General features: G+C 41.1%; 2 protein-coding genes across 4 annotated transcripts; both read right to left on the reverse strand.

Annotated features, from left to right (window-relative positions):
• Positions 1 to 38,307: 38,307 nt before the first annotated feature.
• LOC144721824 (D(1) dopamine receptor-like) lies at positions 38,308 to 40,664 on the reverse strand. Its single transcript, XM_078599745.1, has one exon. It carries the CDS (start codon positions 40,522 to 40,524, stop codon positions 39,067 to 39,069), a length of 1,458 nt encoding a protein of 485 aa, XP_078455871.1. The 5' UTR covers positions 40,525 to 40,664; the 3' UTR covers positions 38,308 to 39,066.
• A 3,950-nt stretch (positions 40,665 to 44,614) lies between these two features.
• Positions 44,615 to 60,383, reverse strand: LOC144721579 (proton channel OTOP2-like). 3 transcript variants are annotated; one of them, XM_078599305.1, is made up of 8 exons: positions 60,216 to 60,383; positions 58,990 to 59,075; positions 55,411 to 55,856; positions 54,793 to 54,929; positions 53,807 to 53,865; positions 53,433 to 53,551; positions 47,221 to 48,350; positions 44,615 to 46,407 (listed from the first exon to the last, which is right to left on the reverse strand). In XM_078599305.1, the coding sequence occupies exons 3-8, from the start codon at positions 55,817 to 55,819 to the stop codon at positions 46,237 to 46,239; spliced, it is 2,025 nt and encodes a 674-aa protein (XP_078455431.1). In that variant the 5' UTR covers positions 55,820 to 55,856; positions 58,990 to 59,075; positions 60,216 to 60,383; the 3' UTR covers positions 44,615 to 46,236. The 3 variants fall into 3 exon arrangements, with proteins under 3 accessions (XP_078455431.1, XP_078455432.1, XP_078455433.1); XM_078599306.1 differs by lacking the exon at positions 58,990 to 59,075; XM_078599307.1 differs by lacking the exon at positions 44,615 to 46,407 and having other exon boundaries at positions 46,419 to 48,350.
• Between the last annotated feature and the right edge of the window lie 565 nt (positions 60,384 to 60,948).

Raw genomic sequence — 60,948 nt, forward strand, 5'->3', positions numbered from 1 at the left:
GTCCATCTGTTTTTTGTGACTAAAACAATGCCACAAGGCGCATTTCAAGTAATTTAATTTTGTCCACGTGAATTTCTGGGAACAATTTTTAACATCACATTGGCATAAAATGGGCTGGTGACCGTTCAACAAAACATTTACGATATATATTGTAACACAGATTATTGTAGTATAGTGATGTAAAATTATCTGAATTATTTTAACATGATGGTGGCAGGCTAGCGCCAGGGTTCGATTCCTGACTCAAACGCCTTTCTATGTGCTATTTATATGTTCTCCCCCTTTTCTGAATGTTTTCCTCCCTTACTGCAAAACACTTGGCAGAACCCTCCTGAATAAGCGACTTGAGACTCAGTGAGGCTTTCCTCGGTCATAATAATAATAATCGTAATATAAATATATATATATGAATTCTATGTAAATGTTTACGTGAATAAAAGTCACATTTCGTCCGTGTAAGTGAGCTGACCACACTGTAGTGAAGAATATACTTGTGACAGGTTGATAGGTTCCTATCAATAGTGGAGTGGCACAGATTAATGCTGTCCACTACGCCAATGAAATAATTGGCCCACGGGGTGTGGGGGTTATCTCTCGGGGTGTATCTTGTTCAGTGGCATGTGATGCCATCAGCAATCACTCGCTGAGATGGAACTGCGGAGGAGGTGGAGAAAACATGATGATTTATTACCATTCACCTTAAAAAAATAAATCTCCCGTACCCCTCGTCACTACCCACTACATTGTGTGTGTTTACTGTCTAATGTGAACTGTCAGTGATGTAAATCAAAACAGACCGATACATGTTTAAACATGTTTAGACCCACTTTTGCACATGTATGACTCTATTACGTGCTTGAAACAAATAACAGCAATTATCGACCATATTTCATGGATATGACCGTATAATCATATATGTGCACGATATTGTCTGATCTTGGAAGCTGAAAAATGTACATGGTTAATACTTGGATGGGAAGCTGTCTGGGAACACCACAGGTTGTACACTTTTGGCTGCGAGGCGCCTCGGAAATGCTCTTAATTTTATAAATCAATCTGTGTTAACCTTTGCGCGTAACCCCCACCCAACATACATGGTGGGTTTATAATAACAAGCACATGCATTTGTCCAGTGTCATATTTCAAAGACAATGTGACGAAAGCGAGACCGTCTTCAAGTCCCAAAGACTACGTGAAACAATAATGTTTTTTTTTTATCATTAATTTGTTTTTAACTCTCTGGGCTTTCGTTTTCATGGCACCTGTGGACTGTGGGACTCTGCTTGCAGAGAGTCCAGTTTGGTTGGGATCTTTGAGTCCCGCCCGACAATATCTTTTTCTTTCAGAAGGCATTTTCTATTTTAACTCAGCCACTTATTACCCACACCCTCCATCATCATTGATGTAACAGCGCCTTAAGATGTTTAAGGCGTTATATCCTGTAAGCTGCAATTAGTATTATTGTTAATAACATAACACTATAATGAGAAGATTAATTAACACACATTTATTTATTCTTCTTTTCTCTTTCGTCAGATGCAAACAGGCGGTTGACGATGATGCTGGATGAAATGTTTCCCCTCTTTGCGTTCTCTGACCAGGGCAGGATGTTCTTTTACTCCCACATCTCTCTGTTTGAGCTCCTCTTTTATGTTGTCGATCAATCTTTTTTTTGCCATTGGTCTATACTTCGTGCTGCTTTAACATAGATGCAGTGCCACAACCAAAAATAACAGGGAAAGAAGTAGGACATCCTGCCAACATTCTTTTACCGAGAGTAGAGAAGCAGAGAAGCCACATACACCCTGCCATGGGACTCACGTGCTGCTTTCGTATCGCTTCTTTCAGACAGGACATCTGTCATTTCAAGTTTGTGTCTTATGTTGCCTTAGGTTTATTCTTCCAGTGATAAGATAGTAAAGTACATATTATAAACCCACCTCCAACTACACACCTACACAGGTTTGGAGCAAAGCATTTGTCTTGTTTGGAGCAATGAAAGTCACACGTTTGAAGCAAAAACATTGCACCCTGCGAGTTCTGGTTAGGTTAGTTGCAAGGCCACCCCAAAGAACTGTCAACAAGGGGCAATGTGCCCTATGCCTAACGGGACTGGTTTTTTTTCCACTAATGAATTCGGGGGTCCCACCGAACATTCTGCCTCTGGGTGTCCCTGGTTAGTTGCTGTACTCTCTGAAATTTTGCAAGAAAATGTTCACCGTTCACTGCTCAGACCAACCAACTGCAATGCACAAACACGGAAGAATCTGACATGCACCTTCATGTTTCGTGGCAGGATTTTAAGCGATGTGCAGAGGAGACATAGCCGAACTGCCCTGAACCACATTAACAATTACCAGCATTGGCAACATTTTAATGGACTGATGCTTGAAGGAAAGTGCTGCATGTCCGACGTAAAATCAAATCACTCAGGTTACACACACAATGAACAAAGTGGTAAATTATTCATATTATTGCACACCTGATCTCTTTAGAATGGTCGTGCATGTTCCACACGTGCAGAGGCATGCACCTTCTACGCATATCCTTACACACGGCCGTTAATATTACACATACAGCGCAATGGCCAGTCGACAGTACATTATTGTTATTATTTGAACCTCGTGGGAGCTTTACTTATATTATTCTGTGAAATATATTTTGTAATCCTTTTTTAAACAACCTTCTTGTATGGAGTGAAATATGTCGGTGCCGTTAAAACTGTGGTAATTACGCCATTAATTCAACAATGTAAACATAAATGTTCTTTAACAATCAATAATACATCCACATTTTATGTGTTTTAATTGATCGAAACTGTTAAATGTATGTGTATTCAATCTGTGCGAAGCGAAGACAAAGATTATCTGTATAGCATGCATAGATTATTGGTGTACGTTGCTGTTCGCGAGCACGTACAGTGAGGGAAAAAAGTATTTGATCCCCTGCTGATTTTGTACATTTGCCCACTGACAAAGAATAACAACAACAAAATCCAGAAAAACGCATGTAAAAAATGTTATAATTGATTTGCATTTTAATGAGGGAAATAAGTATTTGACCCCCTCTCAATCAGAAAGATTTCTGGCTCCCAGGTGTCTTTTATACAGGTAAAGAGCTGAGATTAGGAGCACACTCTTAAAGGGAGTGCTCCTAATCTCAGCTTGTTACCTGTGTAAAAGACACCTGTTCACAGAAGCAATCAATCAATCAGATTACAAACTCTCCACCATGGCCAAGACCAAAGAGCTCTCCAAGGATGTCAGGGACAAGATTGTAGACATACACAAGGCTGGAATGGGCTACAAGACCATCGCCAAGCAGCTTGGAGAAAAGTTGATAACAGTTGGTGTGATTATTAACAAATGAAAGAAACACAAAAGAACTGTCAATCTCCCTCGGCCTGGGGCTCCATGCAAGATCTCACCTCGTAGAGTTGCAATGATCATGAGAACGGTGAGGAATCAGCCCAGAACTACACGGGTAGGATCTTGTCAATGATCTCAAAGCAGCTGGGACCATAGTCACCAAGAAAACAGTTGGTAACACACTACGCCGTGGAGGACTGAAATCCTGCAGCGCCCGCAAGGTCCCCCTGCTCAAGAAAGCACATATACATGCCCGTCTGAAGTTTGCCAATGAACATCTGAATGATTCAGAGGACAACTGGGTGAAAGTGTTGTGGTCAGATGAGACCAAAATGGAGCTCTTTGACATCAACTCAACTCGCCGTGTTTGGAGGAGGAGGAATGCTGCCTATGACCTCAAGAACACCATCCCCACCGTCAAACATGGAGGTGGAAACATTATGCTTTGGGGGTGTTTTTCTGCTAAGTGGACAGGACAACTTCACCGCATCAAATGGACGATGGACGGGGCCATGTACCGTCAAATCTTGGGTGAGAACCTCCCTCCCTCAGCCAGGGCATTGAAAATGAGTCGTGGATGGGTATTCCAGCATGACAATGACCCAAAACACACGGCCAAGGCAACAAAGGAGTGGCTCAAGAAGAAGCACATTAAGGTCCTGGAGTGGCCTTGCCAGTCTCCAGACCTTCATCCCATAGAATATCTGTGGAGGGAGTTGAAAGTTCGAGTTGCCAAACGTCAGCCTCGAAACCTTAATGACTTGGAGAATATCTGCAAAGAGGAGTGGGACAAAATCCCTCCTGAGATGTGTGCAAAGCTGGTGACCAACTACAAGAAACGTCTGACCTCTGTGATTGCCAACAAGGGTTTTACCACCAAGAACTAAGTCATGTTTTGCAGAGGGGTCAAATACTTATTTCCCTCATTAAAATGCAAATCAATTTATAACATTTTTGACATGCGTTTTTCTGGTTTTGTTGTTGTTATTCTTTCTCTCACTGTTCAAATAAACCTACCATTAAAATTATAGACTGATAATTTCTTTGTCAGTGGGCAAACGTACAAAATCAGCAGGGGATCAAATACTTTTTTCCCTCACTGTATGAAGGCTGGTATGGTGCACGAGGGTTGTGATTTGGCCAGAACCACACCATGTCTCCTACATTATAAGCTCATTACACAATAATTAAGAAGAAATTTGGAAGAGTGAAGGATGAATAAAAATCAGAGCAAATGGCGCAGAGAATAATATAAAAAAGCCTCTTCAAACAAATAGAGAAACAAATATGGAAATTGATGTTCCATGAAAACTAAAACTAAAATGTTTAATTTTGTTTTCATTATGAACATGTCCTTGTAAAGATAATTAAGAGATTCTAATTGTCAAATGAACATGAACAAATTGTTACGTTTCACCAGAGGGAAGTGAGAATTCCCGTAAAAAAAACTTTAATTACTCCGAAGAAATCTATTTAAATATTTGCATAACCAAACGCTTTCATATGTTATCATATGCATGAAATGTAATGCAAACCAACAAAGTAGAATTAAAATAAATGTGTTTGCTCTGTAGACAATTACCATCTAAGAGCGTCTGCTATGCCGTAGTGATCAGTAACATTTTCAATGACGAAAACAATTCATTTCTCATGGGTATGGATCACTACTGGTAGAAGGCCCTCCGCTAGAGGGGGCTCAACAGAACCCTTTTAAAGGCTACTTGGCATCCTCTTCCACGTTGTCCAGACATCTTAGAAGCAGTCAGAGAATCCACATTTTACCCCACTATATGGAATCTGCTCATCCACTAACTGCGGCGCATCCCTTAATATTGCTTGGTGGACGGAAGTGGGGAGATTTAAGAGACCTGCCTCTTCTTCCAACGGTCATGCCGGGAGATCGAATCAAGCTGTCGCCCTCCCACTTCATTCAAACGTGTACCATTGATTCAACTGCCTATGCTGGACGATCGAACCAAGGACCTCTGGATTGCAAGTCTCGTGTGCTTAGCCATCGCACCACAGCAGCATCACCAAGTTGGCATTATATATGAATAAAAACAATATATATTAGGTTACAAGGAATATAGATCAGTCATGGAAACACTCATACTGTTCTTTAAAAACATGCAATGCATTGCATGCAGCTATTAAATGCAAAAAAATCGCCCAGGTGACAAATGAAAAGCTTACGATATTTTAGACCATGTTGTATCATAAGATTTAAAATCTATACTGTATCGTCATACAAATATGTATTGTGTTCGTGTAAAGATGGGGCATTATTTTGCACAGAATGGGATTGAATTTACAACATGCAATTCAGGCTGCTTTTCGTTGGCACTGTAATTGGAAAAACATTTCCTTGGGGGGGGGGGTATGGCCCGCCCTATTGAAGTCAGCTATAGTTTATGTCTGTCTCGATGGTCGACAACCCAGTCACTGATGTGGAATTGGAACTCTAACGATGGCCGTGCCTGTACATGTATTTAAAGCAGTAAAGCTTCTCCGTGAACTGTTTAAATTGTTGGCAGAGAATCCCACGGTGAGGTCACTGGCTGGGCACCACCTGCTCCGTGAGTTAATTTAACAAAGTGAGAGCTTAGGAAGTGTTGGCAAAGCGAGATGCGTACGGAGGCCAAGCACGTCCCGAGTTTGTACGACATTGCAGCTGCAATGTAATGATGGTAATTATTGTGGTTAACTATTAATCTTCTTTATCAAGTATCAGTGATAATTAATCTACTGCCGGATGAAGGGCTCCCCAAGCCATAACCATCTCTCACTATTATTATAAATCAATCTATTGTAATTTCAATAGATTGATCAACAACATCAGCTGGATGATGGCTTCGCAAAGCCGTCACCATCTCTCATGGTTCTGACAACAATTTATATCAGATCTGCACATGAGATGATTTTGTCACTCCATCTGGGCAGTGGATATCAGGCATGTAATTTTTTTCTGCCACCGTGTCTTTAGTCTCAATCTCAACTACTGGCCATCAGCTCTTCTAGCAATGTCTTCTGCCCAAGCTCACTTCATTTTTCAGAAGTCAATATGATCTGATGTCTCTGAATTCGCATATGTTATCGAGTCCACACATTCTGATCTGTCAATCAAATTTCAATGATGTACCTTCTTTGCACACGTTTTAGTTTAGTCATCTTTGCAATGCAACGATTTAGATGACTGTGGTGAGATATTGATCAACAGAAATTTCTTGTTTAGAATTTTTTTAAATATGCCACTGTCTCCATGTTTGTAAATTGTACACAACATTTAACTCCAAATGTCACACGTAGTATGAGTTCTGCCTTGATATATAGGGGACCGTAGAGCTTGGGCAAATTTTGGCACCTACTGCCTTCCTGTTTGTTTGTGGTTCCTTGCACCCCTGAATTATTCTCTCTCTCTCCGAGAGTGAGTGCACACTGTGTACGTTACAAGTTGAAAAAATTGTGGTATCTTTCAAACATTAAAAGCCATATGTTAGCGTATATCACAATAGTTGTGGCTGCTAACAGTTTACTGTAATGTTCTATTGTAGCATATTTAAGGAAGGTAATACAACCATAGGGAATGCTGTCCTTGTGCAATGTTTATGACACTGGACTTGCAATCCAGAGGTTTCTGGTTCGTTTGCCCAGCGCAATAGTTTAATCAATTGTGCACGCTTCTTAACCCCCCCCACCCCACCACCTCTGTCTACCCAGCAGTATAAATGAGTACACACCACACTTAGTCGATCAGCAGGTCGTGATCGGTGGGGTAAAGTGTAGGTACTTCCACCTCTTCCCAAACATCTTGCCAGCATCGAAGAGGCCAAACAAAATCCTCTAGAGGGGACTCTCTAGAGTGCCCTCTTGGAGGCCCTTCCTCCGACAGTGTATTGCAGCACCCTACACATTATATTTGTTATCCAAACATTAGCTGCTGTAAACAGTTCTAAAAGTGGTCGATAACCTTGTTGTTGTTGTGAAAAGGGGGAGGGGTATTGTTGTAGGAGGGCAGCAGTAAGAGCTTATCAACAACACATTTGTGCAATTTGTGGAGCAATATAGTGAGGATTGGGGGGTAGCTCTGGCAGTGAAGAATCGTGGGGGAGGGGTGCGGGGTAGACGTGGAGAATGAAACAAAAAGTAATCTGGGTCAGTTTTACGATACGACGGTGAAAAGCTCCTTTCCTATACGATGTAATGGTGGGGGGTGGCTGTGGTGCACCCAGGAGACTATGGGAGGATAAATTGATGCCCGCATTGGTATGACTTGTTCAGTAAACAAAGACAAAGATCCCCCGTGTAGCCTTAATAGACTGTTGGAGCAAGTGCTGTTAGCGAGCACATATGAAGGCCGGCACGGCACACGAGGGGATGGGTGGCCAACACCACGCCCGCCTGCCTTTGTCTCCCAAGTGGCGATGTTTGTAAACCGTACCAGGTACTCATTTGAGGCTGAGTCGACCTAGGGGAGGCCCAGTACCAATTCAGATAATCGCCGCTGGTGTTGGGCATGAGCGGGACCGAGTCGCCAGGTTCATAGCGCAGCGCGCTAACCATTTTTCCATCACTCCCCATACACATATGCGCAGATGTATGCACACATTCAAAATAAGTATTCAAAGATTTAGCATTTAAAGATTGTTGGCCAAAGTACTGTGAGCAAACACCTATTAAGACCTGGATGTGCATGACGGGGTGGTGTGGCGAGGACATATGGGGGGGTGGTGTGTCTAGCACGATGTCTGGCTGTCTTTACCTGCCAGTGCAAATGTTTATCCACTGCACCAGTCAGGAATGAAACAGCACAAAACTTCAAATCTAGATCAAATCGAGATTAAACAGCACAGTTTGCATGTTTCAAAGGAGTGGCAGAAATGTCGAGCGAATAGCGGAAAACACTTTTGAATGTGCAGACACAGAACGGCGTTCGGCTTACATACGCTGTTATCCATAATGTTTCACAGCGATGCATTATGAGTTTGTGTCTAGTATTCTTTTAAATTGCAGGGGCCGCACAAGTTTGTTACATTTGGTTATCTATCAACATTTAACTCGCCTGACTACTGATCAGTCCCGGTAGGTCGAATCTGGTCCATTGTTTGCTTGCTTAAACAAATGCTGCTTAAATAATATTATTCTGGAAAGCCAATTGGTTATAACATGACTCTAACATGTTATTTATTGATATGTGAAGACACGGAATGTAGTTCTGCTTATACAAGCTCTACCAATGGTCTACTCTTTGTGTAGTAGAGTTTGTGAATGTTAGGATGCACTATCGTCATTTCATAATGAATGCTTAACGTAATTTCAATAATAAAACTTCTCACGTAGGACACGTGAAGGACTTGACGATCTTGGTCAAAAGAGCTACATCATTTTTGTCTGCAAATTATAATTAGTTGAGTGTATCTCTCATATGCAGATGCCAGGTGAAATGTGAAGTGATCAGAAATCAAATCTGCACAAAGTATTATGACCAACGTGTAATCTAAAGTCACGATTGGCTACAAATATGGTGGTGCTTTTAAACAAAAATGTACATCAGGAAGAGGAGAGAATGAGCATGCTAATGTCATCACATGAGTCGTGGCATCTTGAATGTCAAGCAGGCAGGACAATGGGCTGCCTTCTAATGGCCGCATTCTAACGGATGCAAGGCTTTGTGATGTTGCTTCTCAGTATGACGGCCAGGATTTCGTTTCCAGTTGATAAGGCTTGGTAAGCAAAGCCACTGCTGACATCTATTATTTCCCAATTCCAAGGAAGGTACGACGTTAGGTGGTACACGGGAAAGTCCACAATAGAATGCATTGGTTGAATTGTTCCAGCGGATACAAATAAATTAGTGCAATAAGAATAAGAAGTTCTACTTCGAATTGCCCGATGATGCTGGATGCAATTACCAGCGAAACGTCGTACTAAAAAATTGTAGATGTTGTGGTTTCACGCTTCAACACACCGGTGGGCTAAAGCAGTGAACTATTTGTCTTTTGTCAACGTGACACTTTTTTACTGATTGGCCGTGTCGGGTGGTGGAGCGTTACGACACATTTATAAATAACGCGATCTAAACCCAAAAACGTCGATTATGAAGTTATACTGAATGTCCTCGGTTCGAATCTAGGCAACTCCTTGTGATAAAACCCGGGTCCTCAGCCCTGTCACTGCACAAAACAACCCATCACATTAAAACTTGTTTCTGTACTTAATTTGGCTAAATCCCAACCCTGAGAACAAAACAAAAATATTGGTTTGACTGTCATGTGATGAGCATCACTCTCCTATGCAGAGTGGGTGGGAAAGTGCTGACCCCTACTGTGTGTGGATCAGAGGTCATTTGGGGAGATCTCAGAGATAAATATTTGATATCCGCTTCTGTGAGCCGTTCTCCAACATGTCGGGTCGCATTGCGCCGCGAGATCCACAAGGATATTTCGTCTCATGACACGATGCTTACAGCACAATTGGGTAAACACAAATGGGGGGAAATTACAAAAGTAAAAAAAAAGGATAAGGAGTAAGAGGCTGATGCATTTGAATTTGTACCTGGTTACATGTCTTGATGGATCGACCTTGAAACTATATTTCTAGACGCTGTAGCTCAATCTCACCCAAAGTACAAGCAATGTTGGGGAGAAAACATTTAATCCTCTCCAACATCCAACAACAATAATAATAATCATGTTACGGTGTACGGCACCATACTGACATTTTGACAAATTCAAACGTTTTACCAGCCACCCTAATCTTTTGTTGGAGCGAAGTAATTTACGAACACTCTCTTGTGATTTATGGACACCCTTACAGACTCATCTGTAAAGGTCATCTAGAGTTCACATGCCACAAAGAAATAACAAGCAGCGACCGTAAGGTATTGTTTACACGAATACATTGCTCATGGTTAAATAGGTTTTTTGCTGATCGATGATTGAGTCAAGTTAATCAAGAGTTTAAACACATATCTGTGTCCCTTTGTTTATTGAGTAAAATAACTAAATATATGGGCCAGGTGGCTCAGCAGTAGAATCAGCTGCTCTAAATCGGAAGATTGTGAGTTGATATCCTACAGGCTAATCTCTCACAATACAAAGGCCACTGCCCCAGCCTTTGTGGTTGGACCATCTCTAGCTCCACCCACCTACCTTGATGCATCCATCCCAGCTCTCTCTCACCTGAAGACGATTGCTTGTGTTGCGATCGAAACGTCGTGATATTTTTATTATTTTTCTATCTACGTGGCTTTACCGAAAGACCTATAGAATATGAATAGTTAATATCCTGGTTGGCGGTGTAGCACAGCTTATCTTCAGGGTGGGTGGGTTAGATACAATTAGTAACACTTTGTTGGAAATTCAGGAATGTGTAATTATGATCACTAGCTCAAGGGTATAAACAGGAGATGAACACCAGAGTATTGGCTCATTTGAGCAAAAAAATCTTTTTCACGGGCATCTTGAAGATACAACATTTTATGGAAACTTTTTACATTGCCAAGCCAAAAGTATCCCTGGGGAGATTCTAACAGCGGTGTGGAATAGTCAAGAGTTAGGAAGCCTCCATGCTCAAAGAAAAACGGGGCAGCACTCATCACTGCTGATGGCCCTGAACAAGTGGTGGACATTGATGTGAGATCATCTGGAGATTGTATAATGCATGTAAATACAGGCTCACTAACCACCTGACATCAGCAATGTAAAGTGTGTGGTAGAAGTTGCCACAATGGACAAAGCAAAGGCAAAGGTGCAACACTGTAATTAAGTGATCACGCCATTGCTGGTCGAAGGGGACTCTTCTATGCTCGGCAGACTTCTTGACAGACGTTGGAGTAGCCACACTATACCCGAGAACCAGACGACTTGTCTTGTCAATCAACTAATTGTGCTGTACCCATTTATACTCCTGGGTGGACATATGCACGAGGATTCATTATTTTACCTGCTGCACCGGGAGTGCAGTGTATTAACCATTACAATACAGCAGCTTCGCTTCTGTATATTGGACAGACCTTGTAAAAGTCTTGCCTGTGTGTTATCGGCAGATGCCCCAAAGCACGGACACATTTTACGTTGTGCAAAGGAATTTTGCCAAGCAGAATTGAGACAAACATGTCGAGATTTCTGGAGGGCATCTAATAATCCTTCCATCGTACTCATTTAAATGACGAACCTTCATGGCAATCATTTAGCCATGCAAATAATCACACCACCTGAGGATTTATACATATATTATTAAAATCTGATTTACAAATAGAACAAACATCTATTTTCGTAAGAGCATTTTCAACAATGTGTAATGTAATATGCATCAACATTTTCAAGGAATACGATTTATAAATCACGTGAGCTGCACAGTAATCCCTATATTAAAAAAATGTCGATGTTACAAAGATAGAATAATAAACATTGATGGGTTTGCACTAGGAAATTATATATTCTAGTTTTCATTGGCTACACAGCAACATGTAGATAGAAACCTATGTTCTAAACGTACGATAATACGTTGAGGTTCAAATGGTTTAGCATATCCAGAGTTATTTAGGCCTACACTGCACTCAAAGATGACATTTAAATTGTTTAACAATGAAACTATCTTGATTTGTAAGAACGTTATTAACCAGGTAAAGTCTTAACTGACTGTGATGTTTCCATCCTACCTGCATATGTCAGCTATTATTTACGACTCTCTGTGGTGGTCCACTTTACTCCAGTGACCCGGGTGCTGCTGTGGGGTCCTCTTTCTACCCCGCCTACTCCCCCTTCTCTCTCCCCCCGACTGCCGAGGCCTATATAACCTCGTGCCACGGCAGATCTCTCGCCTACTTCAGCAGTTATTTCTTGCTGTGGTTATCCCACCTGATGACGATTGCTTGTGTGGCGATCGAAACGTCGTGATCTATTATTTTTCTACCTACGTGACTTTACCGAAAGAACCAAAGAGTATCATTAAACTATTACATAAGCATTGCTGCCTCCAAGGGCTTTATGACATAGAAGTAAAAAAGTGATTGTACATTGTAGTTTTTATCATATATTCAATGATTTCTGCAAATACCTGTACTCCATTGTGAATTGTGGATTTGTTTCCGCTGGTTATTTCCCATCGGGTAGTTTATTTCTTTGGGCCACTGCGTTGATCTAAACTAGGTTGCACGTTGCTAGCTCAATGAATACAAAAAAAACTTATGCATAATGAAAGAAAGAAAAACACATGAATACTGCACCAGCATAAAGCATGTACACATAGCTCTGCTTGGGATATTGCTTGCCAAACAACATTCATGTTATGGCCCGTGCTTATATCCTTTTCAATTCGACAACTAAGTGGCAAATGCAACCTGCAAGTCAGCCAGCCAGCCAGTCACCCTTGCAGTCGAGGCAGAAGACGAATTGGATATTTAAGGCTGTTGGCATATTGTGTGAGCCCACCAACACACAAGCAGACATTACCTTATACTAAAGAGAATGATTGGTGTATGGTGTGAGGATACATCCATCGAGGCGATGGAGTTATGTTATCCAGACGTCAAAGGTGGATTATTACATTACACTAGAGTGACAGATGATGAAGGCCTTAATCCAGCAGTGAATTGAACATGGCTGATGGAGAAGATGGTGTGTTATACAGGTGTAATGAGCGACTTCCGCGACACATCGTGTAGAGGATACTTCTTCTTTATCACTCACACTGGGCACAACACAGGCCAACACTTATTCTTCCTCACACTGAGTACAACAATAGATATTAACGTCTCTACTGGCTACACGCTGATCACTCAGCATGATCCCATCGCCCTCACTCGGTTACACCGCTGGCTGGCGGCGTGACGATGACGGCGATGGAAACTGCACAGGAGATCTTCCACGTGGCCGGACGACGGAGAAAGATGTCAGCGAGCAGCGACGCAGCCAGGACCCAAGACCCCACACGAGCCCTGAGCCCCGGATCCACTCCCCCTGATATCCCCCCAGGCGTGGCTAAGCCCCTCCTCCGGCCACGCCCTCTCGTGGAACCTTCGAGCAGGTTTTCGTAGTATCTCGGCTAACCCCACCTGTTACCTTTGCCCCAGATACGCCTCCTTCTCTGATTGGTTGGTACATAACCGTGTCCGTACCCATGATTCCCTTTCCGGCGAGCAGGTATCACCCTGTCATTACACAGGTAATATCCCCTTACAATATATGCTGGAATTGTAGCAATACATTACAATGTCGCGTTATTGAAATCGCTTGATGCTCCAAAAAGTAATTACTTTTGTAAATATATATTTATTTAGTTTTACATTTTCCAGCATCAGCAGCAAGCAAATAGTGAGTAGGTGTGAAAATAACACGTAGAACATCACGAAGCATCCGAAAGATTAAAAGAACGCTTTAACCCAACACCTCACATACATGATATCGTCTAATTTGGATTATAAAATGTCCAAAACATAGTTTCATGATCGATATAATAAATATATTTTATGCAAATTCACTTTAACTAAACTCAATGGACAATAACTTCCAAGTAGGATAAAAAAAAAATATTATTATCATTATAAGGATGCTGCTGGTGTACCGCAGTCCAATCTCCGGGCAATGGATAGGTTAATTAAATAATTAAATATCACCACCGTCCAAGCAGCATAAATGGTTAGACCACAGTACGTTTATCGGCAGGTCGTGGTGGTTTCAAGTGTCCATGCTCTCACCTCTTACAACATGGAAGAGTAGGCCAAATATCCTCTAAAGGGGCTCTTTAGAGCTCCATGTAGTGGAGGCATTTCTGCCAGCAGTGGTGTGAACGAGCTGTCGCAGGGCTGTACCTTTACCTTTTTAACCGTTGCCAAGCTTTGTCGACGTATACATTGATTGCACCTTGTACGTGGCTGTCAGTAAGGGAAGGGCAGTGTCCGTTTATTCCCCATTTTTCTCTCGCTGTTTGACCCTCTGTTCAACCCAACTCAAAATGGAGTGATGCAAAAGAAATTTGCCACATCCTGCGGTCACACTTGCTGGCCTTGTGTAATGACGCAGGCACGGGATGATTAGATTGCAACACGTGAGTTTGTGCAAGATTGAAGCAAACGTTGGTCATATTGAAGCGAGAGGCATGCGAACTTTTATGTCAGCAGAAGTGTTTGCTTCCGTTAAAAACAATGCGAGCGGTGAAGTATAATTTATTGAATTAATAAGCGTTATACTCTTAGATTTTTGTCGGTAAAGTCACATAGGTAAAAATAAAAAATAAAATAAAAATAATAGAAATAATAATAGAAATAAAATTATAAATCACGACGTTTCGGAGGCAACACAAGTCTCCATCATCAGGTGGGACCGTCACAGCCAGATTTACTCGATACAGTAAATTTAGCTGTGACGGTTCCACCTGATGACGGAGACTTGTGTTGCCTCTGAAACGTCGTGATTTATAATTTTATTTCTATTATTTTTATTTTATTATTTTTACCTACGTGACTTTACCGAAAAAACCTAAGAGTATGAATCATAGCAGTCACGAAAGCTTCAAATCTAGAATTAATAAGCGTTAAACCATGTTGGAAGTAGAATGGTTGCTTTGCCCACCACGCTATGAACTCGGAGATCTGAGTTTAATTCTCGGCCTGATGTAAGTGTAGGGTATATTCGTAAAATATACCGATAAAAGCTCGGCAACAAATATAACTGCATTGGTGTGGGGGTTGATAGGCATCATACAATCTAATGGTAGAGGTGGGGGTTTGGAGTTTATGAACCCGCCAGGGATTATTGGAATCGAAAATGATTATAAATATTTGCAGGAATACACCGCAATGATAAGTATATGCCTGAAGTATATTTGCAAATTAATAATGTATTACAGTTTCGTATTACTTATAGCAGTGTCTAAATATCAGGCCGCAGGGATTAAGCATTGTATTGCACTTGCACCAAACTAAATATGAAAACAAAGGCAGAACGGAGAGCGCATCTATTTTTACCGACAAAAATTGAAACTCATTAGTTTGTATGTGGGTGTATGCAATTTCTATTGTGAAATATAAGCCATTCGCTTAGCACAGTGATTTAAACGAAACGTCCATCATTAAGTAGTGGTCTGTCTCTACGTCGAATATCGATATATGCAGAGGAATGATACTTATATTTGATAGACATCATTTTCCGTCTGCATATTAGTGCAATAATAACTTCATTTTCTACGAACGATTTTTTGTATCATTTGAGCCTAAAGTAAACTAAAAAATATTTTATCACGTAAGGCCTACTGAGCTATATAGTTATTTTACAGAAACGACCTGGCTACAAATGAGAGCTCAACGAAGTGGTTTATAACATGGGAATTTTACAGCAGCCAAATACTCTGAATGCACGTTTAATCAAAATGTTTTTGTAATTTTCTTGACCTGCATCACTCTTATGAATAAGACTACCCTGGTCTCTTGAATTGTGACCTGTTGAATAAATACACTTGAATTGCATTTGCACAGCAACATTTTTATTGCACAAAAAACACGCAAAGCATGTGTAAACCCTGTACCCATCACAGTCCTCAAGTCTCTCAACATTGCAAGTCCAGCACACGTTTTTACAGAGTACAAGTGCATTATAGTGTTCCTAGTATTTCACAAACAGAGAAGCAACATATATTAAGAGGCACAGGATGACATTACATGGACAGGATAATGATGAAAGTCATTAATGTCCTATGGTTTTCACATTCCAGCATATGCTGGTCCGCTAAAATCCTGGAACTAAGTGCACTTTGCTGGCATAATCGAACCACTGTGCCATGAATGAGACCTAAGGCCATGTTTGCACGACGCTGGTCGAGAGAGTATATGCGTATACGAGTAAAAATAGAATTAACAAGTGCAGCATAGCAGTACTGAATAAAGCAAACACTGACGTAGGTAGCTTGTGACGTACTTTTCACTACTATACAGTATATATTCAAATTATAACATCATATTGCTACTGCTTGTGTAAAGATTCCACTTTCCGCACAATGAAAAGCATTTTGTAAAATATTCAAGCCTTGCATAGAAAGTCGTACGTGTATAGATTCACCATCGTGCTTTGTGATGTGAGCTGAGTTCTCATGAGATGGCGATGTGTTGACCTTAAGGAAATATTACAGAAAAAAATGAGAAATTCTAATTCAAACCGGCAGCAAAGAAAGCGAATGGTACACCTCAAAGAGTTCCCTACAGAATTTTGAAAGTGGGGAGGGAGAATTATTATTATTAGCGTTTTCACGGGAAGGTGAAGAAGTGTGTGGATAGAGAGATGAAGGCAGGAAAGGAAATCTTATCAAAGGCATCTGCTTGCCCCAAATCTCTCTTGCAGAATTAGATGGTATATTTAATCAGAAATGTGAAGTTAAGTTTTGAACCTGTTTCCTGTAATTTGTTCTGCAATGGTCCATTCTAATTTTGGTGTATGTGGCACTCGAAACTTGAGACACCAAAATTCTAAGAATTATAATTGTAAAGTGTGCACAAAGTAACGACGCTCTTACGTGACACTCTCAAGTGCTGTATTTATTTTGACTTAAAACTTTCGTGACTGCAGGAATTCATATTCTTGGTTCTTTCGGTAAAGTCTCGTAGATATGAAATAAAATAATAAAATAACATTATTAAATTAAATTAAAATTCAAAATTGAACATAATAGAAGCAAAAAACCCACGACGTTTCGATCGCAACACAAGCGGTCTTCATCAGGCAGAGAGAAAAAAAGAGAAAAAAAACGTCGTGGGTTTTTTAATTTTATTATTTTCAATTTATTATTTGTATTTTAAATTTTTATTTTATTTAATTTTATTATCTTTTATTTGTATTTTATTTTCTATCTACGTGAGAATGCACCTGCTATCTTTCTTGGTACAGTGCTCTATGTGTATGACTCTAGGATAATGTTCACGCATTTCTACTTCCAGTGGGCACAAGCGAAACAGACACTTTGGAACACTGAAATGACTGACCAGGGTGTTTGTATTTGTTCAAGCTATTGAAAGCAAATAAATGTGAGAATAAAAATAATGTGCTACACAGTAATACAACATTTCAATACTACCATTTCCTGAGACAGACATCACAATGCCTTTAAACTTATACCTATATTTATTCATCGTCTTATTCTTCACGCCCCTTTTTCAATCCACTGATGGATGAACCCCTCCAAATGCCATATCGGTCATGGGGGTAATTTCACTTCACCAAACTCGTCAGTGCGAGTTGGTTAAGAGGTAGGAGGTGATGGAGCGGGGTGTCCAAGAGCTGTCCAGGTGTGATTCACTCACCTTTGATGTTAGCCGTGACCAGGAATCATCGCTCATCGCGCATTGCACTAACAACTGGACCATTGCTCCACCGCTATATTGTTAATTAAGTGGTGGCATTTGCTCTGGAGATTTGCGACTGTGGCTCTGCATGTGGCACTGTATTGGCATTATGCATTCACCGTGAGTAATCGCTGGGAGAGGCACTTTTCAAAGTCATGTGTAATAACCCTCGCATGGTGCGATCAACATCATGTCTTTGCAGGAACATGCTGTACATGCGAAGGCCATTTTCCATTGCTGGAATTATAGGCAAATAGGGTATAGATTAGTGTTCACTTGAGTTGTATCCTGTACATCCAATCATATCTTGTAACGTATAGGCTGAGATACCTTACCACCATTATTAGCACCATGTTCAATATTGCCTTGGAAGCAACTAAGTTATATTACTTTTGGTAACCACTCTTATTCAGAACCTCTAGTTATAAGGCAGAGTTCATGTTTATTGTTAATGTCTTTTCAGTCTGTGCTTGAACACCACTTCCATTGCTACCTCTGAAGTGATTGTGTTGATTGAAATACGTTTCATTGTAGTTCTAATTTTATGGCCTGAATTTATATAATTTTAAGTTATTTGGACTTTGTTCCAAGGTTCTAATATTGCATTGATAGTTAAACATTAGATTGCTGATTGACAATGCTGCTGAACAAATCGTTTAGCACAGTTTCCATTAATACATTATTTTCTATGTGATTGATATGATACACATAAAAAATGCAATATGGATATTTAAAGCCTTCTGTTTTAATATTGAACAAAATATCAATGGTTAAAATGTCCCTGCTGGTCTAGAATGGATTTCTCCAGGATAAATAAAGATTCTGGTTCGCATTTATTCCCAAGACAGTGAGAAGAATAGAAAAAAATCACTTTTTAATTGGTAACACTGTGTAACAATTTTTTTTGTTCCTGAGAAGTAAGTGTTATTTCCTAATTGCATATGCCTCAAAAGTAGAGAAAATGGCTAATATTCCCCACAAACTTTGCTTTTGTGACCAGAACAGTGATATTTTGAAATGTATCTATTTTGCAAAACATTCCAGATAGATTCAGTGCTGAGTAAACTTGAAGTAACTTCGAGAACATTCTAGAACTTTGCAGTAATATAAATAGTAGTATAAATACAGGGGCCTTAAGCCCACCAGTTCAGTTTAGTTCCAGCTGCCTAAGTGGATACATATCTGCATTTTTCTGAGATGGCATCAAGAGGCTACAAGCATCTGGAAGATGCATTTTGCTATGTCTACGGCCAATTTATCAAGACAAGTACTTTGTGCAAGCATCTGCTAAGATGTGTGAGGCCTACAAGGCATATTTCGGCATGCCTGTCGGGGGATCAAGGCAAACCCTGGGCACCTCATTTCACCTCCAAGCAATGCAAAAAAAAACTCTGGAAGGTAAGATGGACAATTGTTGCTCGGAATTTTATGTTATAAAATTTGATACAATTTTTTAATTTTAAAATTTTTTAATGTTTTACAATTTTCAATGTTATTGAAAAAATATATTATATATGAAATATGTTGCGAGAATCCCTTAAACATTAGTCATAGGTGAAATACATTTATTTTTGTAGGATGGTACAGAGGGGAAAAGACATCGCAAGAATTTGGCAGGAACCCACTGACCACTCAAGCAACTGCTACTTCTGCATGGTGAACCCTTTTAAACGTCGGACTAGCAGGAATGCACCTGCTATCACGTATCCAGACCTTTCTTGATCTATCGCCCCGGTGCCACACTGCCATGAGCTCCCCATACCCACACCTCCGGAGAGAGAGCAGCCGTCTTTCGAAGAGATCCAGATGACAATTTCTGAGGTGGAGCTGAGGAGAGACACTCATACTACCCCAACCAAAAACGACTTGATCATAGATCTTCATCTCACCAAGTCCAATACCGAGCTTTTGACGTCTCAGCTCAATCAGTGGAACTTGTTGGATGAAAGTATGCAAGTGGAAGATCAGAGGAAGCGTCATCAACCTTTTTGCACCTTCTTCACCCGTCAAGATGGGCTCTGTTTCTGCCACAATGTGATCAATCTGTTCGAGGCAATCGGAATCGCCTGTGACCAGAATGAGTGGCGCTTCTTCATCGACAGCTCAAAACCGTCCTGCTCCATAATGGTAACAAGTACCAGTCTCTTCCCCTGGCTCACTCGGTGCACCTCAAAGAGGATTACAACAGCATCGAGACCTTGCTGAACGCCTTGAAATATGATGAGTACGGCTTGGAGGTCATCGGAGACTTCAAAATGGTGGCATTCCTGATGGGTCTCCAAGGCGGTTTTACCAAGTTTCCCTGCTATCTTTGCCTTTGGGACAACAGAGACACCAAGGCACACTGCCACAGGCAGGACTGGCCACAGCAGATTGAGTTCTCTGTGGGGAGGAACAACGTCAAGCGGGAACCACTGGTCGACCCCCGGAAGGTGCTGATGCCACCACTGCACATCAAATTGGGCCTTATGAAACAATTTGTCAGAGCTGTAGATAAGGAGTTGGTCGCCTTTCAAGCACCTTCAAGACTTCTTCCCTGAGTTGTCTGAGGCAAAGGACAACGATGGTGTCTTCGTCAGACCAGAAATAAAGAAAATCCTGGAGTGCAATGAATTTCCCATGAAGCTTATTAGTAAGGAGGAACAGCTTTGTCGCAGTGGTTCATAGCTTCCTGGGCAATCATAAGGTCGAAAACTATGTGGAGCTGGTTGAGACTCTGGTGAAGAACTATGGCACAATGGGATGTAGGATGTCCCTCAAAGTTCATATGCTTGATGCTCATCTTGATAAATTCAAGGAGAACATGGGAGCGTACTCGGAGGAGCAAGGGGAGCGCTTCCACCAGGATATACTAGACTTTGAACGCCACTACCTAGGACAGTATAACGAGAACATGATGGCAGACTACATTTGGGGGCTGATTCGTGAAAGTGATTTACAGCAGAATCGTAAATCTCGAAAACTACTCACTTCTAAATCTTTTTTTAGTAATGTTTGTATTACTTTAGTATAAATAGATGTTAATTTTGATTTTATGTGAACGAAAAGACACATTCGCCCATAATCTCCTTGAAAATGGGTACATTTCAAAATATCACTGTCCTGGTCACAAAAGCAAAGTTCGTGGGGAATAATAGCCATTTTCTATACTTTTTAGACATAAGCAATTACGCAATAACACTTACTACCCAGGAACAATAATTGTCTTACATAGTGTAATCAGTGTGTATACATGGGCAATAACTATTTATGAATTAATTGTTCTAGATAATTATTTGTAATATGAAACAATTATATACAGATCTTTGTGAATCTACCACTGAATGAAGGCCTCCCCATGCTGTTGTTTGTCATGGGAGATATTTGGTCATATCTGCCTGTCGCCTGATGAAGTTAATTGTGATTACTGGCGAAACGTTGTACTCAGACTGTAAATGTTGCGGAGTTGCTCTCCAATACACCCGCGTGCTGCGCTAGTAACGAATTGGCATGTTCTGTTTATGTGACAAACCTTACTAATTGGCTGTGTCGGGGAGTGGCGGGCTTTAACGACGCATTTATATTTACGCGATCTCACCCAACAAACCTAGATTATGGATTTAGCCATACTTCACCAAGCTGATAAGTGTGGGTTAGTAAATGGGAGGCCTAGAACTGATTCAGCCACGATCAGGAATCGAACTCAAGTTCCTGAGTTCCGTGCGCATTGCGCTCAATACTGCAACAGCACTCCACACCCACAGACAATTCTATGAATTGTATTACGCTTGCACAGAACGTATGAGTAACCTTCATGTCTTACATTACCAATAGTACTGTATGCAAAGGCAGTTGCTTTGAGAGCTGCAGTGGCATAACATTTTAAATAAATGAACGTATGATATCTTCTTGGTTCTTTCGGTAAAGTCACGTAGAAGGGAAATAATAAAATAATACAAATAAAACATAATAAAATACAATTCTCACGACGTTTCGGCCACAACGCAAGCAGCCGTCCTCAGGTGAAAAACAGGTCTGTCGGAAAGACAGCGTCTGAATGAACACCACCAAGCTTGGCAGCGTATATTTAAGCTGGGTTAGAGGAGGAAGGGCGCCTTGACAAAGGAATTTGCATATCAACAGAGGAATTTAGCATATTTATGGAAAATGCAGATATGGGATTAGTCACTACTTGTGGAATGTGTAGGAGGTGGGGGGGGTCTCAAAGTAATATTATGCTCATGTATTATGAAGGATTAGCAGTAATAAAGGGAGGAAGTAGGGTTTTCAGTAAACATATTATAGTCATACTCTTTTTGAAATTTAAATTATCCAATAACATCAGGGACCTCCTTTGCCAGTACCAAAATATGAGAATACGTTTTCCCCTTTTTCTGGCAACAAAACAGGTTTTAAGATGTTAAAACACCAAACTGAAACCTTTTACAAGGAATCATGTCTGCATTAACCACAATATTTGAGGTCAGAAAGCAAACCAAAAAAGTACTCTGATAATATATGCATTTTGTTTGAAACTGATTGGTCCACACCAGAGACAGCTTTCTTTTGAGCCTCGTCTCAAAACGGTGTTAGACCAGAGGACGCCAAAAGGCGTTCAGCACAAAGACAATGCACTATCAGAGTAATGAGAGCTCGGGGTGAGCAGCTACATCATGGGACCTCCTTTGCCAGTACCAAAATATGATAATATGTTTTCCCCTTTTTCTGGCAACATTGCATATATTATCAGAGTACGTTTTTTTCTGCATTCTGACCACAAGTATTGTGGTTAATGCAGACATGATTCCTTGTAAAATGTTTCAGTTTGGTGTATTAACATCTTAACACCTGTTTTGTTGCCAGAAAAGGGGAAACCCTATTCTCATATCCAATAACATTTAGGATCAACCACAGGACCACAATCAGAGTGCTCATAGTGACACAAATACACAGCTTGCCTTCCTTATCTCAAAAGCTAACTATGTATATTGAACTGCGTTTGCACCCTACGTAGCCAACCACGCTAATCAGAGGTGCGAAGGAGGAAAAAACATTCCGTATTTAGGTCTTCTCCAACAATTGTAAACTGTGCCTTCCGTTTATTTCATATGTTCTTCAAGTTCCAAATCCATGCTGCTCACTTCATATAGCCATCTGCTGTTTTGTGTATATATTGACGATCATTTGTGCAATTGTGAATTAAATTGATCACATTTACTTATCTTTCTAGCTTCAAAATAATTTTAGTATTTTTTTAAAAATCTGAGTTACATTATATTATTGCATGGGGCCTCTTGTTCAGAGGTCTTTCTCCATGTGCTTCGATTTTGTGCCTCTTCTCCAGTCCCATCCATTATCCTCATATCTTGTTCCACAACATCGTTCCATCTCGCTTTCAGCCTCCCTGTACTCTTTATGTATGTTGAACTTCTTTCGCACCATAAGTAGCCAACCTCGCACCTTATGCTTTGCACTGGCATCTGAATATAGCCCTCCTAATTTAATCATTTTATTTTACCGTATATCTAAATGTATTATTGTAAGGCTCAAAAGTGAGTATCTGTAATGAATATGTTTTACGTTTTTTGAAGTCGCACTTTCAATATTCTAGAAGATGTTTTCTGAAATCTCTTCAGGCTGTACTAAAGGTTATTAAAAGCTCTTAAATATCCACATTGTCATTATTTTTAGTCCAATTAAAATATGTGTTTAATAAAGTCAATCTTTTTTGCAAGAAAAAAAAAACCTCCGCACGAGTTGGTTTCATCTTTTATTGAGAGTTGGTTCTGAAATTGAATTCAGGCTTCCATTTTTATTATACAAGGTGCAAAAATACCTGTCTTGATATCACCCTGAGGAAGACAATGTCGCTGATTTCTTTTAGACCTTTCGATAAAGACTGCATAATCGCTGCAAGAGAAAAAACGAGTTTATCCTGGTTTTGAAAATACAGGGCGTGGAAGCATAAATCAGGCTGCTTTGTGATGTTAATTATGATCGGTAAAAACAGGCTAATACACTATTTTTTATAACGGATATACATTTTGGATGGAAGAGGTAATTAACAATTGTAATGTAATAACCGAATGCTGATAAATATAGATCATATATTTTAAAATGTATTTTCCATAATGTATCACCATGCTGTTTTTCATCTTTCAGAAATAAGTGCTCAACACTCTTGTTAATTGCATTTTATCAATTCACATGTATCTATCCTTGCATATGCTCTATTCCAATTGCGCAATTAATAGCTCAGTGACGCCAATCAACGGGCCATTAAAACATGGTCAAATAAATGAATGACATTATGCCTGCATATTCACTTTGTTGCTTATAAAAATATACCACAATAGCAGTCCAAGGTGACATGAAATCCACCACTGGTTGTCTCGCGCATCATTCGGCATGATGTCTAACTGCGTCGCGTGCTTTCAAATGCGCCTTTGCAGCCGTCTGGAACGCTCTTCATTCCAATATTAGGAAGCCACTGGAGCTATGCACTTTGCATCTAGATTGAAAACTCATTTCTTTAGAACTGCTTTTTGTATTAAGTGTGTTGTCCTTTCTCCGCACCTCCGATTATCACGAGTCCTACGTATGGTGCGAAATAAGTTCACATAGTTTCACTCCACATGCTTCAAATATCGTCTAATTAACCTTCTGATGTAGCTACAAATACGTGAAACAAAACTCCACGGGCGTCGTGGCGAACAACACGTGGTACAACCAAAAAACTATGAATATTGTAACGTAGCTCCCAGCACGTGTAGCATCTGGAGCGAAATGTTGGGATAGCATGCCGAATAATCTATACCTCACCACCCTAAAAATCTATGGAGTAGTAGAAATCTACCTTTTTGAGTTTAGCATTCTTATCAGAGGCGTGTTTTTTGTGGCTGGGCACTGCTATCTGAATCTGACCGGCGTGCTGACTGATGATGGTGCCTGCCCTGCCAGCTCCTGCCTCCACTGTGTGGATAAGTGGGGGCTCCAGAGCTTGAAGGGAAAACTCTGAAATCGACGAACAGAATTCAACGTGCTCTGCATGGGAGGCTGATGCCCAGATTAGCCCTACGACCTCCGTCGTCAGCATAAGTCAGAGCAGAAAGAGAACAGCATTCGGAATAAGATAAATGGAATGGCAGTTCGGATGGGAAGCAACAGATGTCTGGTCGGAAAACATTTACAATGGGAACATTCATATTTAATTTTATATTGAATTGGAACCTATCCATGCCACATTCTGCTATATCATGTTTCAGCCATATAATGCAGCAGTAAAATCAACAGATTTAAAATACAGTCCATTATCAAAAGCTTAATTTTCAGCTTTGTCGTTTTATCACATGTGCTCATAATATGTTCTGGTATCAAATGGCAGTATTTTGGTTTCGTTTGACTAAAAAAGGCTCAAGGCATTGACGGAATTGGTGCTCACGTGACGATGTCAGGATGCAGGTAGTGGGTGATGAATTAATCCTGAGGAGCCCCTCGTCCAGCAGCGAACACTGAACAACGATGACAACGAATTTGCCGATTGCAAATAAATATATAAAAGTTATGCTTCATAAATTTAACAAAATAATAATAGTATTAGTATCTATCATTAGGCAAAGCATAGTTACATCAATCTAAATGTATGTAATTATTGGTCATGTAAAAGTATCTTGCATTAGCTTATTTCGCTTATAATAATAAAGCATACATTAATGCGAATGAAAATTCATAACGTGTGGTTTATGCAAATTATATTAATGTTACAGTTGGGTCAATGAGGGTGAATGCAATTGTAGACCAAGACCAAAAAATAAGTAACAATACAAACAAGATGGTGAAAGTGAATAAAAACACAATTCATCCTTGATACAAATAACTGTGAATCATAGAATACGAGGGGAGGTGAATCTTTACATCCCTAATTATGAATATCAATGTTTTGTCATTAGAGCATAACAATTTCTTAATATTTGTATATATATGAATATCAGATTTTGCACATGAAATAAACGATTGAAATAGAACCATTGAGGCAGGTACAATGTGACGACAATTGTTTAAACCACTTGCTCATAAGGAAATTATGAAATAATATAACTTCCATTTTTCTGTGCGAGTATAAGGCTTCATTTTCATTTAATTAAATAATTGTTTTGCAAAGGTCAAGCAGAAAGGCACCATCAGGGATTAAGTGGCATTCTTAATTGTATAATTTTTTCGTGAGATATTGAATTGCAAAAGAGTTCAATATCTGCTATCGTATGATAACATTTCAGAGGGATTGCTAGCTCTGGTGATGGAAACGAAGATTTCCGGAGCAATGATTGTGACCGTGAAGCGTTATTCCGAACAGCATCTTGGCAATAATGAACCGTGATGAGCTTAGTCACTGTCGAACGGGTGTTACATTAAACATGCACCACAGAGTCTAAACGGCATTCACATTTGAATGCTGTGGTTGTATTTTTAAGCTGTGCAGATGGATTGTCAACACCATTTCCACCCTCAATGTAATAATTGGTTAATGAAACGTGGTGCACAATGTGTCCAGGGTCGCAAAATTCCGTATACATGGTTACATGATATGTTAAGCAAAAAAATGTACCGTCAATAGGTACAAAACTGTATATACAATGTGTGTGTTATTATTTATAAAAAAGGAACCCGAAAGGTGTATTCACACTAGATGTACCTGAAATACACTGTGTGTTGGGGCCAGTGAATAGTTGAAGCGTTTTATGGAACAAAACAGAATGGGGTGGCTTTAAATATTTGATGCTGCACTCGTTGAGATAACTCTGTCCACCTATGAAAACAGTTAGCAAGTGTACAAAACATTTTTTGTTTATATAACTACACAGCGTACAAAATTTTGATCTAAACGTGCCTTCCAGGTAGTGACAAGAAACATAATAATTTTCTTGAAATTGTTTCTATAGCAGACGTAAGGGTATCCCAAAGGAAGCCCTAAATAATTGGGTAGATGCCTTATGAAGCACATGTTATAAATGAGAGCAGCTGTCACAGCTTTAAAAATTCAACACACGGTAAAGAGAAGTCAGGGGCATTGGTAGATATTTTTTTTTTACATTTGCGCTGCACACAACCTGCCCTCAGGTTTTAAAAATAGTAACTGAAAAGCTATCGATTGTTTTTTATGCTAAATCCTGCTTATATCTAAAAAACTATATGTTTGGTTATGAAGACTACTGCTCATATATTTTATTGTTTATGTTGGAATGATACATCAGTTAATTGGCATAATTAGCTATACGTTGTTTTGGTCTGATTGGGTACATGCAAATGTGAAAGGTAAATTGCATATTACCTGCATAAATTATTTTTTTCCCTCTGATTAACATTATCATGGCAGCAGTGTGAGCTGTGTCAAACCAGATTTATTTTTTAATCAATGAGAACACGGAAATGATGGACAGAATGGCCTTTATAGTTCCCTTAATTTACATATTCATACGTTTACGGAAAGGCGGTTGTTGTTCTTCTTAACATTACTCGAGAGCAATGTTACATGTGCATTCATAATAAACGATGGGCAATCTTGCACATGAATGAAATCCCACTGCTTAAAATAATGCATACACATTATTGACTTCCTTGGGGACCTGACAAAGACTTATCCAATTACTAATTTGTGCCTTGTGTACAATGCCGGAAAACCTTATCGTGCTGTAGCTTTCTTATCTGTCACAGCAGTATCGAAAAACTCGTCGCAAGACTGCAACGGCAGCACCCAGTCAACATTGTGTCGTATCCGAGTATTTGTGACAGGGTTTCATGTTTAGATGTTGCTGTCCCAAATAAACAAAAACATTTTCTTTTTTGTTGCGTCCGAGACATTAAATCTGCAGGCCGGCAATAAATAAAGGGATAACAAAATCAAATTATATTCGACGAATGCTCCAGTCACGATCTGAATCGTGAGACGTTCAAAGGAGGATTATAGAGAACCCGATCAGCACTCGGCATGGGCAACGCAGAGTATCAAAGTGGGGAGGAAGCACTCTCCCCTCGCTGTACCCCGTGACACATCCCATAGATTTACCTGAATCAGGTCACCGCTTTTTTTCCCACCTATTTGCTTTGCACATCATGTCCAACAGCATAGTAAGGCAGTTTTATATATTTATATTACGATTGTTGATGCTTAATTTGGCGAATGACGCAATCGCCCACTCTTGCGGTACAATGAGATCATTAATGTCCAGCAGGATTGTGAAGCAAGCCTGTTATCTACGAACATTCGAACACTTATGAAATAGGCAATACTAAGTGTGTCTATATTAAAGAATTAACTTGTCAGATTACTCCCCTGTAATTACGCCCACGTGCAGACTTTTAGTCAGTTGAAATGTACAATCATGTGTTGTCCTTTGTGGATTGGTGAGCTAACCACACCCATGGTCTCCAAATGTGAGATTTTACACATTTCCAACATGTACAAAATATGGGCTTTGGCAGGGTACCATTATTCACTTATGTAAAATACCGTATTTAGAAATTACAAGTGGTATGTAAAAATATTATCAACAGCCGTGCTCTATCCACTCCTAGACAACAGCCTCCAAAGCCATTACCTCTCATGGTCTTGCAATGCAATGGTCCCTCACGTAGGCAACCCTAAACTGCATTCACTCAAACCATGGCAGATGTGGATGCTTAATGCGCAAATTAAAATGTACAAATGTTTTGTTGTGTGCGACTGTGGTCACCCAAAACAGACCGCGGGACACATACTAACTCAATGCCCAATATCCAAATGCGAAAGAGGCAACGTTGGGATGCACTTTGCTTCTCCTGACACAATTCTCTGGCTCAACCACGTCAATGTAAAATGATAGTTGTTGCTCTACATCAGCCATATGAAGAAGTCCATCTACCAACCTACACACCAGCTGTATTCATCACTTCATCAATGTGGCAAAAGTCCACTTGCGTGCATTCTCCCCATTTCTATCTTCAAAACAGCATCATGATCTGATATGTATATACATATATATATATTTTAAACAGTTCCTTGCAGCAAAGCAATTCTAAGTTGGTGATATAAGCAGGGGCGGTTTCTTCATTAGGGCGATTGGGCGACGCACCACCAATGTCATTCAACCACAGAGTCACGCTAGCCGTCACTGTGCCTCTGGATATAGTCCAATCAGCGTTATGCTACGTTCTGTGGAGTACCGCCTCTTTTTGGGCGATTTCCCTCCAGCTGAGAATCGCCCCGAGTGGTCCCATAGACTTACATTCAAAGATATTTTTTTTCGAACGGGGGCGCTGCAATGCATTCTCTATGGCTTCCGGGAGGGCTCGCCCTAACGTGCTTACGTCATCATACGTGCTGACGTCATCATACGTAAGCACGTTTCATCCAACAATATAATTTGTCGCCACCTCGTGGAATCTTTAATAAAATAAACTTGAGTGGTTTTTTTAATAGTGAGTATAGAATCAAACAAGATGTATTGTAAGAGTCACTTTATTTTTCATTAATATTAAAGAAGTGAAGTTGCCTTTACATGCTTAAGCTGTTAATTTATCCATTGCATGGGTGGACCTTATCCTTATCAATCATCCAGACATTTGCCCCCCCTGAGAGATTTTGCAGGAGCCGCCACTGGATATAAGCATAAATATTGTGCCACCAAGCCAATCTGCCAACAAAAAAGCCATTGTGAAACATGCTGATCTGGAGGGTCATGCGGGGTAAATAACAGAACCGTGTTTGGTTGAAATTATTTGCGCAGGAGTAGATCTTTGTTCTAATGTTTCTCAAAGTGTGTTCTGGGGAGCGTAATGGCCACAAGCAGACAAAAAAAACACATCTGGCTGATTGTTTCAATTTGCACGGCGATTGCTAGTTGTCTTTACAATGTGCCCCAGTCCAAAATCCACGCCAGGGCTTCTCAAGCTCAGTGGATACGCATCACGTCCATCTCCAAAAACGACAAACTGACTTTTAATTTATTTATCCAGGGATGGTAATGATGCGTTCAGTTTTTGTATGTGTATCAAACCTTTGACTTATTCCAGGAATAAGCCACACGTGCAATGCCTTTAAACGACACCCAATATACATTATTGCAATGATTTTGAAATATTGATTCGTGAGATTACCTGCAATTGAGCTCTAGAAAACCCTGATAGAGTGCATTTTTGCCGACTCTTCTAAGCTGGCCAGGTGTCTTGGAATAGGTGGGAGTACCCACACTTTACCTCACGACACATAACCTGCCGTTTGACTAACTGTGGTGTACCCGTTTATACCGTTGGGTTGATAGAGGCGGTGAGGATTTAAGAAACTTGCGCCATTATTTTAAGTATTGTGCTGGGAGATCAAACTGACGACATCTGAAGTCCAGAGTGCACATATTGCATTCAAAAAGGTGAAGGGGCGCATTGCCAGAGGGTGATCAACTAGTGGTCATGAACTCTGGGTCTCTCGGAGGAGACTGCAAAGTCAAGCGTGTGCTGATGCCTTACTATGGGGAAAATCTATTTCTCCAAATTGAACTCGGCTCCCTCACACTAAATATACCTGATTCCAACATCTTGGTTACTCGGAATGTTAAACTTGAGTACACCATAAAAATACAGCTGATCAATGTACATATTAAGACAATTATGGAAGCACAGTGTGTTATGACTCAGCCTGCATGCATCCGATCTCATCAGATCTCAAGAGCTAAGCAGTTCTTTTGAACCTGGTTAGTGCAGTGATGGGTGAACACCATGCACAAACAGGTTGTAATAGTCTTCTTGGTTCTTTCGGTAAAGTCACGTAGAAGGGAAAAAAAACACATTATTTTATTATTTCCTTTCTACGTGACTTTACCGAAAGAACCAAGAAGATGAATCCCTGCAGTCACGAAAGCTTTAAATCGAAAAAAAAAAGTTGTAATAGGTAGTAGTAGTGGAGGTCTCATAGTGTGAGGTTGTAATAGGGTTTTTAGGGCTATGTTATGGGCAACAAAGGGCAGTGCAGCAAAATCTACAGTTGTACTCGACTTCCATTCTCCAATGTCTACTCTTTCTGCTTTCATCTCCTAACAGTGATCATCCCAGTGAAGAATGCTCAAATTACCCCCGCGGGGAAGCCCTCATCCAGCGGCGGATTGAAATGAAGTGGCTGTATATGACCGTGTCTTGACCCACAATGTTTCCTCTTGATTCAGTATTTGTAAATATTGGATTTAATATTCATGCTTGTTTTTCAATTTGTGTAACATATTGCATTTTTTAAATAAAAAAATCAGTTGTGATTTTATGTTTATTGTCATATAAACAATTCCCTTGTGATTGCATAAATACCACCATTTTGAATATACCAGCTGCATGTAGACCAACCGCGAAATAAATAATTAGAAAATACATAGGATATTTGCATCACACGATTAATGCAAGTGAATTTAATGCATGCTGTGTATTCATTGCATTATTTAGATATTTACACCTCCTAATGCATTCCTCAATTCAAAGTAATGAAACACAGAAATTCCTGTTTAAAAACACACACACACATGGGCGAAGTACTCGACAGTTGCACAGGTTTCCAGCATGTAATATGTTTTAAGTGGAATGAAATCACAAAAATTCAACAATAATAATTCTGCAAATGGGGAGAGTGGTTACCTGGCGATCTGGGTTGATTCTCGGCCTGTGCTAACATCAGCGGCAAGTGATATCGGAACCAGTTCTGAGTTCCTCACACCCCAAATAACCCAGACTGGCCAGAGGGGTGAAGTATGGTCAATTAACTCCCATGACTGACATGGCACGGGGAGGCCTTTACATCCAGGAGTGCATTGATTAAAGGGCTGTGAATTAGAGAACAACATTTTAATTGGGATTTTCTATTTAACAAACTATTATTTTCATTATCGTAATTACATCATCCTCAGGTTTGTCCTCATCAACTCTGTATAGTCCTTAGATCAGCTTAAGGTATACTGACTGAGGGATTGAACCCTTCACATGGCACTAATTATTCTTACTATGAACTACCATGTCCCCATTATTGTGGCCATATAAAAAGGTTACATGTACAAATATAGCTTCACAGATTATGAGATTAATCTCTTGTGTTGCTTTTGCAACATTGCCTACACACACAAAATGTAAATATTCAAATGCATTGTTTCATCGTGAACATATTTAAGCACGGTTATTAATGTCAACATCTTTAAGCTTAGCTTCATCCTCATGAATTAAGCAGAGACATATTGGTTAATGCGTTTATGTATAATTAAGTTTTAACATTCATAATTTGGTAACTCATTTATCACATTTATAAAACACCTGAATGAAAAAAATACAATAAGTAGTATACTATATTTGATACACGCCATGATTATTATTTAATATATATATTTTTATAATATTTATAAAGACAGTGTTTTTTAATGCTGTGAGTCATGTCCCAGAAAGACCTGAAACTCATCTTCGGCTCCGGCTGATAAAAGGTTGCATCACTTTATTGGTAAATTAATTATATGTGCGTAACAATGTTTTACATGCTTTAATTCTGGAAGAGGATAACATACAGGCCAATTGCTGAAGGTGATTTCCCACCTCGTATGTTACAAATCAGATTGTTCTATCCCCTCCTTTATTTCATAAAATTACAAGATGGTATATAATTTATTGCATATAATATTGCGTTAAACTATCGACATGGTATTATCGGGTGACCATTGTTCTTGATTTAATTTCCTCTACTGAAATGCAGAGAGTAATTATTCCTGCTGGTTGCATGATTTTTGTCGTCTGGACGGAACATAATTTCGCACAAAATGGTTATATGCAATCTAACAATGATTTGAACAGTCATTTCCGACACTGACACCCAAGATATGGGCCTGCCTTTTTCTCGGGACATGCTCACTCTGCCATTAAACTCATTGAATCGTGCCATCCTGCAGGGACACCCATGATCTGGTTCATTGTCACTTCACAATTAGCCTCCTCAACCGTGATATAGCAGCCCCTCGTGTTGTGCCAGGGACACATCAGCTTCTCATTTCCTTCACTAAGCTCAGTTAGAGTCAGGTAACATTATTAGGGACACCACGGTGGCAAGATGTTAACTACCTCGCCTGGTATACAGGAGGTCGTGAGTTGCATCCCGACCCTGACGCCTGGTATATATTGAGTTTGCATGTTCTATCCGTGATTGCGTGAATTTTTCTCCAGGTCATCCGGTGTTTTTCTCCACATTTAGAAACATGCATTTGAGAGTATTTGGCTGCTATATATTTACACATCATGAGCCACTCTGTTGAGCAATCATTTGTGGCTAGGTTGCTTCTGATAAAGAGCTATACAGCTCGGTGGGCTTTATATGGTAAAATTAAAATAGGATTAGTTGCAGCCAAAGCTAATTGGCTTTCTGGACAGCTCTCATCGGTAACCAATGGCATTCACGCACTGATGAGGGAGAGAAATAATCTTAAAATAAATTATTTCTTTTGCTGTGATATAAACATCGAATGGTGATTGTTGGGATTAGTTTAAAATGACTTTCTGTGGGAATTCAATGTTATGAATGCTAATTCAAAATAAGATCAAAAGTCAACAATTAAGTTGACAAAATATGTTTGTACTGGATGAGGGCCCAAACATACCTTATGGGTCATGGAGGTTATTTTACCATACTTCATTATGCTGATCAACGTGGGTTTGTGAAGGCAGGACGCATGATAGTACACAGTACAACAAGTGATTTGTCCGCATTGCCCATTAGGGCACGTCATGTAGCAACATATGATCAAATCACCAAGAATATGGCTGGCCTTGTATTATCACCGATGGCAAGCAGAGTTTAGCATGGTTATTGTGTGGATGGGTAACCGCCACCCACACATTGTGTCCTAGAGCTTACTGAGCTACGTGACTTCATATAACCATTAATAATCACACTTATTCATGCATGTATCCATTATTCATCATATGTATGAGGAATAAATCAAGGAATACTATTTAATGATATTTAACTGTTGTTATTTTCAAGGAGGAAACAAAAACATGTAAAAGTTACAAAGATGTGCAAATTTCTAATACTCTGGTAGGCTGAACCTGAGTATGGATATAATGGGCTTGGCAACTCTGGGGTTCTCGGTAAAATGTTGACCCAGGAGGAACAAATTAATCTCATTTCACTCTTGAAACGGTAAGATTCCTTGTCCAGTGAGCAAAAATGGGATATCAATATGCCCACCCGTAAACAATTTTCTAAAAAGTAAAAAAAACTTCGTGAAAACTCGCAGATTCGACCCATTGTTCACAGTTCTAAACTGAGAGGGGCTCTTTGAATGGTGAGAGGAGGGCAAACATTGCTGGCTGGTACATTGGCAGTGGGACTCTCCAACAGGATGATGTCAGGTTTATTAATTGGGCTTCCAGGGATCTTGCACAAACTGCACAGGTTTGTAAGTGCTGCAACTAGAAGCTCTAAGCCCAAAGTGGTGGCTCAGTTCGCCATCTCCCTCTCAATATATATGATTCCACTTTCTTGATTTATGAGAGGCTGCTGTTGTGTAATGGTCAGTGCACCGGACTTGCAATGCAGAGGTCGCTGGTTCAATATTGCGGTGTGCCACAGGAAAACAATTTGGAAACGTTTCTTGAATGCTCCACACCTCTCTCCACAAGGATGCTGGAATCAGGGTACATTTAGTGTGAAAGAGCTCAGTTCAATTTGTAGAAACAAATTTCCCCCATAGTAAGGCATCAGCACACATCTGACATTGCAGGTCTCCTCCGAGAAACCGACCCAGAGTTATTGCCCTACTAGCTGTTCACCCTCTAGCAATATGCCCCTTCACCATTTGCAATGCAATATTTGCACTATGGTACATTCAAAAGTGGGATACTGCCGTGGTATAAGGTTATTACACTGGACTTACAATCCAGAGGTCGTCAGTTTCATATCCGGGCATGATACTTGAAATAATGGTGCATGTTTCTTGAATCCCCACCAACAGTATAAACGGGTACACCACAGTTAGTCAAACGGCAGGTTATGTGTCGTGAGGTAAAGTGTGGGTACTTCCACCTATTCCAAGACCCCCGGCCAGCATAGAAGAGTCGGCCAAAATGCCTTCTATCAAGGCTCTCTAGAGCTCAGCAGTGGTGTGAACAGGTAATATCACAAGTCAACATTTCAAAATCATTGTAATAATGGGAAAAGCATAGGTGGATCTCCACAGCGCCCTTTAGTAGAGGCACTTCTTCTAACAGCGTGAAAAGTGGATTGCGGGGCTGCGCCATTACCTTTGTAGACGATGAATGCAGGGTCCATCCCACCATGTATAACCATGCTGATGCTTGTTGAAAAAAACATTAATAGGTGCAGCCAAAATTATTTCAATAGGAAAACACACTTTTTTATTTTCCTTTCCCATTGTGATGTTGTGTTGTGCATGCAAACATTGTTTTTTGGACATATCCGAGCCTTTTTTGTTATATCTTCATTGGTTTTATCATGCTGTGAAAAAATATAAATTCTACTTTTGTTTTACACGGTAAATATTACCTTTCATCTAAAAACGAATGGAATGGAATTTTATACAATGCCACCATGCTGTTCCCAAATGTTAAGGCATTTTGTATTTGCCATAGGGAACGTGCTTGCCGTGTTGCTTACAGATAAACATGTTGCTGTCTCAAATCCTTGACAAAAGGCATTAACGCTGATGAATGTCCATCAATGGTGCAACCCAGAGCTATGAGCGACACAGTGTAGGGGTCCAGCAGTGCACGTGATAACTGAATGTCAATAACCAAACTGCAATAATCTTGAGATCCATGCACTCCACGGACATTCCTGGCACCGCATTGAATGCTCTGTCTTGTTTCGCTCAGTTATGTTACAGAGCCAGCATATAAATGGTACTCAATAGAGCTGTATATATTATTCTGTTGAATCTATATAAATATGCTTGGAATGTGTCCAGCTTGACACTGTGGAATGAGGTACCTCATTGATTCATCTTCCATTCATAGAGCTTGCGTATTCCTATACTGTACATACAATTGCTATTTTTTTGTTAACTAGATTAAAAAAGATCTAGGTAATTTTTGAAAGTACTTAAAAAATTGTTGGCTAACCACTGAACAAAGACGGTTACTGCATTGCGCGCTTTCAGATGCACTTCTGCGGCCGTTAAGAATGCTCTTCCTTCAGATATTAGGAAGCCACTGTAGCTACGCACTTTTAAATCACCTAGGTTGAAAACTAATTTCTTTAGAACTGATTTTTTGTGTTTAGTTTGTTGTCCTTCCCCTGCACCTCCGATTAGCATGGTTGGCTACGTACGGTGCGAAAGAAGTTCAACATACATACGCACAAGTGCGATATAATGTGTAATCACGAGAACAACATGTGCCAATTCTGCTTTAATTAACTACGTTTCATAATGGAGCGAACAACACCAGCATATCTAACGAAGCAATTAAGTTTCTTCGGCTAAACAATTATTAAAAAATAACATCTCAATGGCGATTGTTTACGAATGACACAAATTATAAGCATGAATGCCATTTTTTTAAGTAAAATAACTTTTGTTAAGATAAAGTTGGATTGCATCAATGTGTTGCACAACAATGCTCTTGAAAATGCATGTACTTTACCATATACAATAATAACAAATGTATATTATTTAGTCCTTTGTCCTTCCACTGCTGGTTGTCGGGGTTGATTGACCATACTTCACCTAGGTGGTCACTGCTTACTGGTGAAGAGCAGTGTCCAGGACTCATTGAGATATCAATCTCCACTGATAATTAATCACCGCGTCCAGGGCATACATTGTGAGATTTGTATTAAATTTGCAAAAGGGCCATGTCTCCCTTCTCCACTTGCATTGAGTGTAATGAAGGTTCAGAGCTATAATTGCCACAACCGAACATCTGGTGGTAGTTGATTTGCTTGATTACTTGATTGTTTGGAGGCTCAAAATGGATGTCATGCATACAATGTACGAGCCTCTCCTGAAAATAGCATTTTTAAAAAATATTATTACCAATGTGTGTTATGCATAGGCACACCATAATTAGTATCTCATAAAGTAACCAATTAACAACTGAAACATCTAAACTAATATTTCCCACTTGCCTACCAACCTGCACACCCTGTTCCAAGCATGGCAAAGCCCATAGCTGGGGAAAGCTTTCATTTTTCTCCTCATTTTAGCTTCGTTATAACCATGTAATGTTCGCCTTTACAAATGTATCATCAATGGAACCAATCATATTAAGAGGCATTGGAATAAAATCCTGGATTGTATCCGTGAATGTTAAATAGTGCATTGTTATGTTACCATCATGAGATAAATTGCGTTGAGCCAAATGTTAAAATTGTAAACTCAGCTCTCTGAATCATATTAGACTGCAGTTTTCAAGTTTCAGGTTTCAGGAATCTCAGTAATATGTCATCCTCATACTGCACAGTAATTGGTCGTCTAATTGTCAGACAAAACAGATTTTCCTCACACCATCCCAGCCAACAATTACTGTGGCTGACTGTACTGCAGAGGTTGGCTTTAGAATAATTTTGTTTTGCTCAAATAACTTAGCTCTGTGGTTTTCTTTTCGTACGTAATTCGGATGCTAATGTGGCCCCGCCCATCTCAGCAAGGGACAAGGGCATATCCATTAGCAGGCACCTCCATGCCATTATTAAATATATAAATGTTAATAATAAAAGTGACTATCTTTAGCTGACTAAATGAGGACCCCCTACTTCTCCATGGAATTAATTCAACCGTATTAAACAGCGCATACGTTTTTTTTATTACGTAAAATTCAAGTCCTAAAGTGTGTCAATGGCGCTAATGAGAAATTGTTCTCAATGTTGCGCAAACATTGCACTTCGTGCCCATGAATTTGCATCGGATGCTAATTGTCATTATGAGTTACATTTTTGCGAAATGATTTACTTTTTATATTTGGTGCAGAAATTGTACAATAAATGACACATTGTGTCACCTAATTTAGGAATGTATTATAAAAAAAATACTCTTATTCATGACGTATACAATATGCAATGTTTGATACATTAAACTCCATTGCATGTACTTGGCTGGATAATACATTCAGGAAGAAATAAAACACATTTTGTGGAGAATAATTACATTGGAAAGACTGATTTCACAAAAACAATGTTGAGTTAACTATTGGAACAAACCCTAAAGAAAATAAGAACAATATCCCAACAGATTTACAAACATTATTCTTATACGGAATGCTATTATGCTCGTGGATTTGCTAATCCTATGAATCTATTACAAACAAGAAATACGCTTTACTTACAGAACATATTTTTACTCCTTATGAATGATTGGTTTATATTACTTTTATGGTCACATTAAACTAAAGATGTGGATGAATGGTAAAGGAAGATATATTCTTATTTAGTATCAAATTTGACACCACACTACAGATAATGCAAGTTAAGTAAGTCTACATTGATTTGTTGATTATGGAAAAGTATATTTTACTATTAAAGTTTTTTTTTTAGTGTTATGTGTTTTCAGGATGGTTCAATACATTTCCGAGAATATGAGCCAGGTTAAAGAAGAGAGAAAAAGATAATAAACACAGGGCAAGAGGTTATTCCAAAATAAATTAAAATTTATTGCCAATTCTAAAATTACAATGGTTGACAGCAATATTTCACAGCAAATGGTTTCTGCTGTTGGGTTAATAAAGTGAACCACTGCACTTGTAGCATGATCAGGCACATAAATTAAATGTTACTCAACGGGGTGAAACACTCAAATGGAGCTGTCCAGGGTACTGAAACAGGGCATCATGAAAGTGCATTACTGTACTGTATTTATTTATTTCTAGTTTGACTAAAGACATTCTAAATATCCAAGCACTGTCCCAATATGTTAATAAATACAGCTATATTATTTTAGCATGGCAGTGCTAAACTTCTTTTGTTACCTTAAGCAAAACAACAAAGTTAATGTCTGTTTCAAAAAAGTTTGTTTTTAACGTCTCATAACGCGTTAATACTTTCATAATGACGTTATGAATCAATACTGTTCACAATGTCTGAATAAAAGTCGTCTTTCAAAGCAGCAGTTCTGGAATATCGGTGAATGAACCAATACTGTTTAAATATAAGTTCTGGCTACAGTGGTCCCACTTAACTGGCTCTTGTTAAAGACATATTACTAGTACAGCAGTATATCACCCCCACTGAACGTTTGAGCTCCTCAACACAACAGTCTTAAAAGCAGAACGTAATGATTCTGAAGGGACTCTTTGTTCAGTCAAGCGATCCTAAGGCAGTCTTATCCTTCGTGTAAAATGTTCCACGGGAGTTCTTGTTTTGTTTTGTTCACTCTGATCAAGCTTGCGTCCGAGCTACGTTTCGTGCACCCCGTTGGGAGTGAAGGGTGTGATGGTCTCGAGACTCACGTCTTCATCGCAGTCCAGCCGGTGGTCGATGCCAGACCTGTCCTCCCGCATGCTCCGCGACTCCTCGGGAACTTTGTCGAAGTCGCCGTCGCTCTCGTCGTTGACGATGACCACGTGCGGGATGAACTGCACGTAGTTGGCGCCGCCGTCCTTGTGGTTGCTCGTCACGTCGTGGGGGTAGGAGGCGACCTCGTTGCTCAGGTTCACCGTCTCGACCGGCGTGCTGGCGCACAGCGTGTTGCACCCAAGGAGGGTAGAGAAGGCTTTGCGAAAGTCGGCGTTGAAGGCGTATATGATGGGGTTCAGAGACGAGTTGGCCCAGCCGAACCACACGAAGATACTGAACGTGGTCTCGCTCACGCACAACGGGTGCTGCTGCTGCTGTTGCTCGTCATCCCCCTCGACTCCTGCGCTGTCGCAGAAGGGCACCACGCAGTTCAGGATGAAAAACGGGAGCCAGCAGAACACGAACACTCCCATGATGACCGAGAGCGTCTTCAGCACCTTGGTCTCCTTCTTAAAGGACGTCTTGAACGACATCTCGTTGGGGCAGTCGTTCGGATTGAGTTGGCAATTGTGAGCGTGCTCGGCGGCCCTCTCCAGTGAGGCAATGCGGCGGATTTGCCTCTGCGCGATGCGGTATATCTTGGTGTAGGTGACGATCATGATTGCCACTGGGATGTAGAAGCTGATGAGGGACGACGAGATGGCGTAGGTGCGGTTGAGGCTCGAGTCGCAGTTCTCGGGCACGCTCGCGTCCGCGTCGCCGCCGTCACTGGCGTTGTGGAACTCCCACGTCTGCTGCACGTGCTGAGCTTTGTGCCAGTTCAGCTGCACCGGGATGAAAGAGATGAGCACGGACAGTGTCCACGCCACGCTGATCATCACGAAGGCCACCCGCTGGGTCATCTTGCGCTCGTAGCGGAACGGGCTGGAGATCGCCCAGTAGCGGTCCACGCTGATCACGCACAGGTTGAGGATGGAGGCAGTGGAGCACATGATGTCGAATGCCACCCACACGTTGCAGAAGGCTCCGAAGGGCCAGAATCCCGCCACCTCGGTGATCGCCTTCCACGGCATCACCAGTAGGGCCACGAAGAGGTCCGAGACTGCCAGAGAGATCACAAAGTAGTTGGTGACTTTGGAGCGCAGGTGCCGGAATTTGATGACGGCGGCACACACGAGCGTGTTCCCGAAGAGCGTGGAGAGGATGAGGAGGGAGAGCAGGCACCCGGCTAGGATTCTAAAACTTAAGCCTTTCCCGGGTTCGCATCCTACGGCTTCATCCGCCGTGAGGTTCAGCATAGCCCTCCGAGTGTCATTTTCATCCTCGTTACCTGCCGCGCACGCCGGCTCTGCCTTGAAACCCTTCTCCTCCATCATCGCCACCACCACCATCAACATCAGCAGCACCACCCCCACGAGCGGCGATCGAGGCGCCCCAGTGTCACGGCGCCCAGCGGGGTGGGCTCACTCATGGTCCCAGGTGGCGCGTCGGTGCCGTCCTTGCGCCCCTCTCCTTGTGCCTGCGAGCGAGGGTGCCCCACATCCCCGACACGGCGTGGGGGGGCTCAGGTCGGTGGCCGCGGTCCCGGAGCGAACCGCGCTCTCACGGCTCGGCAGAGCGCAGAGTGCGCGGGTTCGCGCGCGTCACGTACATCACCACGGTGGCCGGCCGAGAGAGGGGGGTGCTGGAGGAGGTGTCGGGGGAGACGCGGGGTTGGGAGCGAAACAATGCACCCCGTACCCCCCTCCCCATCCCCAAAACACCACTACCCTCTCCCAGACATGAAACGAATTAAACACACACACACACCCGTCTTTGTTGGCACAGCCTGCACGCTGCACATTCCCGATGGCGCTTGTCTCTCTGTTGTATTAGACAGTTAAGACGACTGCAACTTGTATCATTTTTTCTTTTCCTCAACTAATTTTATAACCGGATTCGATCGATTAATCCGGATAAACTCTCCCCTTTAGAGGGGTTAATATTATTGTTATCACGGTGAACACTTGAATTGCTGACTTAGTGTTATTTTTTGTAATGCGCCAAGAGACCGAGCATTGTTAAAGCCGCAATTTTAATAGAACAAGAACGATAATAGCATTGAGACGATTGTCTGACGTGCCGTTTTTCCCCCACGAGATAACGCTTACATTTAATTAATGAGAGTATATATCACAACCAACATTGAACCTCGAGATGTTGTAAATACAGACCGCTTTACATACATATGTAAAATGTTGTAAATATTTTAGACGAGCTGCGTATAAATACACGCGTATATTTTACAATTTACGTGGGGGAAAAAAAACAATTAGGTCCTATAGAGTAGCATACATTTCGGTCCACAATAGCCGTATAACTCTATCACTGGTGCGTGCGTGTGTGCTATTTTCATTCTCCTGGCATTAAGGTACGCTAGTTTTCCTCTACATTTGAATGGCTTTGTAGAGTTTTTTGCACTGTGGTCTCTCTGTAAAATGCACCCGCGGGCTACCGCGAGGCGCCCCATTGCAGCTCGATTCACAAAGCCACCGCCTCCACAACCCTCTCAGCTGGCGCCCTCTTTTGACTCAAATAAAAAAAAACCACACTCGTGCCATAATTAATGCTTTGTTTTGGGTTAGGTCGCGTAAATATGCATGTTTCGTTAAACCTGCCACCAACCCGACACAGCCCAATTCTTAAGGTTTGTCACGTGAACAAAACATGCCAATTCGTTACTAATTCAGCATACCGGTTGTGCGTTGGAGAGTAAACCCACAACATATACAATTCGAGTACTATGAAGTTTCGCCGGTAATTACAACCAGCATCATCAGGCGACAGCCAGAGTTGTGGTAGCAGGTTTAACAACACATTTATATTTACGTGATCTAACCCCAAAAACCTCGATTATGGATAATATTGGTCGCGAAAGCCTGCGTGTTAAACACACTCGTGCCCAGCAAAATATTTAGGTAATTTCATTAAAACATTTGGATACAGTAGAAGAAGTTCGTTGTGCCATCTCCACATCAATATAAAATATGGATTTAGTCCATCAGACTTTGCAGACCAACGTTCCATATTATTTGTTAAGCAAGCCAGCAGCATTTTTTTTTTACAAGTGTGACTTACGGTTTGCTTAATTAAACAAATGCAGCTGCATATTTGTCTGGAAATCCGAGAAGTAGATGAACTGAACATTTTTGTACTTGACGTAGAGACACACTACGAATTTCCGTGTGAACAATAAAACTTATCGAAGTTTCAAAAGGAATTTGCATTCTCGGAATAGCGTGATGTTAACATATACGTTTCTCGGAGATGTGTGAAAGATGTTTCTTACATTTGTTGTTGGAAATGACGCAAAGAAGAAGAAGAAGAAAAAATAATCATAAATACGCAAGGTTTCGATAACACTTTCCAACACGCGTTTGTGCACAGAGAGTATCGTATCGTTCTTATGGACGCATATTATCTGCTTTGACATATGAATAAGAAATATGGACACAAATGAAGTGGCAAGTGTGCATACAATATACGTTTTACAAGGATCATGGAGAAGTGTACGCTTAGTATTATATTGAGAAATAGAACGATAAACACACGTATGAGAGAACATATTACAGTTACAGACAGCATCTTGATATTCATACAGCAGTGGATAGAGCATGATGAAGATGATGCGCGCTTGGAATGATGACTAATGAGAATCGGTTCGAGATAATATACCTGCTCTATGTGTTTGTGTTGTGTGTTACTGCACACATCAAAGACAGAGAGACCGACTGTTTTTGTTCGTGTTAAGCAGGTGAGTGTTCATTGACTGGAGAGTAGTGGAGGAAGATGAGACATGCGAGAATAAAGAACACATAGACGCTTTGTACGCCGACCGACCCGGTAATACACTTGCACAGAGGAAGTACGATAGTGAATGTCACGAGTGCCCACTGATATTACACGTCTCTTGTTGAAAGTGGAGGTGACATGACATAATATAATGTAAAAGCAGGTACGGTAGATGAATGGGTGTAGTGGTGGTAAAATGGTTTGCACATTGTGTTCTGAACCCAGGTAATGTGAGATTGATTCTCAGCCGTGGCTGCCATCAGTAGCGAGTGATATCTAAATCAGTCCTAGCTACCCCCCTTAAACCCACCCACACTGACCAACGTGGTGATGTATGGTCACACGACTGAAAGGCATTGGAAGGCCTTCATCCAGCAGTGGAATTTTGAATGTCTGCACACGATGACAAATAAAGGGTACGCCTGTAATCCAGTACTTTGGGGGTTGGTAGATCGGATAAATGACAAAATGCCACGAAACTCCGTTTCCGTGGGCAGCAATGCGCCATACCCTCGCTTGCCAGTGGAATTCAATACAACAAAATGTGGACTGATGTCATCTGTCTCTTCTATATGGGATAGAGTGTTGCCCCCTCACGTGCGTGGGTTTTCTCTGGATTTTTCAGGTCTCCTCCCACATGTATAAACATTCACCAATGGCTGAAAATATTGATATATAGAGAACTGCGGAGAAATTGCTGATTCCCGGCTCACCGCCTGCCGCCCTTCCAGCTTTGTCTGTGGTTCATCAGAAATTGTGAGATGCAATTTTCATGAACGCTATATAAAACTATTAATCGAATTTTTGGGATTTTTTTTTAAGACTGGAGGTTGTGGTGTCAGCAAAAATCATTATTCGCCATAATTTTTGACGATACAGAAAATGGGGGACAGGATTCCAAAAACGTTGCTCATCACGATTTGCAGTAACATTTACTGCATTTGAATATGGCTTCATTATCTTGCACAGGACAGAAAGATGAACTATATAACTTGACAAGCCCTTGCACGGGTTTTAATCCGAAGGGAGCCAGGGATGTTGACATCTTCCTGGGACTATTCTTAGCTTGAGCATTACCATTTGATACAATAGTCCCTGCCATGCCCAACACACTTAGTGCTGTAATGTCATGCCCTTTGTTGTATAGTGATGCAAGCATGTAAGAGCAAAGGGCCATATTGCTGGATTAAAAGCAACGTAGGTATTTGCATGGGAAAGGGATGCAGAATGAGGGAGCTTCTAAATTTAGTGCAGTTTCTCTATATATAACCTGAACTGCAAAGGGAAAAAATAAACTTCCTGAAAGCCTGACATGTAATCTTTCTAGCCTATATAATTATCTTTATGTCACCCTTCACACATCAGCCATGAGTCCATCAGCATTCACTGCTCAGGTATTCAGTCAGCATGTAATATCCAAGCAACTGTAATTTAACATTTCAAAATTAGAATGAAATATACATTTCGTTGCCTATGGCCTGACATAACCTTGGCTTCAGTTGAGATCCATATTTCATGTGATATCTTTGAGCTCACTGTTTTGCACGTCATAAGTTGTATCGATACATTTGAATAAATATTTAGTTAATTTCAGACTGCAGCGTGCCCATTTAGACAATGTTTAATATACATCATTAATTGGAACAAGAGACATGATTTTAAAGCACATTTTATTGGCATTTAAATGCACGTCTATTACTCAAAAATTCAACCAAAGTAAATACACGAAACATCCAGAGTGTAAATACACCCAGCGTTGTCAAATGAACCAGCATAATTTTCTTCATTTGATAAGGAACATGGTGTTCACTTCTAAATTGTGTAAATCTGTCATCAGTGAACCATTAGTCCATTACCATGACGACTATAATTCAATTACAGTATAAGTGTCCTTCGAAAATGTCACTTATTCAATTCATTTCATTTTTTAAAAATTCACATTCTGAATGTAAATATAGTAAACAATATATTTTAAATATGAGGATATGCAATTGTTAGTAGCCCTTTGGTATATTTTGCTTTTAGAGAAGCCAGTATAGAAATGTACAATATTTTATATTTACAATTATTTTATGATAACATTTACCACCTTACAATCCCCAAAACTACCACCGTTTTAAATGCAAAAATTACCCCACACACACTTACAAAATTCTAACATTTAAAATGTTTGGTCAATAATTTGACTATAATAAAAAAAAGTATTTATTTGAGTGTATTCATGACGTATATACAGTATTTATTTTCAAGACTCCAACATATTTCTATGCAAGACAAGGGTTTAGCATGTTGTATATGCCAATGACATGACAATAATAGCTGGACATAAACACACTGTATATAAGCACAGTTCTATTATAAGCAACACATGCTTATATTACACTCATGGTGGGTGGGGAGGAGAGGCAAACCGGCCAGGTAACTCAGGTGGTAAAGTGAGCAGATCACAATCGGAAGTTGGCGCATTTCATATCCTGACTGAGGAGTTGACTCAACCCATCATCCCTCTGTGGCCAATACAATAACTATCACTTTTTGGGAAAGTTAACAGTGTTGGTCCCCCCCCCCCCACCAAAGGAATGTGGAATTTGCACCACTACCTCAAGGCTGCAAACAGGAGACGAGCACCACCACATTGTTGAGCAGGAAATCACTTTTATTTTAACTTCTGTTAAATCACACTCGGGATATAAGCACACCTGGCCGTGGTGCCAAGATGTTATCTCCGTCGCCTGGTATGCAGGCGGTCGTAGGTTCGATCCCGACCCCGAAGCCTGTATATCTGGAGTTTGCATGTTCTCCCCATGGTCGCGTGGATGTTTCTCCGGGTCCTCCGTTTTTTTCCTCCACATTTAGAAACACGCATTTAGAGTATTTGGCTGCTATACATTTCCACAAGATAAGCTACTTAGGTGAGTTATCATTTGTGGTCAGGTCGCTTCTGAAAAAGAGCTAATAGCTCAGTGGGCTTTACCTGGTAAATAAAATACAGTAGTTTAGTTTTAGGGTGTGTGCATATTCACGTTCTACTGTATTACAATATCACAGAATATGCACCAAAATGTTATAAACCCATGACACATGTTTGGCAGGGTCCCACATTCTGCTTAAAATGCCCATACGCATCACCCTGCGAGGATACAATAATCTCATATACACAAAATATATAAGCTCCTAAAATCCTGCGTGTGCAAAATCTCTGGAGATGTTTGCATAATCACGTGTGGCGTACTGGGGAGCACGGCTTGCAGCTGTGCTTCGAGGCACCTGGGGCCCTCTTAAGTGGTGCAGAACACCTCAAAGAGGCTGGCCACTGAATGCATGCGATAGAAGACTCCAAGCGGGATGGAAAAATTAATGGCGACTACCCACGCTGAGAATCCATAAAACTGGTCCCCTATATTATTAATGAGGTGCAGCCGTTCACCGAAGGCTGTTATGATCCACAGCTGGAGGGGAAAGGGAGGGGGGTAGATAACGACAAGGGGTTGAAGTAGGGAAAGAAAAAATGACAACATTAGTCACATCATAATCGTTCATAATTCATCTCTTTCCTGCACGTAAGCTAATTTCATCACGACATCTCTGTGGTGGTCATGCATTCAAGCGTGTTCCCTTTTGGCTACCATTCCATCCCCAGCCATGTATCCTGCCCAAGCCAGTCTGCGATCGTTGCTATCTATAATTCCAACTACTTGTGTGAATGACATCAGGGATCTCTAGTGTTCGCTTTGAAGCAAACGGCATGTATCTTTATGGTTATTACACCCGCAGAAATAACTAGGACGGCAGCTGGATTTGAACCGTGAAGCTCTAAATCAAAGGGCAAAAGTGCTACCACTAGGTAACCCACTAGGTAGCACGGCTAGGCCGTGTCACCGCCCATGCATCTATCCATTCTTTTTTTAAAAACTCTTCAGGTCTTGTCCCATATTTTTTGTAAGTATCCATGTTTCTGTTCCAAATGTTATCGCAAGCAATATGTACACATGGAGAAAAATCCTTTCTGGGCACATCGATGTGTTGATTTCATTATCAATACATCAGTATTATTAGTAACATGGTTGGTCAACTTTCAACACAACAAAGTCAACAATGGCATTACTTGTTAACATGGATCCATTAAAATAAGTGGGTTTAATTAAATAAATCTATTTTGCAGAAATGCTATGAATCATCAAGTACATAATTGAATGAAATTACACCATAAACACATGGATTCAAAGCGAAAGTCGCGTAATTATCCACATCATATGACTTACCGACATGTTGCATAGCAACAAATAGATGGTGAAGTTTTTAATTATGTATGTTTTGGCATCCAACGGTGGCCTTGCAGTTCTTGAAGACCTGTTGGAGCTGTCTGTTGTCAAGCTGCCAATGCTCTCTGCTTGGGTAACACATTCACTCCTTTCTTTTAAAGAGTTGCTCACGACGTCATTTAAATCTTCGCTCATTTGAAACTGCAGTCTGTGCTGTGACATGGGGGAAATTGCCATCTCTGTTGCTTCCCGAGAAGGGTTTCCCACCTCAAATGCATCGCCGATGCCATCAAAATTGTTCAAACATTTTGGTGTGGATGGCAGTGTATTGCTGAATATCTCTGCGTCTTGCGCTGCTCTGAAATTGGGTGCATTCAGATGGAGCTTGCGCTGAGAAACTGGCGTGAACACTGACGGACTATCACTTTCAAATGCCCCGTTGACAGCCTCTATAGATATGCGCTGAGTGGGGCTGCTTCCCTGGTCGTGCACCAACACGGTCCTCGGAATACGGTGAAGCCCTTCGATTATAAAGAGATTCTGAGAAATGAGTTCAACGATTTTGCACAATGCAGCTGCCATTACCAATGCAGGGAAATTCGTTTCAGGACTCAAGCTAAACCCTGCGGCAATGACGGAGAAGTAGGCAGAAGTAAAAAGTCCAATTGATGAGCCAATTAGCAGGAGGACATCGAGGTTTCTCACTACATTTTTATCATTCCTCAAACCACTGTTTCCTAACTTGTATATTACTAACCCTGCAACAGCACAGATTGCCATAGATGAGTAAATTACTATGCCATATAGGTAATACATTGAGAGTGCCTGTCCTTTAGTTGCAGGAGTCCTGACTTGCACTTCAACTGTGACCAGAACAACAAGCGTTGATGCCAAAACAACTATTCCAAAGATGGGTCCCAACAGCACATTGTCCATTCGCATCTTGGGCTTTACGTGTGGTTCACACACACTGTGAGCATCTGTCCGACCCACGTTCTTCCACATCACGTACAGCATGGCAGAGGAAAAGAGGCTGAATTCAATGTTGAAAGGATCCAGAAATAGCACGCTGTCATAGAACATCTGGCAGAAGTTCATCTCACATGTGCATCCCGTTTCGTTGTATGTTACTGTAAATACAAAAACAATGTTTTAGAACACATTTTAGATCTGTGAAAATAAATATGTACCATGACGATATTTCAGTATAATAATAGTAATAATACAATTGATTTACAGCCCTTTGTCAATTCACTACTGATAGAGGCCTGCCCCACACTGTCGGTCATGCAGGTTGTTTGACCATACTTCACTCTACTGGCCAGTGTGACTTAGTGAAGGAAAAGCTCAGGACTGATTCAGATGTCCCTCGTCACTGACGGTCGAAAATCTAATTCGAGTTGAGGGTAATGGATTTAGAGCGCAGTGCGGTAACCACTTCACCACCACTCCACATCCATAGACCAATTTTACGAATATTATATTTTCACAGAAATGTACGAGCAACTTTCATGCCTTCCATTACCCATGGGATGGCAGCTGTTAGACCATACTTCACCATGTCTGGTCTGCAGGTTTGTGAAGGAGGAGTGCCACACACAGGTTTAGATATTCCTCACCACTTAAGTTGTGGTCAGGAATAAATTCAGGTTGCCAGGTTCATAATACAGCATGCAAAAACCACTCCACAATCACCCCAGGCCATATTGTATGTGTTATTTTCATTGTGTTTTTTAATAACCAACGATATACTATTAAATTGCTTATCCTTTCATGCTGGTAAAAATAACAATAATTCAAATTTATATTGTGCATTCCGTCCAAGGATCCCAATACGCAATGCATGAACAGCAGGACACAAAACCAGAACCAGGGCAACCGACCAAACTAAAGATGGAAGGCCAGTTTAAAGAGATGGGTTTTCCAAGCAGACTTGAATATGTCGACAAACTCTGCCTGATTTCAAGTGGCAAGGCATTCCATAGTTTGAGTGCCATGCTAACAAAATCCCGACGACCAAAACAGCGCAACCAAGACCTGGGAGTGCTGAGCAGTTGGAGATCAAAATATCTTAAAGATCATGATGGAATATATAAATGGATTAGTTCCTAAAAATAATATAGGGTGAGCCCTCTTAAAGCCTTAAAGGTTAATAGCATTATCTTAAAATCCACTCAGAATTTGACTGGTAGCCAACGAAGAGATAAGAGGACTGGTGTAATGTGCTCACGTAGTGGTGTACCTGTAAGCACTCTAGCAGTTGCATTCTGAACAAGCTGTGGTCTGCCCAGTACTTTACTCGGAATCCCAGCCAGTAAGGCGTTGCAGTAATCAGTCAGGATAAGGGAAAAGCATGGATCAGCCTCTCTAGGTTAGCAGGTGACAGGACGCGATGCATTCTGGCATTATTTATTAGATGGAAAAGTTAATTTTAACCACCTTATTTATGTTTGCCTCAAAGGTTAATTACTGGTCAAACTGAACACCAAGGTGTCTGACCTCCCGTGTGGGGCAGACATCGTAACCATTAATCAACAAACAAGGTGATCCAATTTTAGAAAGATGCAGAGGGGAGCCAATTAATATGGCTTCGGTCTTGTCGGCATTGGGTAGCAAAACGTTTTGGTGCAACCATGAATTCACTACTGTTAGTGATGCAGCTAGCGCAGAAAAAAGATGTTGCATAGTCTGGGCCTAACTGGATATAAATTTGAGTGTCATCTGCATAGCAATGCTTGGATAAGCCAAGACGTCAGAGCAGAATACCGAGTGGTGCCATGAAGATGCTAAAAAGTGATGGGCCAAGCACAGATCCCTGCGGAACACCGCAGAGAACCGGTGTAATTGGTGACTTGAAGCCACCCTTTGTGATGAAGTACCTATGTTTATTTTAGTGAGCGTGGAACCACAACAAAACTATGCCAGAGATCCCCATTGAAACTTCCAGTCGCTAAAGGAGAACCCCGTGATCAATGAAGTCAAATGTCGGGCTTAGATCTAGCAGAATGAGGAGGCTGACAAACCCTTCATCTACTGACAAACGTAAATAATGATTGACCACCCTTACCAGAGCAATTTTGGTGCTATGTGCAGGTCCAATCCCTGAATGAAAGTGGCCAAATAGATCGTTTGAGGCCAGGTGCTGATGTAAACGAGTGACCACAGCTCGTTCCAGAAGCGTAGACAAATACGGAAGGTTAGATATTAGGCAAACATTTTCCGGAAGCTAGGGATCAAGATCTGAATTTGTGTTAAAGTGGGGTGACCGCAGCCATCTTTAAAATGTCAGGAACTGTGCTGGTATTGAGAGACCTGTTGAGAAGACTGAGGATAAACGGCCTCAATATCACGGAATTGTTCTTTAATTCCCTTGAAGGGAAGGGATCCAGTAGACAACTTGTAGGTCGAGAGACAGCAAATAAAGAAATGAGTTGTGCAGTTGAAATTGCAGAAAACTCGGTCAACAATATGTCCTCAAACTGAGCCGGAGGCAAGTGGGAAAGAGAGGGAACAGAGGGAATAGGCAGTAATTTGGACCGGATAATGGAAACTTTATCGTGAAAAAACTCTTGAATTTTAGTACAGAAATCAGCACAGGAGTGGGAGATTGCGTTTGGCTCCTTTTTCAATAGTTAACTGATATAGGAAGAGAAGGTCCGAGGATTGTTATCACTATTTGCAATGCGACCAGCAATGTAGGAGAATTTTGCCAAGGTAATATTGTTATGCTAAGTAAAAAGCTATTCTTTAAATATTTTATGATGAATGGTAAAGTCGGATTTGAAGCTTTCGTGACTGCAAGGATTCATATTCTTAGGTTTTTTCGGTAAAGTCACGTAGGTAAAACATCAAAATTAATGAAAATAAAATAAAACAAAAATAGTGAAGGTCGGACTTTCTCCAAGCACGTTCTGCTTTACAGACATATTTTTACACCCTCAATTCTGCAGTGTACCATGGCAAAGGGTGATGGGAAGATATCCAACAGGTTCGGAGGGGAGACAAATAATCCAGGATCTCTGATAGAACACAGTTATATAATTGTAAATCTGTGAGAGAGGCAGGGTGATAGATGTAATTTTGTTAAATAAAATGTGCTATTTAATAGAAGGACCGGGAGGGGCAGGGATATATCAAAGAGGACCAAAGAGTGGTCTGAGATTCCTGGATCACAGTCAGTTCAGATAGTGAAAGCCCAAGAGAAAAAAACAAATCTAAAGTATGTTCACCTGACTGTGTTGACTGTTTGACATGCTGGGTGAAACCAAGAGTCAAGGATGGCCAAAAAGTACCTGACATGAGGTTTGGATGGTGTATGAACATGAACATTAAAGTCACCAATTATGAGAATCCGTTGAGAACGAGCACACACCAACGACAGATAATCCGAAAACTCTGAAAGGAATTTTCGAAATTAACTTTGAAGGGTGATAGAGCAATATTAACAATGCCGGCTGGGTACAAATTGGCCTCGAATCTAATGCCAGGTGCTCAAATGACTGGAACGTTGGCAATGGGCCAGGTTTTACAATTGCAGAATTTGCATTAAATAAAGCCAGCCCCCCCCCTACCTAATGACCGTGGTTTCTCGCAAAAAGAGAAACCAGATGGAGTCACCTCGTTCAGTTAAAGATAGTAAAGAGGCCTATGCCAGGCCTCAGTCAGACAGAGGAAGTCAAGACAGTAGTCTGTGATAAGTTAATTAACTGCAAACACCTTTGTTGAAATAGAATTTACATAGAGTAATGCTAAATTATTACAACCAGTTATGGGGCCCTTTAACGGTAATCGTTGAGCAGGCCCCAATGGTCAATGAATGGTAGAGGTAACGATGGAGATGGTAGGGTTATGACTAAACAGATCCGATGTTATGACTTGATTTACACGCGAACTGATGATTTTGCTACGACCAACCCCAAGATGAACATAGGGCGATTGCCTGAGAATACTCAAGGAATTACTTTACATCATGAGATCAAAAAACAGCGCAAACTCAATAATACATATCTAGGGTACACAGCCATTGTAATGTTAGACTGCTGTCATCATATACATCAATCTATCAAGAAATACTTGTGCACAGGAAACTCTTTGGGACACTGCTGAGATGATGTGTGTACACATGGGCAGTGCAACCATTTGTCAAGTAGCTGGGACTAAATGATGTCGCAACGGGGGGAGGGCGGAGAAGTAGGGGGGCTTAAGGGGTATGTGAGTGGGGCTAGCCGCTAGAACAATGAAGCAGATGTGCGGTAGAGAAAAAAAAACCAACGGTCTCTTGTGTGTGGGGGCGCTGTGGTCATGGAATAGTACACGAGGTGGCTTCTTCACTGGGCGGTGACAAGGCCTCGCGCAGTGTTCTTCATTGCAAGGCCCATGGACCACTGGTGGCCCTTGGTGGCCTTTAGTGCGATCCCTAATGTGCGGCTCCTGACAATACACAAATGTGAAAACATCCCGATCGTGCTGTCAAACTCCAATGGTTTCAAATTCGTGACGGCCCTCACACTGATGGCGAAAGTGGCCCTCTTCTAAAAATTAGTAAAGAACACTGGCCTAGTTGGTGGCGTTTTCCAATTCTGGCAAAAGTTTTAAGGTTCAAATCCAGCAGCTGCCCTGGTTATTACTGCGGGTGTATTAACCATATAATCACTCTACGCTGCCTGCTTCACATTGGACGTTAAATATTGCATTACACTATGCCATCGTAAGCCAGGGTCAGGGTCCAAATTGAAAAAAAATTACCCGCAACTAGAGATAGCAACCATCGCCCCCTACTGCGAAACGTGGGCAAGACCCCCTTCTAAAAAGGAAAAGTCATGAGACTCAGTGAGGTTTTCCTAGGTTAACAAACATAATAAAAAATAAAATAATGTGCAAAGTGCACTGGTTGAAATCGTGAGATGCTGTTTGTCATGTTCATCATCATTAATCCTTCATCTGATGTCTATTATTATTGCTGTAGTCTGTTAAGTCTGAGGGTGATATGCCCCCTGCCCCTAATTTGGTGCCATATTTACTTGTACATACGGAAAATAAAGAAGATTTTAAAAAAAAATTGCACGTGAGATTGTCTGATGTTATATTACGATATGTCTGTGTGGGTGTGTTTAAAATGCAGAACTGCATTAAATCAATTGATTTTATCTGAGCATGAAGTATTAAAACATTGTTGTGATTTCATATTAAATGTGAGCAATGTAATTACGTACCATTTGAAGGTAGCACTTCAGTTGCATGATCTATCTCCTTGATAACTTTTATAGATTCTTCAATAACGGTGTTAAACCATATTAAAATACTCGTTGCTAAAGTGTGCATCATGCCAAGTCTACAAAACAGAAGAAAGAAATGTGAAAAACATCACAACCAGAGCCAGGTAACAATCATTTGACCATCCATTTCATGTGTCCTCTTATGTTTGTTATTCCGAAATGCGTTCCATTGTGCAACTTTAAACATTGATGCAATAATTACAGACAAATATTCTTATACACGTGAAAAATGCTTAATTGCTAATTGACATAAATTTTGCATTGATTGCTTATTCATCATGTTGTGTTATTAGAACCGCTGAGTAAATTACCTTTGCAGAGTCTGCCATTCTCGGACACAGTATTTTCCATAAACCCAAAGTAGTAACACCTAGCATTGAGAAAAGGAGAAAAACAACTAATTAAAATGTACTTTTTGTAACAAAAAGATTTCCATCTAAATTCATGTAAAAAATAATGTCATGCTAATCTGGACCACATACATGACCACACATACAGCGAATGCTAACCTTACAGCAGTCAAAAATAAAAACCAGAAATCTTATTCCAAATTTCTACTGGAAGTCCGATCACCTGTCCATGCTCTACCATCAGCAACACCTGGAAAAAATTGCATTAAAGACCAGGATTGCATTCTTTATTATGGAGTGCGTTAATTTCTATCACAAAGTGAAAGTGCACACGGCATCTGATTTGTTTCAGGCCTACTCCACCAGGGCCGTGGCCACATAATGAATGATGTTCGTCCCCGTTTCCCTGCAGTAGATTTGTATGATAGCTACCTGGTTATCCTCGCATCCCTTTATCAAGCCTGACAGGCTGGGCAAAGCTGTATCAGCTGTACTTAGGGTCGTGTTATCAGCAGATTCACAAGTTTAGTGCTTGTGTATTATATATAGGGATAATGCTTCTGTGCAGGTTTACACGGTTGTGCTGAATCGCTCTCCAAAGTGTTTTTGGGTTATACCGTGTGTTGTTTGGCATGATGTCCAAAGTTTTGCTCCGTGTGCTGGAAATTTCTTCAGGAACTGGGTGTTTAAACGCTTCAGTGTCTCAAAGTGCTTTAAATCACATCTAAACTCAACCATTGTATCGCCATATGGCAGTCGACCCTAGGGAACTCCAGTGATGATTGTTCTTACACAGCACAAGGTGTACATATCGCCAGCCTGTAAATGGGCATGAGATGCACATACTTCACTATCGTTTCAGATTTTTGATGATAGATTTTGAGTCCGTGTTTCCTAATCTGTATGAAATGTTGACACTTGTGATGACGGGAGGATTGTATTCTCACCAAAATTATGCTGAATATGGCTTGTAGGACGGGGAATATGGCCAAGGCCACAGACTCGCAGTGTGTCATGCCAGTGTAGTACCCAATGCGGAACGCATCCAGAATGACCGTTGCCAGCGCAAATAAGGCCAGGCCACCTGTTGGGACACAGGCACGGTAGTCATCTCATCCTGCTCTATTTAAAGTAATTATGGTTAAAAAAAGACCATACGTTTGCCAACGATCTATGGAAAATGCATTTTAGGAGTAAGTCGTATATATAGGTTAAGAAATAAGGACAATTACAGGGGTCACCATTGCTAAAGTAAAATTAATTCAGTGGAAATTGGCAGGACACGGGATGAACACATCTGATGAGGGATGAACAAAATTAACTACTGATTGTAGACCCAGAGAAGGCCAAAGAAGCCAAAGGAAGGTATCATAATAAATGGCAACGAGATTAAATCACAAAGTTCTGAATTCCTTACTGGACAAAAACAACTAAGGAAAGGAAGGAATGGAATAAAGTGGGGGAGACCTTTGTCCACCAGTTGGAAGTTACAGGCTGACAACAGCAATGAAAACATGCATCCAAATATACATCATGATTTATGACGCAGGTGCGGAGTTGGTTACCTTTTAACCACTTGGCTCCAGCGTGGTGGTCCATCGGAATGCTGCTTGTGTCAACACGGCGCATGTGGAGCACAAAGCCAACCATGTACAGGATGGAAATGGTCACGATGATGCTCAGAAAGATGTACATTTCGGCATGGGTCACGGAATGGTTGGGATTCAGGATCTCGGCAAACTTAAAGGTGGCGCCGAACATGATCAAGTTGATGGCATAGAGGGACGAGAAGACCACGCCGGCCTTCGACTGCACGAGGGGCTGCACGATGGAGCTTGAGGTGCCTGAGCTGCCCAGGCTGCTTGGAGCGGCTGGTGGAGAAGGGACGCGGCCTTCCTCCGCGACGCCCACGTGCACGCCTACATCGTCATCTTGGGACTCCGTGTCAGCGCTCGACCTGCTTGGCTCAGTCATCCTTCTGCACTGCGTCCCCCTTTCTCTTGACGCGGATCTTAACGACACATTAACACGGCCATTGTTGAGAATTGTGTGCAATTGGTACGGAAATATTTGATTGGACTACAAGGCACTAGATATGTGTGTGCCTAATAACACGTGCTTACAAGTGCGTGTGTATATCCTGCTAAACCTTCATGTATATTGTCGTCTTACACCTAAATACATAGGTTGTACCACTTTATCGCTTTATTTTTTTTGACAGTTCTGAGTCCATATATGCTGGACTTGTCGTTTTAATCGACTTTACACCGGTATGACACGTGCTTCAATATGCTTACACTTTCATTATGATCAGTAAAATTAGTGTTGATTGTAGGAGAGGCCGAGGGTGTGGGTAAAGGGACTGAGGTACGGGTTTTCACTAACATTCCGAATGCAAGAACAGCTACCCATTAGTGATTATTGCATGTTTCACGTAAATAAAATAATATTATCAGCAATATGTTGAGTTTATAGCTACCATCGTACAATAAAACCAACATTTTATCAACATTGTGGAAATTCTATATATGTAAATAAGCCTCCAAAGTCCACGAGGGCAATGCCATGTCACAGGGTTGTATTTTTTGTTTAGAGAATGATGGTGAGTAACAGCATTATGAAACATTCCTTTTACGAGATATTTCCGAACTGTAAATTGAATGTTTTTTTTATTCGTAGCGAACAGGCATCAATTAAAATCCACACAACAACTCCAAAGAACAAATGGATACTATTAGAACACAATGTACGAACGATAATTGTAGCTGCTGGTCTGCATGGTTCCACACTCTGGATCGGGTGAAATGTGTTGTGGTGCGTTTGTCCCTCCTTTCGCTCGCGCCGCTGTTGCTCTGCTAGACAATTAATTGTGAGGCCACTTTCACCGAGACATGACTTGTGTGGTCGGGTTACCGCCACCAGCAGCGCTAATTAAATCAAGTATCTTGGCATTCAGCTGAAAGTCGGCTTTAACTCATTATCCTTTTTACACGTCTCAACTTGCACTTGCTGCATTGGCCAGGTGCTTTGCTGGCGCCCATGTACCCGATGGCTCGTGCCAATGCCCCTTATGTATGTTGTTTTCATATTCACACTATGGGAGCTGTAATCGTTTACCAACGAATGTTATATTTTTTAAATGAAAAATAATCATTAGTAATACAGTAGAATACGAAGCAGGCGTTCCGGTATCATTACTAGGCACATTGTAAAGCATTAATTACATCAGTACCCATGAGCTTCCCACAGAACATATAGCATACCACTAATCTAAACGACAATAATTTACATGTAATTTGTACTTTATGTAAATTTGTATACATCTATACACAGAGGGTTCTAAATGGGCTCGGATTAAAATGGTCGCATTGTCCAAAATTCGATCACGGAAACTTCTGGCATAATTTGCATATTAATATAATAACATGCAAATAAGGATATTATGGACAAGCATAACTTGGAAGTTTGCTTTCGGTACGAACAATGCGAGCGGAAATCGCTTACTCAATCGGCCTGCGTCCCATTACCGCAGTGTGGTTTCCAAATAAACATTGCTCAATAAGGCGCAACACACTAATGGGATAAATTGCTTTATATTTATTAATGTAAACCGATTCTTGTCTGTTTATTCTCTATACATTTTTTTTTATCCACAATCCACGAAGATAGGCATAACACGTGTTATACAATGGAGCGGTAAGCCATGATCAGCTGACCAACAAACTCACACGAAGCACAACTTAGCAGTCGGCTAGGCGGCTTTCGCGTATTTTTCATATTTTTGTCTTTGAATTGAGTTCCAACTTTTCTACCCCAGAAGTTGCGAAATAATTCCGCGATTACATTATGATTCTATAGCCTGTAACGAACGGCTGTGGAATATAAAGTTAGCGTAAGTTGTCAAGGACCCTGGTACTTAGAATTTAAATCGGGGGAGGGCTGTCCAATTCCCACCCCTCATTGTTGGTCGTACGTCGGTTGGGACCCCGTGGTCGCGTGGACCCCAGCGCAATTTTCACATCCTTCACACGTGAGATGGGTATCAATGTCACGGCTCAGACATATGTTTAGCCAAAACTATATTTTGGTGAAAAGTCAGAAGACCAATTAAAAACTTCACTTCTGGATAATATTGGTCGTCAATGCCTACGTGTTAAACTGACCAATTAGAAAATTGAGCTGGGTACAAGACTCATTTGCCCACCGCGTTCCCCCTCTCCCACTCCACTCGATATGGACTGTCCCCACTAAAGCTCATCTCGGACGGAGGGTACTTTTTCATACTGATGAACATCAGGAACTCATTGCTGGAGTTACAACATGTAACTTGTAAATGTAAAAAGAAGGTTGACGAACCCCTAAATTGTTTATTATTAATTTGTACAGACATCTGATCAGATGCTTGATTTTTCTTCTTCTAAGTTATTCGTTCAATTGGTTGCACCTCTCTGGGAGACAGGCAGATGGGTGAGGAGGCTATCAACGCTGGCCTCGTGGTTCGCCAAGAGCTGGGCGCAAAGTGAAGTGCATTCCACCGTGGCCTTTGTTGTGTGGTAGAAAGCCACCGCTACAACAGCCTCGCCGGCTATTTTTAAACGGCTGAGTGTTACCATTAACACAGAGAATGCGCCTCCTGAGCCCGCTTCTAAAACAATGCCTTAATTGTATTTCTGCACTAGCACCGTGCACGTACGAACCACTGGGTCACAAATATCAACAAACTCAACACGATCGTCAATAACGCTGCATTAAAAGGAAAAGCATAATAGGTGACGTTTTCAGCAATGGCCCTTCTTCATAGCACATAAACACTGTACAACTATGGGATGGAATGGTGGCGCAGTGGTTTGCACCCTGCGTTATGAACGCCGCTACCTGAGTTTGATCACCGCCCTCTGCTAACAACAGTGTCACCAACCCGTACTGAAGTATGGTGAAATCCCATATTACTGAAGTATGGTGAAATCCCTCCCCCCCCCCAGGAGTGGCTTTACAGCTGTTAAGACATAACTGCAACTTCTTAGCCAGATTGCGCAGTGGTTAGAGTGCGCGTCTCACAGTTAGACAATTGAGAGTTCAAAACTCGGCTCTGACCCCAATCAACTCTCCATCCTGTTGGAGACCGATACTATAAGAAGGCTTACCACTTTGTAGAATGTCAACAGTGGTCATACGATGGATAGACTCGACACTGCCATGAACATGAGGAATTTCCACCACTGGCTCAGTGCTGCAAACGACAGAGAGGCGCCACGCGACGTTCGTTTGGGCAGTGAAACACAATGTCTTAAAACATTATGTAATACAATTATTGTCCCCTCGTATAGTTGGACATATCTTCGATTTACATTGCAAAAAAATCTCACACCAAACTGTTTAATAATATAAAAACGACAACGTTATAACACGCATTGTTTTTCGCAATTAAACCCTCGGCAGACCTAACAGAAGGCTGTTATTTTGCAAGGTTATCAATTATTGTCATCATCAGCAGCAGCAGCAGCCATGCTCAATCCAATGCTGGACGAAGACCTGGCGAAACCACCACCACCATCTCTAACGATCATGCGATATAAACAGTGCCGATGCATTGACAAAGGTTGCAACACAATCAATATAAAACCCAATCACCCATCATCACCTATTCACGTTATGATGCGACCTCAAGAACGTGTGAGCGAGTACTCTGACAATGAAAACTTTGTGATACGTGCAGAATCCAACTGCGTCGGATCTATTGCCAAGGTCCCGAGACACATAAAGCGGTCTTGGACGCGCTTCAACATGATTTCCTTCATAGCCAAACTGAAGGAGGAAGAAGGGGCTTTGCACAAACCCCGTTGGAGCTCTGGAAATGGGGCTGTGTTACCCCCGGCTGTTTTGTCTCTCAATGTAATGGCACTTCTCGATACGCACGCTATAACTCAACGCACGATACACACTGTCAATGTCAACTTGAAATGTTTGCTATACTTTATGTAAAGCCACTGCTGGATGAAGCACTCTTCCATGTCATGTCAGTAAGTTTTTTTTTGTTTAACCATACTTCACCACGCAGGTCAGTGTGAGTTGGTGAAGTGGCACGAGGATGTTGTGTGAACCCGAACATCGGTTCAGATATAACCCGCCACTCGTGTCGTTAAACCATGGCTGGGAATTGAATTCCGTTCTCTGGGTTCATAGCACAGCGCACGCCAACCAATACAGCACGATTTCATTCACAAGCAATATCAGCATTGAAGATCTCATCTTTAAACTACAAAGCGGAGTTTATCCCCTCCCTCGCATTATATTTTTCAGAGCGTCTCCAAGAACTTCACCGCGCGTGCTATAATAACGATATTACCTGCAATCGCCAGCAAGAACGTACCTCTCTCTCTCTGAGTTTATCACGGGCGCTGCTGTTCCCGTGCGGTGGGAGATGGTTGGTGATGCGATCCGGTTGTGCGCAGGCCAGCCAGCCAGCCAGCCCACCTGCTGGACAAAACACTTGACCAGGCAAGCCTCTCAAGAAGGTGCGTTTTATAGCGAACACAAACCACGGCGGCAGTGAGCCCCTCCAACAATCTCGATCCATCCACCTCAGGTGAAACGTGACACATGCCCGCCCCACTCCCGCTGCCACCCCCACTCTGAACGTCTCTGATCCAAGCCAAATACCTCGAATTACTTTATAGGAGCTCACGACCCAGTGGCACATTGTAAACGAACTGTACCGCTTATCTTCCTGACATTTGATGCATACGGTGAAAGTGTGTACGTGCACAGATCTGGTACTGTAATCATGTACAGCGCATTGATGTTTACTCTTCATTTATTATTGAGATGTTATGTATATTCTAAACAAGAGAGATATGACAGGCTGACAGGTCAGAATCAGGCCTGCATGGCTACTCTCATTCGTGACCGTACTAAATCTATACATACACATGTGCAGCAATTTATGTTAATCCCCTGTTGGATGAGAGGGCCTTTCCACGCCGTTCGAGTCGTCAAGGTTGCTTGGCCATACATCTCGCCATGCGTGTCAGTGCGGTTTTGGTGAAGTCGGGGATCATAGGCGGGTGATCGTAGAAGTACAGTACAATAGAGCGCCCGTATCG

The sequence above is a fragment of the Lampetra planeri genome, chromosome 12, assembly GCF_965212315.1.
Source record: "Lampetra planeri chromosome 12, kcLamPlan1.2.h2, whole genome shotgun sequence".
Taxonomy (NCBI): domain Eukaryota; kingdom Metazoa; phylum Chordata; class Hyperoartia; order Petromyzontiformes; family Petromyzontidae; genus Lampetra; species Lampetra planeri.

Coding starts and splice junctions, on each gene's coding strand:
- LOC144721824 (XM_078599745.1), bottom strand. CDS start 40,524: ATGTTGATGGTGGTGGTGGCGATGATGGAGGAGAAGGGTTTCAAGGCA.
- LOC144721579 (XM_078599306.1), bottom strand. CDS start 55,819: ATGACTGAGCCAAGCAGGTCGAGCGCTGACACGGAGTCCCAAGATGAC. Junction 54,930..55,410: donor TGGAGCCAAGTGGTTAAAAG/GTAACCAACTCC, acceptor GTGTCCCAACAG/GTGGCCTGGCCTTATTTGCG. Junction 53,866..54,792: donor CCATATTCAGCATAATTTTG/GTGAGAATACAA, acceptor TCTCAATGCTAG/GTGTTACTACTTTGGGTTTA.